The sequence below is a fragment of the Talpa europaea genome (assembly GCF_964194135.1).
Source record: "Talpa europaea genome assembly, chromosome: 11".
NCBI classification, from domain to species: Eukaryota; Metazoa; Chordata; class Mammalia; order Eulipotyphla; family Talpidae; genus Talpa; species Talpa europaea.
The window spans coordinates 98,692,770-98,763,106 of NC_140078.1; the positions used below are offsets into that span (position 1 = coordinate 98,692,770).

General features: G+C 48.4%; 4 protein-coding genes and 1 pseudogene across 10 annotated transcripts in view; 2 read left to right on the forward strand and 3 right to left on the reverse strand.

Moving 5' to 3' along the window:
* Window positions 1-11,677: 11,677 nt before the first annotated feature.
* On the forward strand, window positions 11,678-32,129 carry RAF1 (Raf-1 proto-oncogene, serine/threonine kinase; the record flags this gene model as incomplete). Of its 6 annotated transcripts, XM_084247222.1 has the most annotated exons (17): window positions 11,681-11,887; window positions 15,857-15,969; window positions 17,810-17,912; window positions 18,215-18,372; window positions 19,837-19,935; window positions 21,711-21,864; window positions 22,433-22,492; window positions 24,844-24,871; window positions 24,979-25,106; window positions 25,360-25,477; window positions 27,930-28,014; window positions 28,593-28,769; window positions 29,994-30,040; window positions 31,028-31,146; window positions 31,448-31,579; window positions 31,709-31,843; window positions 31,986-32,129. In XM_084247222.1, 17 exons carry the CDS (start codon window positions 11,681-11,683, stop codon window positions 32,127-32,129), a joined length of 2,007 nt encoding a protein of 668 aa, XP_084103348.1. The 6 variants fall into 6 exon arrangements, with proteins under 6 accessions (XP_084103353.1, XP_084103348.1, XP_084103349.1 ...); XM_084247227.1 differs by lacking the exon at window positions 22,433-22,492 and having other exon boundaries at window positions 11,678-11,887; XM_084247224.1 differs by lacking the exon at window positions 15,857-15,969 and having other exon boundaries at window positions 11,811-11,887.
* Window positions 32,130-34,056: 1,927 nt separating this feature from the next.
* Window positions 34,057-53,245, reverse strand: MKRN2 (makorin ring finger protein 2; the record flags this gene model as incomplete). The annotated part of the gene is made up of 8 exons (XM_084246571.1): window positions 53,045-53,245; window positions 43,024-43,152; window positions 41,875-42,056; window positions 39,955-40,259; window positions 38,402-38,616; window positions 37,489-37,599; window positions 34,363-34,507; window positions 34,057-34,194 (listed from the first exon to the last, which is right to left on the reverse strand). Exons 1-8 carry the CDS (start codon window positions 53,068-53,070, stop codon window positions 34,057-34,059), a joined length of 1,251 nt encoding a protein of 416 aa, XP_084102697.1. The 5' UTR covers window positions 53,071-53,245.
* Window positions 49,330-49,659, reverse strand: LOC311180522 (large ribosomal subunit protein eL33-like; annotated as a pseudogene). Its single transcript has one exon. The product of its transcript is annotated as a large ribosomal subunit protein eL33-like (transcript).
* A 3,856-nt stretch (window positions 53,246-57,101) lies between the features above and the next one.
* MKRN2OS (MKRN2 opposite strand) lies at window positions 57,102-60,248 on the forward strand (the record flags this gene model as incomplete). Its single annotated transcript, XM_084247832.1, has 4 exons — window positions 57,102-57,319; window positions 58,275-58,324; window positions 59,072-59,234; window positions 60,008-60,248. 4 exons carry the CDS (start codon window positions 57,102-57,104, stop codon window positions 60,246-60,248), a joined length of 672 nt encoding a protein of 223 aa, XP_084103958.1.
* A 4,102-nt stretch (window positions 60,249-64,350) lies between these two features.
* Window positions 64,351-70,337, reverse strand: part of TSEN2 (tRNA splicing endonuclease subunit 2) — a gene marked incomplete at both ends in the record, with an annotated part of 22,984 nt that continues 16,997 nt past the window's right edge. Inside the window, 4 exons of the mRNA XM_084247833.1 lie at window positions 64,351-64,410; window positions 65,230-65,319; window positions 66,934-67,045; window positions 67,527-67,563. Coding sequence (XP_084103959.1) covers window positions 64,351-64,410; window positions 65,230-65,319; window positions 66,934-67,045; window positions 67,527-67,563 — 299 coding nt within the window. The remainder of the gene's footprint in view (window positions 64,411-65,229; window positions 65,320-66,933; window positions 67,046-67,526; window positions 67,564-70,337) is intronic.

Below are 70,337 nucleotides of genomic sequence, written 5' to 3' on the forward strand. Positions count from 1 at the left end.
CAGCACCTTTTGTTTAGCAATTTGGTCCGCAGATACTTGGGATGCTTCCACTTTTACTTTTGCTATGGTGAAAATGATGCTGTGAACATGAATGTGCAAATATATTTCCTAGTCCTTGCTTTCAGTTGTTTTGAGTCTGTATTCAGAAGTGGACTTGCAGCATAATTTGATAATTCTATTTTTAATGTTTTAAGGATCTGCCATACTAGTTTCCACAGTGGTTGTACCCTTTTACATTTCTACTAGCAGTGTACAAGAGTTCCAGTTTTTCTGCATCCTTGCCAACAGAACTTCCTTCCCTTTTTTATAATAGCCAACAGAGTGGGTGTGAAAAATGGTATCTCTTGTAGCTTTGATTTTCATTTCCTTAATGATTAGGGATGTTGAACACTGTTTAAAATTCTTATTGGCTGTTCATATCCTTCACCTATTTTAATATTTGGTTGTCTTCATTATTGACTTGTAAGAGTTCTTTATTCCATATCACATAGGATATTTATATCAGATACATGATTTATGAATATTTTCTCCCAGTTTTTACTCCCTGAATGGCATCATTTGAAACACAGACGTTTTTGATTTTGTGAAGTCCAATTTATCTGATTTCTCTTTTTTTGCTGGTACTTTTGGTGTTAAGATATCTTAAGAAACCTCTGCCAAATCCAAGATCATAAAGATTTAGTCCTGTTCTTTTAAGTGTTTTATAGTTTTAGCTTTTATATTTAGGTTTTGATCCATTTGGATTAAAGTTTGTATATACTGTGAAATAGGGCTCCAGCTTCATTCTTTTGCATGTGGTAGCCAGTTGGAGCTCCATTTGTGCTGGGACCTTTGACTTGTTTGACATCCTTCTCATTCCTGTTCCATTGATCTACATGCTTGTCCTTATGCCAGTGCCATACTGTCTTGATTACTGTAATTTCATAATAAGTTTTGAAAAGTTTGAGTCCTCCTTTTTCAAGATTGTTTTGTCTACCGGGTTCCTGAGTTTCCATAAGAATTTTAGGATCAATTTGTCAGTTTCTACAAAAACACCAGCTGAAATTCTGATAGGGATTGTGTTGAATCTGTAGATCAGTTTGGAGAATATTGCCATCTTTACAGCATACTTGCTTTAACTGCTTTGGCCTTTCATGGACCAACATTCTTCTCTATAGCTCTTGTGTTTACATGTCCTCAGTTCAAAAGACCATCTGTTTAGTGTCTCAATTTCAAATCAAATTCCCAACTTGGATCCTTGTTCCATTCAGTTATAGTGGGGCTTGAAGGAGCATGATTATGAATATAAACGTATAAGCCTGGGGGGTTTATTCTTTGGGAGAAGGGAGTTCTAGAAGAGGAGTGTGGGTTTGACAGACAACATAGTGATGTCCACTGCACTTTCCGCTGGCATTGATTCGAGGTAGTAAGACAGTGAAACATTTGGAGATATGGTGAAATAGAGCCTTGAGGTACATTCACAGTTAGGGCAGGGGGAAGAATGGAAGTCAGCAAAACAGAGGAGATGCATTCGGCAGTGGAAGGAACCCCTAGAAGTGCAGTGAAGTAATGATAGTCTCTTTAGGAGAGAGAAGAGCATTAGGCTGAGAAAAACCCTAGGTTTGATTGCTAAGATTTTGTTGGTGATTAGACTTGCTTAAAAGGCAGACGGGATAAATAAGGGTATTTAATTAAAGAATGTGTTGCCTCTGCTAAACTAGTGTCTCACCAACTCCAGTCATTTAAATTACACCTTCCTGATTTTTACCAGAACAGAGAACCACCTGTCTTGCTTATTTAATATTTTCTCTTAAATGGCTCACTTTAAAAAATGTATGTTCATTTTTAAAGGAAGTTTTAAAACACGACTGTATGTAGAAAACCAACATAGACATTTCTGCTATAAATGTTCGCGATGAATTCCTATTTTACCAAATCATACACCAAAAATTACAGGCAAAGTGAGGATCAAACTCTAACACCTGAGCAATTCTATTGTAATATAAATTCTACTGTAATTACTAGCATAGTTTGAGAGATACTTTACACACACACACACACACACACACAGCCCCTCAGTTGTAAATATAGAACTTAAAGATGAAAGTAGTTTGAGGCTGTTGAGTTAGATGTAAGGGCTGATTAGTCGCATCATCTAAATTGCAGGGACAAAGCAGGTGCAAAGTTCTTTGCTGGAAGTGTGGAGAGTGATATATTGAGAGTGGATGGCGGTGCCTCCCTATCTCGTGTTGATTTCTTTTGCACAAAAACATAGGGTACCATATTAATAAGCACTTCCAAAATACACAGAATAGACCCAGAAGAAGCTGCCACGAGAATAGGAATCTCATTCCTAGATTCTTTTGCTGCTGTTTTAATAAAACAAAAACAATAGTATTAATTTTTAGTTAGATATGATCTGTAGCTTTGAGTTCAAATTTTTTGTTGTTGTTAAAAAGGGGAATTAGATATAATAAGGAGGCAGTAAATGTACCTAAGACTTTTTCTTTATCATAATCTTTATCTGATGTACTCACTGTTTTTGTAATGTCCACACATTACCTAAAATCATTTTGTAAATTGTGAATAATACATGGTCTGTGCTGTGGGAACACTGCTGCTAGGCTATTTATTGTATTCACATGGTTGAACCACATAGAAAATTATCTCAGGACCAGCCACAGATCTCAGTGCCTCCTCTGCAAAGGAGAGTGTACTTAAATAGAGAGCATCATGTGAGATTTTAAATGTAGCTGTGTTTCCCCGCTGGTCACTTACTTATGGAATCTTGTGCCTGGTGCACAGTTGACATCCAGGGATTTCTTATCCGCTGGCCTCCTGGGGATTCTGTTCATTTCTTTCATGTGTTAGATATCCTGTTTTACATATCCCAAGTATTTCTCTTTCTTGATCTACTTACTCATGTATCAAATCCCTTGAGAAAGGAACCACAAAGGATAACATTTTTTGTAATTATGAATGTCAGAAAATAGCTCTCTTGTACCCTCATTGTTAGTTTTGCTGATTATTCTAAACTGGAGATCATTTTCCTTCAGAATTTCAAAGGCATTACTCCATTATATCTTCTAGCTTCCAGAGTGGAGAAATTTGAAGCCATTCTGATTCTTGATTCTTTATATATGTATTTTTTTTCTTTAGGAGTTTGTGGACTCTCAGGCCCCCCATAATGCCAAATTTAGTGTGCTCGGTATTTGCTGGGCTCTAATCTCATAACCCAAATTAATTTGGTAGCTCAAATTACTCCCTTTTTTCCCCCCTCTGTGTTTTGGTCTCTCTCATCCATGTCACAGGTTTTCCTAAAATGTTAATCTTTAGCAATCTGTTTATTTCCAAAACGATAGGGTTAAGCAGCGATGGGAATCTTTGAGTGTATCGATTAGATTTGCCTTTTAGCTTCACATGAAAGGGAAGCGTACGTCAGTTTCTTTCTTTTTTTTTTTTTTAATAGAGGCATGTTTTATTTATTTTATTTATTTGTTTGTTTTGTTTATGCATGCACTGGGTACAGTCAGAAGCATGGGAGGGTGAGAGAATTCACCAGAGCCAGAGCGGGGAGCAGAGCAGGCAGAAGGATTGAAGTACAATGCTGAGCGGAGCAGTGGGCGGCAGGAGAGGTCTGTGCGCCATGTGGGACCCTCCTCTGGTGGCCGGGGAGCAGCCGGGGATCAAACCGGCACTGCAGAGGCCGCGGGCAGCTTCGCAACCCAGCGCTCAACCGCTGCGCCACCGGGGAGGCCCCGTCAGTTTCTTTTTGAGCTTGGAAGAGGCCGTTGGGTCTCTCCATTTAAGCAATCTCTTAGCATAGTTTTCAGAATGGTTTCCTTTCTTTCAGCTGTGCCTGGGATCCCGTACAGGAGACCCTCTATTTTACCTTTTCCAGGAGTAAAAAACTGTATTCTTATTAAAAAGGATTTCAGAGGGCCTCCCCGGTGGCGCAGCGGTTGAGCGCTGGGTTGCGAAGCTGCCCGCGGCCTCTGCGGTGCCGGTTCGATCCCCGGCTGCTCCCCGGCCACTGGAGGAGGGTCCCACATGGCGCGCAGACCTCTCCTGCCGCCCGCTGCTCCCCTCAGCAGTGTACTTTGGTCCTTCTGCCTGCTCTGCTCCCCGCTCTGGCTCTGGTGAATTCTCTCACCCTCCCGCACCTCTGACTGTACCCAGTGCTTGTATAAACAAACAAACAAATAAATAAATCTTTAAAAAAAAAAAAAAAAAGGATTTCAGAGAGTTCTGCTTTTTTTTTTTTTTTTGAAGAATATAAAAAGCACAAAATAAACTCACTCAACACTCAACCTGCTAATGGAAAGCTGATTTAATGTGAAATTCTTCTAAAGGTTACACCCACTGGTATTGTCTTTATCAATCTGTATCTTTACCCTATCAACTTTAAAGAAGTCTTTGTCATTTCCAAGAAGATGAAATAACAGCACAACCCTCCTTTTTTGGATTAAACCAACATATCCCACCCCCCCCAAAAAAAAAAAAACTAGAAAAAATAGATAGCAACAAATCACTTTAGAATATAAGCTTATCTTAAAAACAAAAATTTACCCAAGCCCAGTTTTAAAATTATTTTTTAAAAAAAAGATAGATTTATTTATTTATTTATTTATTTATTTATTTATTTATTTGTACAAGCACAGGGTACAGTCAGAAGTGCGGGAAGATGAGAGAATTCACCAGAGCCAGAGCGGGGAGCAGAGCAGGCAGAACGACGAAATACACACTGCTGAGGGGAGCAGCGGGCGTGGCAGGAGAGGTCTGCCGGTGCCATGTGAGACATTCGCTGGCGGCCGGGGATTGAACCGGCGTTGCGGAGGCTGTGGGCAGCCCTGCAGCCCAGTGCTCAACCGCTACCCCACCAGGGGAGGCCCCAGTTTTAAAATTATTAAAAACATGACTGTGGCAACACTCATACATATTTCTTACTTTGGTCCATTAAGTGCCACACCTGGGATGGTTAAGCAAACTACCTAGAGACTTGAAGGTGTTTATTTCAGGTTCTTTGTTAGGACAAATAAGGCACACCATTGTATATTTTAAAAAAAAAAAAATTTATGCATACAAGAGCTGGGGTGCAGGCCAGAGGTGCGGGGGCATGAGAGGATTCACCAGAGACAGAGTGGGGAGCAGCACAGGTGGATCTATCTAAATACGTTGCTGAGGGGAGCAGCAGGCGAGACAGGAGAGGTCTGCTGCGCCATGTGGGTCAGCTCCCTAGCAGGGGATCTAACTCGTGCTGCAGTGGCTGCGGACAGCTTCCTAGTATTGAGACTTAACCCCCATTCTTTATAAGTTATGTTCTGATTTCAGATGTTGTAAGATTTGACAAAATGTAACTTAATAGATAAGAATTATATCCAATACAATGGGAGTATGATTAGACAAATTATTGCATATTTAAAATTAAATTGGAAGGAGAATACTACAGGGTAGAATTTAAATTGAGAATGCAGTTGTACATAAGTTTGGACAAGGATTAGGGCCTCAACAAAGGCACCATTGCTAAATAGCAAAAGGTCCACTAGTTTGCTAATTCAGAAAATCCCCTTCCTCTGGGCTGATACTGTGTATATGCCAGACATATTGGTTTAGCAAGTGAAACCTGGGCTGAATTTCTACCCCCTCTTACTTCCTATCCTGGGTGTCCTTGTGTAAGGCAGAAGCTATAACATTGTCATTTATGTGTCAGGCATAGTTGCTAAGTGTCTTACAAACATTATTGAACACTTGTCACAACTCAGTGAGGTAATAATGTATTTTGTTGTTGTTGTTGTTTTACAGTTAACTCTTCAGCCCAGAATTTTCTGAACTACATAATTGATGCCTATGTATGTTTTTTGCTGTGTAGCAGCTGGAGCAATTTAAGACCTAAAATGGATTGTGTGTCTCCCCTGCTCAAAACCTTTCAGTGGCTTCCTGTTTCACCCAGTGAAAGGCAGAGTCCTTACAGTGACCAAGAAGGCACGCTGTTATATGCATTCCCCCACCCCCAAAGTGTACTCTCACTTTATTTCACCTAATTCCATGGCCTCTGTGCTATTCCTTCTACACAGGACTCTCCTGCTTTAGGCCTTTCTCTTTCTTCTGCTATGATGTTCTCCCAACTATCAGCAAGTCAGACTCTGACTTCCAAGTCTTGACTCAGCTATTACTTCCTCATCGAGGCAACTGTGACCTCACTGTGTAACTTAGCTCCCTTCCCCCATCACTTGTAACCCGCTATTATGTAATTGATTTTGTGTGTCCCTCAACTAGAGGATAAGCTTCTTGAGATGAAGGATTTTTGTCTCATTCATTGAGGTTACCCAAGCATCTAGAATAGCGCATGGTACATAGTAGGTGCTCAGTAATGTTTACTGCATGATTCATTGAGAGAGAAAATTGATGTGGGGAATGTTCAGCAATTTGACCAAAGGACACATAGCTAATAAAGGTGCAGGTAGATTTTTGAACTTATAGCCATATATTGTGCTTCTAATACTAGAAGACATTATTTTAAAAATGTGTTAGTATGAGAAAGATTATGGGTAACTTTTCCCCTTTATTCTCCTCCCCCAATTTAATTCTTTTTTTAATTTTATTTTTATATTCCCCATACAATTGCAACCCCCTAATTTTGACTCCAATCCCTCCTTTCCCTGCCCCCCCCAATTTAATTCTTATTGTATCTTATTTATTTTAAAAGATTTATTTATTTATTTATACAAGAACGGGCGTGCAGGCCAGAGGCGCGGGAGGGTGAGAGGATTCACCAGAGACAGAGTGGGGAGCAGAACAGGCAGACTGACGAAACACACTGCCGCGGGGAGCAGCGGGCGCGGCAGGACAGGTCTGTCACACCATGTGGGACCCTCGCTGGTGGCCGGGGATCGAACTGGCGCTGTGGGCAGCTTCGAAGCCCAGTGCTCAACCGCTGCGCCACCAGGGGAGGCCCTGTATCTTATTTTAAATAAAAGTATAATTAAAAACAAGTTGCCAGAGTGGAAGTGTTACTGGGCAGGGAGAAGGCTGCCCCAGGCCCCGCAAACCTGTCTGCTCTAAGTAGGTTCTGCAAAGGATAGAGCCAGCTATCAGGAAGCTAGGGTAGGGCTTAAATCTGTCTCCTTATCTCAGCAAAAGCTTGACCCACAAATGTGTTCATCTTATCTGCCTGAAGAAGAGAGAATGATGCTGTGATAAAGCCCTGGTAAAACTTGTAAGCACCATTGACCTTAAATATTCTGTCGGTAATCTCGGCTCTGTCTTACTGCGTAAACTTTGACAATTTTATTTAACCCTTATGGTCTTCAGTTTCCTCATTCCCCAAATCAGAAAATAGTCTTCCTGATAGAGGTGTTGGGAGGATTAAATGAGTTATTGAATACAAAGAGCCAAAACTATGTACTTACTGAAGTGTAAGGGACGCGTGCACACGGTGGTGTGTATTCAGTAGTATTGTGCCTACTGAAACAGGAACAGTTCATTAACTAGTAGCTAGTATCATTATTACCATTGTTGCTGCCTAAGTGGTAAGGAATTTTAAGAAATTTATTTTTTGGTGGATAAATCTTGCTGCCTAGTAAGATTTGGCGGTTGTTAGTGAGTAAGCCAGCATTGTTATTTGAGAGAGCATGGCGCTGCCAAGTAATATTGTAGCCAGTAAAAGGCAAACTTTTTGGTGAACCTATGGGACCTCAACCCTCAGAGATAGACAGCAATGACACGGAGAAATGTAGATGAATGTGTGATTGGCAGATTCAGAGTGGGTGACCACAGACAGCTACTGGTCAGCAGTTACTGAGTTGTCAGCTTTTTCTCTCATAAAATATCCACCCCAGGTAGCTTTCCTAGACAGACTTTGGGACTAGGTACATTGTGGCAATATTTTGTAAAGGACTTGTAGCCAAAGTGGAGGAAGCAGAGTAGGGTAGAGTGGTGTGTGTGTGTGTGTGTGTGTGTGTGTGTGTGTGTGTTATATTTCTGAGGTGTTCTGTGATGCTGGGATAAGGGTGAAGAAGGGTGTCTAGAATGCTAAAGGAGGGCCTCCCTGGTGGCTTAAGGGGTTAAGCACCGCACTGTGAAGCTGTCCGCAGCCTCTGCAGCATGAGCTTGATCCCCGGCCGGCCAGGGAGCTACCCACATGGCACAGCAGACCTCTCCTGTCTCACCCACTGCCCCCCTCAGCAGTGTATTTCAGTCAGTCTGCCTGTTCTGTTCCTCACTCTGTTCTGGTGAATCCTCTCACCCCCCTGCACCTCTGGCCTGTACCCCAGCTCTTGTACGCATAAATTAAATAAATAAATCTTAAAAGAAAAAAAGAATGCAGAAGGAAATAGTTTGGAATGGGTTCAGCCTGAATCTAGAATATGATAGAATTCATATTAAGTAAATTGTGGATTTCTAAATAATTTATAGAATTTGACTTTCACAATAAATGACTTTTTGCTGCATTTTTTTTTTTTTCTGGTAAAAGGTATTTGCTTGCAAATTATGAGGAACGTTTATCAGATAATAAGGTCACAGTTATCTAAAGAAAGATGATTTTTTATCATTTGACATTAATGAATTTTTAAGATTAGATTCCATGTAAAGCTTTTGTTACCAGAGTTATCTTTAAATGTCATCTTTAGCAATCCTGTTTTAAACAATATACTTCTTTAAAAAAATCAAATATTTAAAATTCAGGTGTAATTTTAAATGTTGGTTTGCAACACAGTTTTAGGTGTATAGATTTATACCTCTTCAAATGGATGTTACACACGCCTCACCAAAGCACCAAGAGCCTCCACTGCAGGCCTTGCCCCAGCCTTCTCCTGTTTGTATTCCACATACGAGTGAAATCATCTGGTATTGACTTTATCCTTCTGACTTCCTTCACTGAGCATAATTCCCTCCAGTTATATCCATGCTGTTGCAAATGGCAGAATTTCCTTTTTATTTTTTTAATAGCTGAGTAGGATTCCATGGTGTGTATGGACCACATTGTCTTAATCCTCTCATCTGTCTTTGGGCACTTAGGTTGTTTCCATACCTTGACTGTTGTGAACAGTGATGCGTAGGAATGAGTCTGTCCCTTTGAACTCAGCAGTACACTTTAATGTAAGCATTAGAAAGGTTGCATAAATACCAAGAAATACTTCATGAACACATTTTAAATTTATCTTTTTTGATATTTGGTTTACCCTTGATATACAACATATATAGTCCTTTAAAGTATTTAAAAAGGTATTGCCGATGATAGATGGAATTGGCCGTTCTTACATTATGAAGAATTATCTGTAGTTTTAGCAGTAAATTTTAATAGTTCTTCTACTTATTTATATGTGCATGTGTATATATATAAAATATATATAAATATTCCCTACTTAATATATAAATATATATAATTTACATATAAATTATATATATAAAATATTCCCTACTTAAAGCTTAAACTTTTTTTTAAAGTTTGCTAAGGCGAAACAAAGTAGAGTTTTCTCCTAATTTTAGATCGTATTTTTCCTGGACAGAAAGTTCTGAATAAATATTCTTTAAATTAATCCTTTAGCCAGTGCGTTGTTACTGCAAGAAATTGTTCCTATTTTAGTGCATGGCTTTGGGTCTGAGGTAGTTCACTGCTGATATTACAGAATACTGCACCAAATATTCCTGGTTTTTAAATTTTGCTGGGTTCTCTCCCCACCTCCTCCCACCCCCCATAGATTAGTACGTGAATAAAAATCTTTAAACAGCTAACAGACACTTCACAGAGCGCTTGGGGGGTACATTTCCTCAGATAGTAGTGATGGATGTTTTCAGTTTTAAACCTGATATTAAAAATAGTGTTTTAAATTTGCATTTCTCTATACACTGATGTGCTTATGATCTTTGTCTTTCTATTTTGTGTGTTTAATTCCATGTTTGTTTTTTTTTTTTTTTTTTTTGTGGCACTGTTCATTTTTTCCTAATCATTTTCAGGAGTCTTTGTATATTACAAATAGTAATCCCTTATAGGGAACTATATCTTGTTTTAAATGAAAATTTTTTAACTGTTTTTTAAAATTTATGTAATATCACATATAATTTTCAGCACGTATCACTGAAAATCAGCATGAAGAATGTCCATTGTCGAATGCCCTGTGTCCCCTCCTTTCCCCAGTTCACCCGCTCCCTCTGTCCCTACCTTCTGGTAACCATTCATTAGCCTTACAGTCCAGAAGTTCATTTTTATTTTACATAGTTCATCTGTTTGTTTTCTCTATATAACACAAATGAGTAAAATCATACCGTGTTTGTCTTTTTCTGACTTATTTCATTGAGGTATAATTCCTTCTGGGTCAGTCCCTGTTGTTGCAAGTGGCAGTATTTTATCTTTTATGTGGCTGAATAGTATTCCACCATGCAGGTATACAACCTCTTTATCCGTTCATCAGTTGATGGGCACGTCAGTTTCAGTTCTTGGTTATTGTAAATAGTGCTACAGTAAACATGGAAGTGCGTATTTGTCTTTGAAGTACTTTTTGAGTAAATACCCAGAAGTGGGAAAACTGAATTGTAAGGAATTTCTAAGGATTTATTTTTATTTATGCATACAAGAACTGGATTTTTTGAGGACTCTGCATACTGCTTTCCATAATGGCTGCATCAATTTATAATCCCACCAACAGTGTGTAAGTGTTACCTTCTGTCCACATTCTCTCCAACACTTGTTGTTTCTTGTCTTTTGGATGGTAGCCACTCTCACAGGTGTGAGGTCATGTCTCAGTGTTGTTTTGATTTTCGTTTCTCTAATAATATGATGATGAACATCTTTTCATGTGCCTATTGGCCATCTGTGTATCTTATTTGGAGATGTCTTCATCTGCTTATTTTTTTAAAAGACTGTTTTTTATTGTTTTATGATTTCTCAAATCTATATTTTTGGATATTAGTTTCTTGTTGGATATGCATATATCTTCTCCCATTCAGTAGGATGTCTTTTCATTTTGATGGGACAGAGGCGCAGGGTCTTTTGGCTAGGTTAGCTGGGAATGCATTTCTAGTGAGATTTTTATGTGGAGACTTCAACGATGTGGAGAGCCAGGTTGCTTATTTATGGAGATTTCAGAATATGTTCTTGGGCAAGAAGCAGGATATTTGTGTGACTTAATTTGTTTAAAAATTAAAAAGTGGGTGGGTGGAAGAAGGGATTTAAAATCTTTGGGGTCGTTATGCAAATTAAATGAAATAATTTATATAAAAAGTATCTGTAACATAAATCCTAGCAATTCTAATTTCTTTCCCTTCCGTAAAGACATGAAATTATGGCTAACACTTTTTTCTTCTTGGCATTCGTCAAGTACTAATGTGTTACTCATACTCAAGGGTAGTTGCTCATACTTCTTATACAATACTTGATGAAGAGAAATGTCATTGAAAAAATACTAGACTAGATGTCAGGAGACCTGAGCTGTGTTCCAGATTGCCTGTCAACTGGTGGTATAACCTTTGATCAATCTTTGCTCTCTGGCCCCCATTTTGCTCATTTTTCGGTTGTCTATGAAATATTTTATGGAAATATATGGTCATTTTCTGATTAACTTAATAGAAGGTATAATGAGAAAACCCACACACAATTTTCACAATTACTCTTAATTATGTTGTTGAGTTCATCACCTTTTGTTCTAGAATTGTAATTTTTTTTTCTTTTAAACCAGGTTTAAGTATTGTGTAAGCTGCATCAATGGAGCACATACAGGGGGCCTGGAAGACGCTCAGCAATGGTTTTGGATTCAAAGATGCGGTGTTTGATGGCCCCAGCTGCATTTCACCTACAATCGTGCAGCAGTTTGGCTATCAGCGTCGGGCATCGGATGATGGCAAACTTACAGACTCTTCTAAGACAAACAACACTATCCGTGTTTTCTTACCGAACAAACAAAGAACAGTGGTATGTGAACATTCCTCTCAGAAAATCTAGCTGTCCATCTGCATGTAGAGAACATGGATATGACCCATCTTACAGACAGGCAAAATCTTCACTGTCGTTTAAGAAATGTCTTTATTACTTGACTTTCCAGTAATTCCTTCCAGGCCTGCTGCGTCCCTGTCCCCCCACCTCTTTGCTTTCCTTTTATTATTATTATTCTTGCCTGGAATGTTGTCTTTTCTGTCACTTCAAACAAAAGTACATTCTTATGGGGGTATAGTTCAAAAGCATTTTTTTTAAAAGCTCCCTTAGCCCTTTTATAATTTAAAAAAGAAAGAAAGAAAAACAATTTTCTTGAAATCAAAATGTTCAATTAATTTCTTGTGGATACTCAATCAAATATAGAGAAGAAAATAAAATTACATATAAGAATATTCTGGTGTATTTCACAGGCCCCTTGCGAAGCTGGAGGGAATTCACAGACCACAGCGTTGGCTTCCTTTCAGGGCCCTGGAACCAGCCAGTTATTTCCTCATAGTTTATTTTTGTAGTACCAGTGACAGATTCATGTTGACGTCATGGCAGAACACTGCCCCTCGTTTTCTAACACAAAAGCCCCAACTTTTCTAAGAAATTTCTGCTCAAAAAGGTTTTCTACTGCCCTGAATAAAAACTCACCTGTTTGAAATAGAAAAGTGAAGTTGTGCTAATTTTGCTTGGTGGAACATTTGAGAAAATCTTAGTTCAAAACTTCTTTGTCTCCTTTTTCTCACCCTCAACATTCTTTGTGTAAAATCGATGTGTTTATTCTGTCCACCAGAGTGAGGCACAGTTCTGAGGTTGGTTAAGGCCGGTCTGGAGTTTTTTCTCAGTTGGTTTTTAACGAATCTCCTCAGTTTTCTTTATGCTTCTCTTGTGGAGCTAAGAAGCCCCCCAGTTGCAGTGCTGTACGTTTTGAAGTAAAGGCAAAAATTCAAAAGGCAAATATAATTAGTAACACTTTCCTGTAGTTCAACATGTTTCATTTGCAGAATGCTCCTTACCTACCTTTTCTCATTAATTTTCTTTCTGATAGTAAATGAAGCGCGCAGGTGGGAAGTGTGAGTGTGGTGGGAAGCTGAAGACTCAGCAGGTGCTGTCTCTGGGTGTTACTGAGGCTCTCCGCTCCATCCCCATCTACTACCAGTTTGCCCGGAGGACTGGGAGAAGTAGTTTGGCTTAGTGACTGTGTGCAGGAACCTTGAAGACAGCCAGGCTCAAATTTAAAGCCCTATTTTGCCTTTTATAAGCTGTATCATCTAGACACGTTGCATAATATTTTGATCTTTAAGAAGGGAGTCTCATGCCGAATACAGTGACCAAGTGACTAATTCCTAAGTTGTATGTATGTAGCTGTGATTATTTTTCTGTATTTGTCTAGTCCTTGACACCTTTCATTTCAGCATGGCGGGTGGTGGTTGGGAACCAGGGAGCTGGAAGCTTGACTTCTACAGTGTAAAGATTCTGGCAGAGTTGGTCCTGTTTTTTGGTGAGAACTAGCTGTTTTCACCAGGTACCCAGCTGCAGAGGAGCACTGCAGGAGGGCGGAGAGTCCCCTGTGGCCAGCACTGTCAGCTGTTTCTGCCCCGGGTCACTTCACTGCTGTGACTGGAGTAACTTTCATTGTCCTCAGTGGGCTCCAGAGACTCATCACATTTCACGGTATATCCATTGGGAAGCTGTAAAGAGGAGAATGACAGAGGGAATAGGATGTGGGTATGATTTAAAAAATTGTAGAAGGAATAATTAGTAGTTTTTATTTTTGCAGATCAAAGACAGGGTGTATCTTTTTTTTTTTTTTTTTTTTTTTAATTGCGGTAGCACTGGCTTCCTACACTGTTTACGGCTCGCATCTCCTCAGGTGTGTGCCGCCGTGCCAGAGCCTTCCAGTTGCCCTTACCCCAGGCCGCTGAGCTCCCTCCCTGCTTTGTTGCCACCCCCACCTTCCTTCTGATTCTTCCTTCTGATTCATGGTTCAGTTTTGTCAGTTCCCTGTTTTCTTTCTCTGTATTCCACTTAGGAGTGAAATCATCTGGTATTTCTTTCTCCTTCTGAACTTAGCATCGTCCCCTGAAGCTTAATCCTCGTCACAAATGGCAGGAGTTCATTTTTTTACAATAGCTGAGTAGTAGTCCAGTGTGACCGTGTACCACATCTTCTTAGTCCGCTCCTCTGTCTGGGTCTTGGGTTAATCAGTAGTTAAAAATTTTTTTGTTAACTTGTTTTGTAAGCATACTCTGTGACTGAGTGCTGCTGCCCAGGGTGATGCCTCGATGAGTGAGTGGCCCATAGCTGAGGACTGTTCGTTACTACCAGAATCAGCTGACAAGCAGGTTAAATGCAGATTCTTGGGCTTCATCCCAGAGTGATGAAACAGACTCTACGTGTGGGAGGGGAATGAGGCTGGGAATTTATATATTTTCATAAACTCGTTGGATGATTCAAATCCAGCCACACTTGGGAGCCACACTAGAGGAAGTAAGTGACTCTCTGACTCTTAGGGTTGGTGACTTCCAGTGAAGATCAGTGATTTCATACAGGGAGAACTTTACAGTTTTCAGAGGGGGGTATGTGTGGGTGTGTTCCTCTTTGTTGTCCTCGGTGTCTTGTCTTCACAGTTCAGACCGTACAGCTCATTTTGTGTTGTTTCTGAGGAACTGGAAGTTAGTGGGAAACCTTTAAAATAAACTTGCTAATGGAACATTTTGAGTTATACTTAGAGATATTTCAAACCTTTAAATTGGATACAAATATATGCTCATGCCCTCTGGGGAGGGGCGGGGTGGCTGTTGTCAGCTGTTAAACTCTCACCTGGGAGGCTCACCAGCGCCACACGTCTATGCTCTGCTCTCCTTGCTGTCCATGTGGACGCTAGTGGCTTCCTTTTGATTAGCTTTATTGGCTTTAAAATTCAATAGCTAGGGTTTAAAAATCAAATCTCTTCAGATCTTAGTGGAGGTTTTTACATAGCTGCCATTATTTGCACCCTAGGCACTCACAGTGCCTGCTGGCCTCTGAGTGCTTGCCTGCCTTTTGTGCCTTTCCGGCACATGGGAATGTGGAGGGTGTAAACTGCTGAGACAACCTGCAGTGTTGGTGTGCCTGTGGGGAGGAACGGGCAGTGGTGCTTGTCTTCATTGCAAGCAGAAGCACTGGTCTTTCCGTTTCTATTTTCCTTCAGTGGTGTAAAGCGCTTATGACAAGGAATATTTGTTAGGAAAGTCAGCTGGTTGAAATACAGATTTTTTTTTTTAAAGATTTATTTATACAAGAACTGGGGTACAGGCCAGATATGTGGGGGTGAGAGGATTCATCAGAGACAGAGTAGGGAGCAGAACAGGCAGATGTACTGAAATACACTGCTGAGGGGAGCAGTAGGCAAGTCAGGAGAGGTCTGCTGCGCCATGTGGGTAGCTCCCTTGCCTGGCCAGGATCGAACCCTCATTGCAGAGGCTGCAGACAGCTTCATAGCGCCGTGCTCAACTCACTGCGCCACCGGGGAGGCCCAAAATACAGATTTTGATCTGAAGAACTCATGTTTGTTTTTAGATCAGATTGTCTTATTTTTTTTTTTCCGGTGGATGTTCATGCTCCCATGTACATTTCAGTGAGTCAGACAAGTGAGAGCTGTTTTATCTCCTACCTGCTTTCCTCATGGTCCTGTCTATCTCTTCACACTCATAAGACACCTAGAAACATGTAATATATAGTTTTCCCTACCCTTTAAACAATCTTGCTCTTTGTATCATTCTGAAAAATATTTCCCCCCAACATCATAGACCCACCCCCGCCCCCGCCCAGGGTGCCTTAACGCACTCTGCAACATTAGGTTGTCTCTGCTCTGTGTTTACCTCTGTCATAAGTCTTCTACAAGGTCCCTTTGTTTCTCTGCTCACCTTTCTAAGGGGTGTGCAGCCTGAGTTGGTCTCAAAGATGATCCTTTGTTTGTAGGTCAATGTGCGAAATGGAATGAGCTTGCATGACTGCCTTATGAAAGCACTCAAAGTGAGGGGCCTGCAACCTGAGTGCTGCGCGGTGTTCAGACTCCTCCACGAACAAAAAGGGTAAGAGATCAGACGTCACTCAGCTGCTGCTTTGTGCAAGTCTTCTAGCTCAAATAACGCCTTCCATTTTAAAAATGTGTGCTAACTTCCTACAGAACACTGTATATTTATATACCTTTGTTTATAAAGAATACTGAAAACTTGAAATTAACGATTGAAGAGTATCTTGAAAAATGAAATACATGTTAGGCGTTGATTGTGTTTCCATAGAGGAAATAGCAGTGTCTGATGTTGCGTGTCTTGAGAACAAAGACTTTTGTTTGCTCTGATGCAGTGTGCAGAGCGGTGCTGGGAAACTGCCTGCATGAAAAAGACTAGCCGCCCGTGAGCGGCTGTTTTGTCACCCACTCATTTTTATTTACCTAACACCAAATCTCTGCAGTTTGATAGACACAGGGCTAAAAAGATGGAGGGTGATTTCCGCTTCAAGGAAGAGCTATGGTTCACCTTATTTCTGATAGTAGTGGCAAGATCGAGGGATCCTCTCAAAGACTAGGAGCAGTACTCCCCAGGGTCCGGTGTCTTTACCCGTTTTCCACTATTACCCTCACCCCGTCCCTCCCCCCAGTCTGGGAAAAGAACCTTAATTTTACCCCTTCTCGAAAGTGTTAATGGCTTTTATTGATCTTCAGCTTGCATTTTTTTTGTTTCAAGGTGTCATCTTAGTTTTCGAGAAAGAGTATTCTAGGGAATGAGTCTGCTCCAAAGGGTGAGCGTTGATTCCTCTATTTATTTTATCCCTCTCAGCTTGGGAGGCAGATTGTTGAAGTGCAGGTCTTTGACACAGATGCAAGTTTTATCTGGGCTTCGCCTCAGGGCAGTCCCCAGGCCTGCCTGCAGTGCTCCTGAAAGACAAGAGGCATCCTGACACAGGGAGGGGTTTCTCCATTCTCATCCAAGGTGGCACTGATTTGAAGCTGCCCTAGGTTCTGTCTTGGACAGACGGCATCCAAAGACTGATCAGAAAACAGACTGCTCTCCTCGCCATCAGGACAGAACAGGACTCTGTAGTGATGGGGGTTTTCCCAGGGAATTATATTAAGGGATGGATTATTTATTGTTGGATAACCAGAAAAATGGCTGGAATCAGCTTCTCACAGATGATGGGGGAATGTTGAGTATTGCTATATATGTTTTTCTCTCCCTGTCTGAGAATATTCTACTTTCAGAAGACAGGCCAGATTAATTAGACAAGACACGAGAAGGGAATTGGGCATTACTTTTTCACTTATATGTCCTGTTTTTTTTTAATCTTGATTAGGCACAGAAAATAAATTTTAAGACTATTAAGACTCAGTAACTTTTAAGACATTTGTCTTACATCAAACTATATTTATACAGACTCTGCATATTTTACAGACTCGAGTGTTAATATTAAAGTGCATTTCCTTTGTGCTTCCTTGGTACACATCTTCTAGATGGACGTAGGCAAGTGAAGATTAAATGTTGCTGCTGTATCCATGTTTATCACCCTTTTTATAGGATTTTAATGTCAAAGTCCAGTTTATTACATGTTTACTGTGAGATTGTTATACCTCATTGTTAAAAGAAAATCTTATTCCAAGAGCACAAACTTTGGAGTCCAACAGACTTGGAGTCCGGCGTAGCCCTCACACTTGTGGGGACAGGGACCAAGACGCCTGCTCAGAGCCACAGTTCTCAGATAATAAGATTGAGGATAATAATACCTACTTTGCAGATTTGTTGTATGAATTAGATGAAGTTAGTGTGTGGGATTAAAGTTTTATGTGTATGTAGGAGGAGATGAGTGATAGCTAATGCATGCTTACTTCGTTTAGATATTTCCCTTTCATACTGTCTTTTTAAAATTTCCCTTTAGTAAAAAAGCACGATTAGATTGGAATACTGATGCAGCCTCACTGATTGGAGAAGAGCTTCAAGTAGATTTCCTGGATCATGTCCCGCTCACAACACACAACTTTGTAAGTGGCGGACCTCTTCTCTCTTTGTCGCATGTGGACTTTAACTGACATAATAGGAATTTCTCAGAAGTAACACACATACATTTTGTTGACTAGTTTGAAGCTCTAGTTATGCCACTTTTTATGGTAAGGCCACTTAGTTTTCATTAGTCACAGATACACTGTAATTTCCAACGAATTTTACAAATATTGGAAGTGTGATTCCTCATTCTGTGAAATCTTCTGAGGGTCAAGAATTGTTTTGTCTTTTGTTAGCTTTCATTTATTAAGCCAAATTTACACCTTGTGTTCTTGTTCTCCAGGCGCGGAAGACTTTCCTGAAGCTTGCCTTCTGTGACATCTGTCAGAAGTTCCTGCTAAATGGATTTCGATGTCAGACTTGTGGCTACAAATTTCACGAGCATTGTAGCACCAAAGTACCTACTATGTGTGTGGACTGGAGTAACATCAGACAACTCTTGTAAGGCTGTTACTCTTTTTTCAAAGAATATAAGAGGGCAGAAAAGTGTGAACTCTTGAAGTTGCTTGTTGTTTGTTTGGCCGACAAGTCAGGGATCTAGACTTACAGACTGAATTGTGGTTTGGAAACCATCTACTTTAGAAACATGACAGTTCTAAGTGTTACCTCTTTAAAACAAGCAGGTGGGACTGTAATCTGTCATGTTGAGACTGATGTGCTGTGGTTCAGGAAGGGAAAGAAAACGACATGAAGCAAAAAGATCTTTGACTTTTACCAGTTTCAGCTTTTAGGTTCTTAGTCTTAGAGAGACTACTGTGTATTATTAAATACGCTGAACAGATTTCGCGACAGTGAGGACAGGTAGAACGTATGGTTAGTACTATTTTCTTCACCTAGCACTGGAGAAAACATTAGACTTAAAATGGCTTGAATGGCTCATCTTGCAAGAGAGTCGTATCTGTTAGGAGACAAACTAGGGACCAAAATATATTTCATGTAGACAGAATATTGTTCGGTAAGGCTTAAATTAAAAGTATACGTTCTAAGTGTCTTTTAAAATCTACTAACAGGGCCTCCCCTGGTGGCGCAGCAGTTGAGCGCTGGGCGCGAGGCTGCCCGCAGCCTCTGCAGCGCCAGTTCGTTCCCCGGCCGCCAGCGAGGGTCTCACAAAAAAATAAAAATAAAAAATTAAAACTACTAACAGTATATGAAATCAGAATTGAAGTTTTAGTCTTCTTTTGTGGGTCCTTGAAAAACTCGGGGAGAGCTGTCATTAAACCATGGCGGGGACCTGTCTTGCTTTCAGGGTAGTCTTGTGTCTTTTGCACAAAGAGCTTGTGTAGCGGAAGCGGCACAAGCTTTGGAGTTCAGGAGACATTGTCAGAACCTCAGTGTTGTCATTGACTGGCTGTAACCACTTCTGAGCCTCTGTTCACTTACCTGAATAAAGGGGGGCGGGGGCACGGTTGCCTTCCTTGCAGCCTGCTCGCGAGGAAGGCAGACCATGTGAAATGACTGAGTACAAGTACTCGCCCCATGAGACGAAGATGCCCGGTGAACCTCAGTGTCGCTTTGACCTACGACTTTTGGTGCCGAGTAGGACTTAGTCTTCATATTTCAGTCTTCTGTGTGTTTCCAAAATACAGTTTCCGGAAAAGATGTATGGGATTTAGGTCACAAAGTGCCTACTGTAGCTTTCAAAACCCTTACTTTGGTATAGCCGGACAGTGGTCCCGGGTCTCCGAGAATCGCACACTAGAGCGGTGTGTGCTTTGGCGGCTCAGTAGTGCTCGCCTCTGCGGTCGTTCAGACCCAGTCCTGCGGCTTGGTGTGGCCTCTGGCCCTGGGCAGCCTTTGTGCGACGAGGGAAAGTTCACTTTGAGTAGCTGTGAGTTTGTGAAGCAAGGCAGGTTGACTCTAAAAGTACTTCAAGTCTGTAAACTGGTTTTCTCTGATTTCATTTAGATTGTTCCCTAATTCCACCGTTGGTGAGAGTGGGGTCCCAGCTCTACCCTCTTTGACAATGCGTCGGATGCGAGAGTCTGTTTCCCGGATGCCTGTTAGGTAATCTTCTCACCCACAGCTTTTCTTTTGGGCGATTGTATTGTGGCAGGTGGGGCTGAGAGCATCTGAACAGAAAACACGAGCGTTCCTTCGCAGTTCCTCCTGTCTCTGCGAGCGCTGAGCTGCTTCTGAGGAACTTAATTAGTCAGAACAAAATGTGAACTTTCTCTTTGTGGTTTGCAGTTTTTACCTTCGGGAAGGTGAATCTTGACTACAGTTTCTTCTGTTATCATAATTCCCTTAATATCTTCACATATTAAAGAGCTTGAGATTTTTGCCTTCTGAGTGTGTGGTAAGTTGAGCCTCAGGGAAGGGGTCTAAAACTATGTACAGTAATTCAATAAAAATAAAACCCTCAACTTTGAAATGCCTGTGGCCTTCCATTGCTAAAGCCATGTTGTCTAGTAGACTATTAGTAAAATAAATAAATAAATAAGATTTTAATATAATTATCCTTTCCAGTGTGCCTGTGACTTTACACATTACTTGTCTTTGCTCTGTTTTTTAACTTTAAAATCAGAGATTTGTTGAGTTCATGTCTCATCTCACTTTATTACACATGAATTTGGAACCTAAAATAAAATTTGTATCTTTGTTCGAAGTATATAACTATGTATATGTAATTGTATATTATTTACTGGCCTTTGTAAAATTGCTAAAATCAGTCTATCTCAGGACAAAGACTTTGTATTGAAATGATACCTTGGTTATTTTGCTTGCTAACTAGAAAAGCAAATATGACCCAAATTTGTATTTTTTTCTGAGTATTTCATGGAGGAAGCCTGGCCTCTGAAGGCATATATGTTGTTACCTGCGAGGGCAATTTTTCATGGCACTAGAGCCCTTTCTCTTAGAAAAACTCGTCTTTTATCTCTTGAATTCATACTTGAATCTGAACAAAACTCAAATTAATCTTTTTTTTTTTCCCAAATTAATCTTTAAATCATATAAGGACACCTTAGGCTTCATGCATGGCATGTTCTTAAGTTTGGTTGGTGAATGACATAGGCTGAAAGAGGCCAGTGGTTAGTTTTAGGTAGATATTGCAAATAAACTGAAGTCGTATTCATTGGCTTTAAGCTGTTATGGGGGCGAAGAGGCACGGCGCATGGAGCACTGGCCTTTCACGGACGTGCTCAGCAGGTCTAACTATGTTTAAAAAGTTTCTATTCTCTGAACTGAGCAAGTTCCAACTAGTTTAATAGGTAGTGGTGTGGTTGGCAAATGCTAATATGTTCTCTTCTAGAGATGGTCTGAATTTTTGGAGTCTTGAAGAAAACTTATATGCCCTTATGTGAATTCCAAGCACAATGTAATTATTTCCTTTTCAAAAATACATATACACAAGCACCAAGCAAAAGAGAATTCTTCCAGAAGTTAAACAGTACAGATAGGGTTTACCACTGAGTATCCTTTTTTTTTTTTTAAAGATTTATTTATTTATGCATAGAAGGACTGGGGTACAGGCCAGAGGTGCGGGGTTGGGGGGCGGTGAGAGGATCTACCAGAGACAGAGTGGGGAACAGAACAGGCAGACTGACTGAAATCCACTGCTGAGGGGAGCAGCAGGAGAAACAGGAGAGGTCTCCTGCGCCATGAGGGTAGCTCCCTGGCCGGGGATCGAACTGCAGTGGATGTTAATGCTTGGCAGCTCTGTCTTCCACACCTACGCCACCAGGGAGGCCCCACCGCTGAGTAGCTTAATGAAGCAGGCAGTGGGACCAGTAGGACTGCAGGAGTGTCCCTCACGGAATCTTTTCCTTCTCCTTGCCTAGTTCCCAGCACAGATACTCCACACCCCACGCCTTCACGTTCAGCGCCTCCAGCCCGTCTTCTGAAGGGTCTCTCTCCCAGAGGCAGAGGTCCACGTCCACGCCTAATGTCCACATGGTCAGCACCACTATGCCTGTGGACAGCAGGATGATCGAGGTAATAGGCCCGAGGGAGGTGGAATCAGCCGGTCTTTGCGGGAGGGCTGACTGCCGTGTCAGAGAATTTTGGGTTTCCTGATGAGAAATGTGCCGCTCGTTCTCAGGTCCCTGAACTTTGTGAATGTTCTTTTTTTTACCCACTGCATCTGGCTAAATACAGTCCACTTGGCATCACCATTCAAGTGGAGAGCTAACTTTTCCTCAAGAAGTGTGGACACTGGAACTCTATTCCGTGTCAAATTCGATAAAATTTCAGTGAGCTAGTGAATAAGAATACATAAAGGATACTTTCATCGTGGCGTGGGGAAGAAGATAAGGATGGGGAACTACAGATTCTCTGAAAGACTTTAAGCGATTTTATAGAAAGGAAAGGATTGTAATGAAGCAGGTATTTAGGGGAGCTGTGCAGTGCCCAGAGCTAGTGTTTCCAAACTGCCTTTTCTTGGCTTTTTGGTATGTTCTGTTTGTTTGTTTTGCTTTCTAGTTCATCTTTAATAACAACTGAATACACTTAAAATACTTCCTTTGTTCTTTATTCTTCTTTATTTCTCATTGCTTTGGACTAGAATAACAGCCTGAATGCTTCTCCCAGGGCGTGGTCCAGACGATTTTGTTTGAGGGGAAGAGTAGGTATTTTTTTCATGCCTTTGCTTTCTTGTAAATTAGCAGGATTGCTGAGACTGTCAGAGAGTAGACTCAAAAATGAAAGAACTGCTAAGTTAAATTTTACATTTCTTAGACTTGTTTTCATGTTTGGCAGCAGAGTGCACAGGAGTAAAAAAAAAAAAAAAAAATAACAACCCAAACTGTGTATTGCGGGTAGGTGAAGTTTCTCAAGTGAAATTTTTGAGGCCAAGAACATTAAAATTTAAAATCTCATTTCCAATCAAAGATGAGTGCTAGATTTACTTAGCTGGTGCATACAGCATCACTTCTAGTTATAGACCTCATTTAAAAACCAAATGTGTCATTTTTGTTGCTGCCCTGAAAATCTTGTTACAAGCTTATCAAAGACAGCTGTGCTTTCTGTATGTCATGAATTGTTGGAAAACCTCAGGGACACCGCCACTTCAGGCGCAGCCTACCTCACTCGGGCCTCAAATCACTTTGCACAAATGTCCTACCAGTCAGAGGTAGGAGGGGCTCAGCAAGTTGACTTTGAATGTGGGGCCTAAGCTGGTCATTCATGGGCACTTTTAGTATCAGGATTATAGAGAGGAGATGGTTTGTGTGTATATGGAATGTAAGCTGCGTTTTATTTTATCATGATTAGCCCTGATGATAAAACAGTAACATATACCAGTTAATTCTGTTAGGATGTAGTCCCCTGTAAACACTCTGATACTTAGGGGAACATTAAAAGTGGAAATTCTTGAAATTTTGTTGTAAAATAAGTAGCACATCAGATCTCTAACTTAGAGGCCGAATGAATTTTGATTCCTGGTTGGTTTGTTTTTTTAATCACATGGGATTCAGCATTTTAAAATATACATTCTTGGCCTTAGTTAAATCATTTGTTGTAGTTCTCTTTTTAATATTTAGACTCCAAGAGGAGTGAAAAATTTCTTTTGGATAAATTAATCCAACGTAGACAGTTAGCCCAGAATAGAATATGAAGTATATAATGGAAAGGGAAGAAAATTGTTGTGACATTAAGAAAAAAATTCTACTGCATGGGAATATAATTCTGGCCAATAATAATACATTGTGCCGTGCTTCGACCAAAACAAGAATAGATTAATTGAATAATCGAGCTACAAGTCTTGAGTATTCTGTTGAAATTCAGATTATTTTTGACCCATGTTTTGCCCATCTGGCAGCCACTTCGTGGCACTGACAAGCATATTCGTGGGCTTCCCAGCTTCCCTGCCATAGGAGCTTCCTCACTGCTAGTGAGGCACGTGTGTTGGGAATCCACGTTCTTAAACCCCTCTCGAAGACTAGACAGATCGGGAACCCTGGAACCAGGCTTTGTTGGTAGACTCAGAAGATGCTTGTGCAGCTGCTGGAGGGAGGAGCAGCTTGGCTTATGATTCTTGTTACTGTTATCGTGCAAAGATGTAGAGTGGGAACATTCCAGTAATAATTATATGAAAAAGTATCTTTACTATGGTCATACCAAAAAAAAAAAAAAAAGCCAAGCATAGGACTCCCAGGAAAATGTCCACACCTTTTTGAGGGTGTGGGGGCCAAGTGATTTTAATATTTATAAGCTCGAAGTGAGGGGTTATGAGAATTTAGGTCTGGTGGAGGCCTCTGTGATTTAAATTTCTCCAGTTCCCACTAAATTCTGAAGGTAGTTTTTGACTCCCCAGATGGGTAGAAAGTAACTCATTTCTGAGCTTGTCCGTAGGCGTGAGGACCATTTTGTGGTTCCCGAGCCCTGGGCAGTGATCTGGGTGATGGTTTCAGGTTCTCTTTCTGCCCCCTGCTGGCGGCGCGGGCCTGGCCTGTGTCTTCACCTGCCTGCTTCGCTTGAGCGACTGGCGGGTTTAGGTCCTTCCGGCTTTCCCTGGTTTCAGGCTCTGAAAATGGACGTGGTCATCAGACCCCCTCTGGGCCAGTGTGCGCTAAGCCTCCAGACGAGTGAGCGCAGGGTGGCCACGACGCCCGGGGCAGGGGTGGTGTCTGGAGGCTCAGCGAGCAGGGCTCCCTGCTCCCCGTCACCGAGCGACTTTGCTCACGTTTCCGAGGGAGTGGCTCTGCTGTGTGCACTGCTTTTTGCTCAGAAAAAGAATGTGGCTTCCACTGTGTGCGCGGCATCACCATCATTCCCGAGGTTTGGTCGCACAGTGGGCGATCCTGGCGACCGACATGGGGTGGATTTAATCAAAGAAAAGTTAGAGTGTATAATTAGACCGTTTGTATTTTAGAGGTTTTATAATCCACTCTGTTCCTGCAAACCTGCTCCCTTTTCCCTTCCCCAGAGAACAGCTTCTCTAGGGTAGAGATTGACCAGCTTCCTTTTCTGTTGCAGGACGCAATTCGAAGTCACAGTGAATCAGGTACTTGTCCAGAGTCATTTAGCAAATAGTAATGGGCTTTTTCTCTTTATGCTGTGTATCTTCTGTTGCTTATCCACGTGTGGATTCTGTTTGTCTCGTCTATTAAGCCTCACCTTCAGCCTTGTCCAGCAGCCCCAACAATCTGAGCCCAACGGGCTGGTCTCAACCCAAAGCCCCCGTGCCGGCACAGAGGGAACGCGCGCCGGGGTCCGGGACCCAGGAGAAGAACAAAATTGTGAGTGTGGCCCACAACACCTGCTGAATCCTAAAGAAAAACACTTGGAAATTAGAAGGCTTTTACTGGGGGGGCGGGTGAGATGCTAGTGAGCACTGACTGTCAGCGCGGGGCTGGGCGCGCGCGGAGACGGGAAGACACAAACTGCAGTTACAGGTAATGGGGGGAGGCGGGCTGGGTTGGTCTCCTGGACACCTGTCAGGCAGACGTGTACGGGTCCGTGGCGTGTAGTCACGAGAGCCACTTGTTTCAGAGGCCTCGTGGACAGAGAGATTCGAGCTATTACTGGGAGATCGAAGCCAGCGAGGTGATGCTCTCCACGCGGATCGGGTCGGGCTCCTTCGGGACTGTGTACAAGGGCAAGTGGCACGGTGAGTTGTCCCCTCCCCGACTGCAGGGCCCAGGGGAGAGTCCAGATTCTCTCTGCAGACGGCCAGGTTTCCTTGGCCTCTGCTTTTCCCTCCTTCCCCCCCAGACCACGGCTTCCTTTCTCGGGGGCCAGCAGGAAAGTCCAGTGCTCCTCGCTCCTCTGGCTTCTGAGACTGTTAACTCAGGAAAAGTCAGAATCTTAAGAGCATCATTTTGTCTACATCCTTAACGCGGTGTCTGTGGAAGGAACCCCGGCCCGGTCCCGTCGCAGCAGTCCTTCGAGTGTTACCTGTAATTGAGGCGCGTGGGTTATTAGAGGCGGCCTCTGGGTTTTGTCAGAAGTTGCACGTTTCGTTACCCAACTTCACTATGAACCGCGCATGGCTGGGCCCTGGCTGGCTGTGGCTGTCTTGGTTTGACTTCAGTCTTCCCGTGGCCACTGGCCGGAGGATTCGGTGCTGTGGGGTGTGCGTGTGGGTCTGGGGAACAGGATTTGGGAAGATGGGAGGGTCTGAAGTGGCTGTGATGGCGGTACGAGCAGGAACTTTCACCCGGAAGAGTCCTGGTCACTGTAACAAAGCGTAGAAGCAGAGGTGGAGGACGTTCAGCTGACGGAGGTCAGAGCCGGTCTGTGAGTGGGGTGTGGCTGCCCGTGGTCCTCGGTCGCACGCTAGGGGGGTGACAGCGGCGAGTTGTGACCGGTGCAGGCTCAGAGGAGAGCTTGGGGCAGGGAAGCGCTCGCAGAGCCAGGCTCGGGAACGGGGGAGGTCCGCAGCAGCTGCCCTTCCTGTTGGCCCATCCAGGGTCTCCCCAAACCTTCCTGAACCCCCTCCCTTTTAAAGCTCTCCCCAGTGCCGGGGGCACCAGCACTGCCATCTTTGTGGCCCTGCCCTCACTCGACTCGACTCGCATCAGGTCAGTTCACCTTTGTAGGGTTTCCTGCCTCTGTCTGCTTCCTGTTCCCACGGTCGCCACTGCTGCTCCTGGCCTGGCCTTCCGATCCTTCAGGAGCCCAGCTCACCCGCAGGCGTTTCTCTCAACGCTCACCTTCTCCCTGGGACACCTGCTCCGGAACAGCCTCCCTCCCCTTTCCTGAGATCTGTTCCTTGACTTCTCCTTCCTTTGTGAGAGATTTACCTGCCCGGCCCCGCCCCCCAGCACTCCCGAGTGGCTCCCTACCACAGAAGGAGCCGTTAGCCAGGCCTAAGTAGACTTTCTACTCAGTCATCAGAACTTGGGTTCGGGTCCCCTGTGGTTTCCCAGTCTGGTCTTCCTGACTGGCGCGCAGCTCTGAGGTAGGGGCCTCTCCCCTAGTCAGCAGTGTCTGCGCAGGCAGCCGCGGGCCCTTGGTGAGCGCATGTGCCGGTGACAGGGATGAGCGCCAGCTTGGGGGCTGCTGTGGAGACTTCAGCTTTACATGATAAAATCAGAGATCCCAGGGCTCCATTTGGGGGTCTGTTACGGCAGCGCTATCAGCTGCTGCTCCCCAAAACTGAAGTGAGGAATGCTCCAACAGAGGCTGCGCGGGGGTCCTCCTGGAGGGAAGGGTCCAAGCGGAAGAACCGCGCCCCCGCCCCCGCCCTGGTGCCCTTCACCTCACTCCTGCCCCACTCCGCTGCCGGCAGTTTCCGTGAGTCCGTTTGCCAGGAGAGCTTGAGGTCCTGATGGGACTTAAGATAGTTTATTAGCAGCCACTCCTGCATGGCCTGTAAGTAATTCTGAAAGTGGCTTCTAAGGTGGTGGCACGTGCACAGTAGACGCGACCCCATTTCTGAAGTTTTGTGCCGAGGCGGGTTTGCCTGTGATTGAGTCCGCAGCAGTGCAGGGCAGCAGCGCAGCGCCTGGAGCCACACTGGGGGCCCAGCCTGGACCAGCGCCTCTGGTGTTTGACTCCGCTGGGGGCTGGTGACTGAAACTCTCTGCTTATTGTTTGTCAAAGCAAGATAATGGTATTTACGTCCTGAGGCAGCGCTGAGGCTCGGGAGTCGCGCCTGCAGACGCGCCCACAGCACCATGGCGCCTTGCGTGGTCTGGTCAGCATCAGGATCGCTTTTGATTGGTTCTGAAAGCAAAGCAGCTTCGTCTCCATGTACAGGGGACCTTGTCAGGTCACCGGGCGGTGGCTGCTGAGTTGAGCACCCGGCACCTGCCAAACACCCTGCGTCCTTGCATGAAACTTCTGGCCCCAGAAGCGCCAGGGCGTGCGGATGGCCCCTCGCAGGCCCCGCCCAGGGGTGCCAGGCTTGACAGAAACACAAACTCAGCCTGTTCGAGCTTGAGGAATAGCATTTTAAGGCTGAGAGCATAACTTAACTTTCTTCAGACACTTAGTTTAGTGGTTTGCTTATTTTTAAACTTCTAGATATGATCGGTGGAATAATGAAAATTTTCCTCAAAAGTAGCGTATCTGAAAAACGAGATCACTCAACTGAGTGTGTATATTCTCCTTTGCAGGAGACGTTGCAGTGAAGATCCTCAAGGTCGTTGACCCGACCCCAGAGCAGTTCCAGGCCTTCAGGAACGAGGTGGCTGTCCTGCGGTGAGTGGGCGCCACGCAGAGGCGCCAGCCCAGAGAACAGTGGCCGAGGGCCTGGGGCAGGGCTGCTGGCTGGGAAGGGCCGCTGAGAGTCCCCTGGGGAGAACCGCCTCTTAGGAGCGCCAGGTTCCCTTCCCGCGTCTGTGCTCGTCAGGCCTCTGGGAAGGCTCCTTTTCGAATCCCCTCGTCCCGTGCCTCAAGGCCCAGGTCACACTAAACTCGACAGCCTCGGTGCTGTTTGCACATTTCAGAGAATTGTTTCATAGCCAGGCTGCTTTATTCTGGACTTCAGGACCTTTGGCTTTCCAATCTGCTAGGAATAAAGAGCTGGATAATGAATTCCAGAATGAGGGGTCCCTTGCGCCCCTGCGGGAAGAACCGTGCGTGTGCACGGATCAGAGTCCTCTGCACAGCACTGGTGTGAACAGAGGCGGCGGACGGGGCTCCTGCCAGCTCAGAGCGCCAGCCGGGCTGTCAGCCGTCTTGTGTTCCATCTGCCGCCCACCCTGACTGAGCCCGGGGCAGTGGGCCTCTGTTGTGCAGCTGTGGGGGTTTCGAGCCTCTCCTCTCTCCCTCCTCAGCAAAACACGACACGTGAACATCCTGCTCTTCATGGGGTACATGACGAAGGACAATCTGGCCATTGTGACCCAGTGGTGCGAGGGCAGCAGCCTCTACAAACACCTACACGTCCAGGAGACCAAGTTTCAGATGTTCCAGCTGATCGACATTGCCCGGCAGACGGCTCAGGGCATGGAGTGAGTAGACGGCCTGGCGGGCCGCGGTGCGGGAAAGTGTAGGCCCAAGCAGCCCCCGGGCCCTGGACTGAAACTGGGATTCACTAGGAAGGGTCCTGTCTGTTCAGGGATTTCTGGGCTAAATTTTGTGCAGCTGAAAAGGAGCCACAGGGGTGTCCGGAGGGGACCCCTAATCAGGAATGAGTGTCAGGTTCCTTGCCCAAGCTGAGGCTGCCCCTCGAGGCTCAGGTTCCTGCTACTGCCCTGAAGTTAGAGCCAGAGAGACGGGCTGGTGGAGGGAAAACACTAAAAAAATGCAAATTACCCAAGGAACCATTTAAACTGCAACAGAAGCAGGATGTTGAGGCTTTAAGAAATAAACATTTTGAAACGGTTGCCACCGTAAAAGGATTCAGCCAGAGGTGCAGAAACAGTGGGGTTGGCATCTTCTGCTCAACCATGGCAGCACCCTCCGGGGGCACCGGATGGGAGACACGCTCTGTGCGCAAGTGTGCTCGCTGCACGCGAGGTCAGACGCCACGTCCAGAGAATGGACGTTCCTTTTGGCGAGGGCGCGGGGCGGTCCTCAAAGCCTGTGTTAGACTCCACCCTCGTGTGTCTGTGCTGACGCTGCATGTGAAAGGTGTTGGGGTGCGCCTGCCTGTGCGCACCCCATGCTCCCCTGGCCCAGGGCTTCAGACTTTTCCTCTAAAGCGCCCCAGTATGGAGGACCAGGAATTCGCACACCCCAGGCAGCAGGAGCTGGGCCCGAGTGTGCACCCAGCTGTTCTGCCTCGGGGTTCACGTGGAGTTTGAGTCTTTACAGCTCAAGGGGTAACTCGTCAGACTTCCTGTAGACGTGCAGATGTGCCGTGAAGCTCATGCTTTTTGTAAGGGCACCATCCAGTGGTTCTGGCTTAGTCAAGTGGCAGTCACCCCCTGACGTGTAGGGCATTTTGCGAGAGAAGTGGGCGGCTCGGCGTCTGGCGTTTGCACCGGGCATGTCTGCTGAGGCGCTCGGGCGGAGCCGGTCTGTGGAGCCGCTCGCCAGCCGGGCCTGGCTTGGCAGCACTGCGTCGGGCATCACAAGTGCTGGGGCCTTATTAATTACCCTTCTGGTAAGTCTTGAGTGAACCAGAGCGGGCCCAGCCCCCCAAGAGACCATATCCCCGGGAGCCAGGCCTTCGGGTGACTTTCTAGCTATGGTTTGAAACTACTTCTAATAGATGTATTTTCCCTTCACAGCTACTTGCATGCAAAGAACATCATCCACAGAGACATGAAATCCAACAGTATCCTTTGCTGGTGGTTTCATTTGATTCGTTTCTTAACTTAGGAAAACCAAGTGTCCTTTCCGGCTCTGAAAATGTGACTTTGGAAATATTTCCAGGAGTTGGGCTGTGGTGAAAGGGGCCTGCTCATCACTGAGCTCTACTGAGCTATTGTCTCTAGTTCTCATTGGCGCGCAGCGGTTATCTGGCCCGCTGGGAGCCAAATGTGGCAAGATTCTCAAATTTACTAAGAATTTTTTTTTTAATGCAGTGTTTTTCAACATCCCTGTTGCAATCCGCCTCCCCCCAAGACTGATGTATTTTTGTGGACGGGGCCTGGATACAGGAACTTTTGCACAGTGCACCCTATTTCACCTGCCTCCTCCCCGGGCCTTTCTCTTTGAAGGGAGCGTGACGACAGGCCCCTGCTGCTTGGCCGGCCGAGGCCAGACGGTGGAGTTGGGGGTGGGATGTGGCCTGTTGAGGTGCAGGTCTCAGGCGTGGTACGCTACCTGGTAGCAGAGGGCTTTGGGCAACACATTCTGCCCTGCAAGCAGACACCAAGGGGCTCAGCAGATCAGGGGCCTCGCCGGCTGGTCGGAAGCGAGACCAGGGAGTCTGAAGGCACTGGGCGCTGCCCGTGCGAGGCCTCTTAGGACAGCGCTGGGTGCCAGGTGAGCAAGCGGCGGGCCGGGCTCAGCTCTGGGGAAGGTAGCCCGTGCTCTTAAGAGTCTTGGGGCTTAAGGCATCTCCATGATACGTGGGGTGGCTACAAGGCCGGGGACCCGGCGTCTCGAAGCAACAGAGGGGTAAACAGGTTTGGTTCGGGGGAAGCCAGTCTGGTGTGCTACACCCCGCCTGCCTCCCAGAGGGGACCCAGCAGCACTTTCTAAAACCCCGGCAAGTCGAGCACAGAGAAGGCTGAGGAGCGCTCCCGTGCCAGCTAAGAATGAGGAGTTTTTCGAGACGGACCGTCCTTTGAAGTCAGAGTCCTTAACAAGCATCGAGATATATTTCTTCATGAAGGCCTGACGGTGAAAATTGGAGATTTTGGCCTGGCGACAGTGAAGTCTCGCTGGAGTGGTTCTCAGCAGGTCGAACAACCCACCGGCTCTATCCTGTGGATGGTGAGGAGGCTGGGTTCCCACGGGCCTGCGCCCAAACTCAAAGCATTCCTGTGCGTCTCCCCGAAGTCCGGGTCAGCACAGACACACCCCTAGGATCACTCTGGGGCGGATCTGGGTTTCCTGGGGAAAGCTGGCATCAGAGCCACGCTGCGCAGACTTACGTGGGCGATGCACTGGCCCCTGGAGACTGGCCCCTTGAGCTCTTGGAGCCTGAGGCAGCGCCCTTTAGGGCCGAGCCAGGAAGGGGCAGAGGAAAGGGCCTGCCCACAGGGGAGCGACCACCTGCACTTTGTCCCCGTAGGCCCCAGAGGTGATCCGAATGCAGGATAACAACCCGTTCAGCTTCCAGTCCGACGTCTACTCCTACGGCATCGTGTTATACGAGCTCATGACGGGGGAGCTTCCCTACTCCCACATCAACAACCGAGATCAGGTACGTGCCCGGGGCAGAAGCTGCTCCCTCACCGCGGCCCCCCTGGCAGCCCGCCTGGCAAGCAGCGAGAGGGTGGGACGCTGTCACTTTCACTGTCTCCACCCGCCCCTCCCCGCCTGTTTCCCTTAGATCATCTTCATGGTGGGCCGAGGCTACGCCTCCCCGGATCTCAGCAAGCTCTACAAGAACTGCCCCAAGGCCATGAAGAGGCTGGTCGCTGACTGCGTGAAGAAAGTGAAGGAAGAGAGGCCTCTTTTTCCTCAGGTAAGACCAGCTCAGGAGTGCTGCGGCCCGGTGAGCAGGACTTCCTGAGTGCGAGGGAGGGGCTGGTGTCCTCCCCAGGGTGAAGGCTGCCGACACCGAACACCGAGCCCGGCGAAGACATACTTCTGTGACCTCGTTTCAGATCCTGTCTTCCATCGAGCTGCTCCAGCACTCTCTGCCGAAGATCAACCGGAGCGCTTCTGAGCCATCCCTGCACCGGGCGGCCCACACAGAGGACATCAACGCCTGCACGCTGACCACGTCCCCCAGACTGCCTGTCTTCTAGCTGACCGTGCACTGGCACTCGGGCCACCGGGGAGGAAAGGATGTCTGCGGGCACCGCTTTCCTGCTCCCCCGCTGCGGGGACAGAGAGCTCGTTTTCAGAGAAGCTGCTGCTAAGGACCTTCTGACTACTCACAGGGCCTTAACTTCACGTTGCCTTCTTCGACCCTGTCCGGCCCTGGGGAAGGAAGCCATTCACGACGCTGGTTTGCCCTGCTCCCTTCCTGCCTCCCCCACGCTCGTGAGCCAGGCCTTCTCCAGATGCACCGGTGATGGCCGACGGCAGCCCAGGGCTGACGGCAGCCCATGACGTGGGGCCCCAGCTGCTGGCCGTGTGAGTATTTTTAGGGCAAGAGAAAGCACTCGGGGGAGAAGAATGCAGCAGGCAAACCAGCCCTGACGTGGGGACATGGGTTTTGAAAATGGGCCCCTGTGAGGCCTGCTCGTCCCAGGAGGGACTTTGTTCGGGGCGAGCGGTGTGGGCCGGACAGGTGTTTTGCACAGGACACACCAACAGCCCGGGACTGTCAAGACTGACCGCCTGAAGGAGCTGCTTTGGCACCTGGACTTGGGCTTCGGGGGCACTTCCCTTCCTCAGAGGTCTCTCCCGGCCACTGGGATGGCTTCCTAGGAGCTGCTTGGCCTGCCCCGCCTACTCCCCCCGCAGGGAGCAGTCTTCCGTCATGCTGAATTTAGTCTTCCAGGAGCTGCCCCTATGGGGCAGGGCCGCAGGGCCAGCCTTGTCTCTGTAGTCACATCACCTGTATGCAAGGAAGCCAGAAATAGAGGTTTTCTTGATGATTTGGGTTTTAATTTTGTTTTTATTGCGCCTGACAAAATACAGTTATCCAGTGGTTTCTCAAGTACGTTATTTTAATAAAATAAATTAAATGTAGGTTTAGTGGCTGTTTCTCCAAAGCCGACCTCGCAGCCCGGACCCTTCCGCTGGCTTCTCCCCCCTGGAGCAAACGCCACGGCGGGGAGTGGATGTGATTCAGCCTCAGTCACCCTCCACGCAGGGGCTAAAACTCTCAAGTACCGGGAAGCGCGCCAACCTTGGGGCAGGAGAGACCTTTCTCCACCCACACTTGAAAGTAATGCGCTTTATAAAATATTTGGTAACTACAGCTGCTTACAAAAATAGACGGCTCGGGCTGGGAGCGCACGTGTTGCTCCACGAGGCTCTGCTCATTCGACTAAAGTCACACCGACGACAGACTTGGGCTCAGTTCTCTTTAGGGCCACCGCTGGGTCCGCACCAGAAACTCCTGGGTGCTTCTGGGTGCCCCTGGGATTTCTGCGACGTTTCAAACCAAAGCCAGGCTTTGCAGGAGAGAACAGACGGCTGAGCGCGAAGCGCTCGTTAGGGGAGAGCAGGCAGGCGTGATGGGCGCCCTCCGACCCTGGCCAGAGACCAAGGGCCGTGCCCCTGCGCGGCCACGCACGCCCCCTGCTCCCGAGAGGCCCTGCCTGAACATGCGGCCTGGGACACCACGCGCCCCGCCCCACGCGCAGAGCTGCTCACCCAGCTTCTGAGCACACGCTACTTAGCGCTCGCTACACAGGGCCCTGCCAGAGCCGAAGAGTCCCAGGGTAAGAAAAAGGATGCGCTGCGTGCGGGGCAGCTGACAGGCGATGGTGTCTAGGGAGCCAAAGACCAAGGAGGAAGGGAGCCAGGTTTGTTTTTAAAGCAAACGGCTTCTGGCTGACGCCCGGGGAGCTTGAGGTGCAACTTAGATACCGACTACGAAGGGAGAGATGCCGCACGCTTGTTAGGTTATGTTGTATCCCGCGCTTCCCACGGAGAGGCGACTAGACAAGGTTATAATAAGTACAACTCCCCCCAAGTCCCGGTGCCACCTGGGCTGTGGCAAGGGACACGCCCTTGCTCGGGACGGCTCGGCCGGCGCAGCCCGGGAGGCGGGGTCACTCAGGGTTCTGACGACTCCACTCCAGACAGGTGCATGAAGAGGTCCCCGAGCTCCGTCATGTCCACGTCTTCAGTGCTGCGCACCTGCTGGCTCTCCCGGTTCTCGATGAAGTCCCAGAGCCGCACGGAGTTGAAGAACTGCAAGACAGCCCGGGCGCCGGTGACTCGCGGGGCGAGGGCTGGGAGCCCCGCGTCCCTCCTGCCTGCCCGTCCCATTCCCTGCTTACGCTGCCCGCGGAGGGCCAGGGAGGCTCCCCGGAGATGCCACAACTCCGCACCCCTGGCTAGAGCGGGCCCGGTCCTTACCCTCACGGTGCCTTCGGAACCCAGCTGCTTCCGAGGCTTCTCGGGCTCTGCGAGCCGCCCGTCGGGGTAGGCGTGGCGGTACAGGCACTTGCTTCCGAATGGGCAGGTCCCCTTGCCTTGTTCAAAGTATTTGCAAGCTTTCTTTCTGGAAAAAATGGGGATGATGGGAGAATTTGGGGTCCAGATGAACTGCCTTCCACGGCCCCGGCTAGGTGAGCCCCAGCGCAGGCGGGGAAACGAAGGCTCTCAGAGGCGGGGCTTCTGGCTTCCAAGCAGACGTTCTGCCGCGCAGCAGTGAGCCTGCGCGGGGACGCCAGCACGTCTGCATCCACCGGGGCCTGAGGGGGAGACAGGCTTGAGGGTGCTTCTGGAGGCCGGTGACCCGCCTTGCGTCAATAGCCCGAAAGGAGCTTCAGGCCTCGTTCCAATTGCACGCGGCCCCCACGCTCTACAGACACCCCGGGACAGTTACATTTCAGCTCTTGGCAACGCTCACAGACCTAGCTGCGAATTCTAGCCACACGCTCCCGCTGAGAGGCCCTGCTGCCGAGGAAATGCCTTTCTTGTGGCTCCCATGTAACTTGGCTTATAAATGACCCCGAGCTGAAGAGGACGGGGTGCCGGGAAGGCAGAGGGCCGCCTGGGGGAGCCTGGGCAGCGCCAGCTGCAGGAGGGCGGCCCCGGGACAGGGCTGTCGGCTGCCGATCAAGCCGGCGGAGAGGACAGAGGAGGGGCTCCTGGGAGTCCAGAGCGTCCTTCCTTCTCCAGGACAGCAGAGACAGGGGCACGGGTCTACAGACAGAGCTCAGGCAGCGCAGAGGCTGTGCACGAACCCCCCGCGCCCGTGGCACTGAGCAGACCTTCCCTCGACGCCTGGTGCAGCGGACGCCTCCCCTGGCTTCTCCGGCCCCCAGCCGCGAGGAATTGTTCTTTCTCTCCCCCAAGCCTGACACCAAGGACAGAAGCCCCCAAGTTCCCTCCCATTCCCTCTTCTCGGCTCTCACATCAAACTGGTACTTGAGCGCACGAGCACTTCCCAGTCCACTGGCTTCCGTGCCCACAGCCGAAGCGCCGGGGCGCCGCCCCAGAGGGTGCCCGGCCATGCTGCTCTGGGAGACCACGGTCCGCCTGGGACTCAAAGGCTGTCTGCGCTGCAGGTGCCGCCGCGTGGCCAGGACCACTCCCTCCACGGCCCGAGCACAACCTGCCCCCCCCCCCCCCCCGGGCTGCTCATCAGCTGTCCCGAGGACGTCTGCGTCCTAGCTTCGTCCTCCCGCCGTCTCCCACAATCACCTGCCTCTCTACACCCTCCGCTGGCGCGTGGCCTGAGGGCCCCCGGGCCACCCTGGGCGCGTGTGTAGTCAGCCTTGCGGACAGAAAGGAAAGCCGGGGAGGGCCTGAGCCAAGCCAGAGGCTCCTGCCATGGGTGGTTGCGCGGCGGCATCGCGCGGGGGGGGGGGGGGGGGGGGGGCACGGACACATGGTCCAACAGGAAAGCGTCAGATCTTCAGCAGTCTGATACGCCATTTAAGGGAACCATTTTCAAAAGGTGACCCTGTAGCTCCACCTCCAGTTCACCGAGAGAAAAGGGGGTGAGTGGGTGTGTGTGTGGGGGGCTGAGGCCCTCGGGACAGCACGGAAAGTCTAGAAAGTCTACCACAGAGTCCCACGAAGACACCTCAGAAACATATTTCATGAAACAATGGCCACAATGTCTAATTCTGGTCAATGGCAAAGAGAGAGATTCAGAGACCAGCAAGAAGTTCCTGGGACAAAAGCCCTCCTTGGCAAAAGCACCAACTGCTGCTGACCGGGGAAGCAACCCCAGGCAAACACCACATTACAATTTTACGAACCAGGCTTCTCACAGAGGAACAACACTTGCAAAACTCTGAAGAAACAAAAACCATCAATTATTTTAAAAGGAAGCAAAGAGAACCAGCCAGAACAGTGTGTTTAATGCAAAGAGCCTTCAAAAAACCCCAAGGATTTATCACCAGCAGATCAGCGAGAAGTTCTCTCTATGAAAAGCAATTACATGTCAGATGAAAGCACAGTGGAAAGAACACGCAAACACTGCAGCCACACGCCAGCGAAGACACATGATCAACCCACACAAAAATGTAACTGCCTTTCTCTACATTACCGAGGAATGGCTGGGAACATATAAAGCAACCCCTGTTACCAATGCGCGCATCTAGGAGCAGATACTCTAAGGAGGTAAAAGACGGGCGATCTGCTGAAAGAAATCCAAGAGTACAAAGAGACACTGTTCTCATGGACCCAAGAATCAAAGCTGTTACAAGTCACCCTCACCAAGACCGCGGTTTCCGTCTCATCCCCAAGTCCCTCCCGTGACCACAAAGTCCCACGGGGCCCCTGCCTCCTACCTGCCCTCACGCCCACGGCTCCTCCCCCTGCTAACCCTGAACACGGCAGCCACATGCTGGCCTCAGTCTTGGCAGTACCCATTCCTTCCTTCCAGAATGTTCTCCATTCACATGGGCACGGCTGGCTGAGTCACCTCCCCATCTCCTTTAGGACTTTGCTCGAAGTCACTTCGGAGGCTTCGCTAGTGGCCACCACGAAACCTGAGTCCCCCCCAGCCCCCGGCCCCGTAACTTCTATACCGCGCGCCCAGGCTGCTTTTATCCTTTACCCCTGATGACAACCTAATCAATATTTTCTTTATCTTGTTTGTTTTTTATTCTGATTAATTTCGTCCATGAGCACATCAGCCGCAAGAGGGGCTGTGATCTGTCTGGTCTGGTCAGCGTGAATCCCCAGCCACTAGGAAGGGGCCGTCAGCTGTCCCATCCGTATTTGTTGACTAAATGAATGATCACAGACAACAAGTCGACCATAACACCAGAGACAAGATTTCTAGGGGCCATTTCTCAGAGGAAATTAAACAAGTGCACTTCACCATGGGAGGACGATGGCCTTGCTCATCTCTGTACCCCCAAAGCCCAGCTAGGATTCCCAAGAACAGGAAGAGACTGAGTGACTCAGGCCCCCAGGGCCACATTGCGGGGGGTGGGGGGCTGGCGCGGGGGCCCTGCAGGCGGCGGCAGAGACAGTAGCGGTGGCAGGCACCGGGACTATGTCTGAAATCAAAGCACTTACCCCATGCCTTGTTTGAAAGCTTCAATCAACTCATTCTTTTTATTCTGGTCTTCCACCCAATACACACTTGGAATTACAAACTCTGATATGACACGGCATTCCGGACAAGACCTGGAATGAGTTAGGAAGGGAGACCTTAAGTCACAAATCCGAGCACGCGCTACTTCTAAACCCTTGTGCAAATTCATGACCACTCCAGGTGCTGACGAACCCCAAATCCCACAGCTAGAAGGATTCAATCAGCTGTCACCAGCCAGCGAGGAGCCTCACTTAACTGTTAATGTTCTTTGACCACAAGGATGGGTGCTGCACGTGACCCCCCCACCTGTTTCCTTCTCGGTAAGTGAGGGGAGCTCGCGGTGGCTGAGGACGTGGGTCTGGGGACATCTACCAGTACCCAGCCCGCGGTCACGTCTCAGCGCCACTCACTTCTCCCCGCCCCGCCGCGGAACTGAAGACTCCGCACTGTCCCTGCGTCCTCTGTATCTCAACAGGGGAAGAGAACCCTGTCGGCTGTTACATGAAAGGTGGTATGTGGGTCATTCCGTTCGGTCCTCACATAACCCATTTCACAGATGAAAACTTATAAAGGCCCAACAAACAGCTTCAGGGCAGGCTGCCGGTCACTGTTAGTGCTGGGGCCCCGCACACCACCCTCGACACTTCCTCACACGGTCCCTGCTCAGTGTGTCCCCAAGACCCTGCAGGCCGGGCAGGAACGGTCACCTGCATTTTAAAGGAAAAGGCACTAAAGATACGTGATGTTCTCACACAGCCAGGGGTCAAGACTCATCAGCTTTCTTTGCACTAAAACGCCTCTGGAAGACCAGGGAGGCTTCTGCCGGGACGAAAGAAGGCCCCAAGTCAACCGTGCGGCGCAGCCCTCCGCAGCTCAGACCCGCGCTGCACTTACTTAATGATCGGGTTCTCGAACTGCTTGGCACAGCGCCACTGGCGGATGCAGGACAAGCAGTACGTGTGGTTGCAGTTGGAGAGAATCCCGAATCTCCTCTCGGAAGCAGACGCCTTCTCGAGGATCACTTCCATGCAGATGCTGCACACTTTGTCCTGACTTGCCTGGAAGGCGAAGGCCTTTTCCATCTCGTGTTCGAATGTTGACATGCACATCTGAGTACAGAGGGGTAAGGGAACTCTCTCAGGCTCTGGGCAGCTGGGAGAGCCCAGAACAGTGGCCAGTCACTGCCACAGCCTGACGAGGAGGCAGCACGAATGGTGGCTCCTTGAGGCTGGACCAGCAGTCCCTGGATTCTGACACAAAGTTCTCCAGCCACAAACAGAACCCCAACCATCACCGGTCCGGGCCTTTTTTCTGAGCATGACACAGTCACCTCCAATCAGAGCTGAGATAGTGGAGGTCCCAAAAGGTGGGGGTCACAGATTCCACGGGCCTGACACCCTGGTCTCCTGGCTCCCCTCACAACATCAGAAATGCTGAGCAGCCCTTCACCTGAACATCAGTCCAGAGTCGGAGGGAAGTAGTAGTTATTTGATGGATTCATTCACTAAGTGAGCAGGTACTGAGCAGCACCCGCACGCAGCTCTGCCTACCAGGCCCCTGGCCCTGGGAGCCAACAGTGGAAACGTGGGTCTAAGACAAACCAACACACCAAAGACAAAGACCACACAAAGCCTGGGCACAGGGTGCTTTCACCTGAACACCCCTAGGGGGATGGCGGGTCGCAGGCTCAGAGCTGTGGGGCTCCTCTCCGCCCCACCCTTCCCATCTGCGCAGTCTCCAACCAAGCAGAGCCTAGCATGAGGCCACGCCTCCACCAACAGTGGGGACCGAACAACCTGGAAGGTTCCTTCAAACACTAGCTCCTCAGATTCTCTGATTTGGGTTCCTCAGATTCTCCAAAACCCAGCCTGACTGGACTCCAGCGACCACTGCACATAAATCTAAGGCTGGAGAATGCGCGAGACAAATGCGCCCCCCCCATGCTCCTGAGCCACATCTGTTCTCTGAACCTTGTGTTGTTTTATGTTTCCAGTACCTCTTTAGTCTACATAATCAAAAACTCCCCAAATGACAACAGAAGTGACCTGACAAGGTGTAAACGTGCCGGCGACAACGCAGGCGTTACTGAAACACCAGCCATCTTCTCGTGCGCCACATTTCCAATTTCTTTTTTTTTTTTTTAAGATTTCTTTATTTGTTCATACAAGCACTGGGTACAGTCAGAGTGTGGGAGGGTGAGAGAACTCACCAGAGCCAGAGTGGGGAGCAGAGCAGGCAGAAGGACCGAAGCACACTGCTGAGGGGAGCAGCGGGCGGCAGGAGAGGTCTGTCGCGCCATGTGGGACCCTCTCCGGGGGCCGGGGAACGAACCGGCACTGAAGAGGCTGCAGGCAGCTTCGCAGCCCAGCGCTCAACCACTGAGCCACCAGGGGAGGCCCCATTTCCAATTTCTTAAAACAAGTTTATGCAAAGTCGTGCAACTTTACCTTCTCATGAGCCTTCCTCTGCTCTGGGTCGAAGGGGTGCAGGACTTGTAAGCTACAGATCTCACACATGTCGCCGTGCAGGTAGACACAGGCCTCCCCAAACCGGCACTCCCCAGCAGCCGCGTACGGACAGAGCTGCTGCTCGCTGCCGTAGGAGCTGCTGGCTTCCACGCTGTCCAGGCCGCTCCTGATGGCGTCCAGGTAGGAATGCGGCTTCACCTCCGGGATGCTCTGGGGGTTGCTGCAGCCTCCAGGGCTGCTCACTGCACTCGCACAAGTCTTCTCTTCAGCCAGGCCGGAGAGATCTTGCCATGGAACACACAGCATCGAGACAAGTGAAAACCCGCCCGAGCTCTCTGGTGAGCACTGAAGCAATAGCTAACAAACCAGTCAACTCTGACCTTGGGAATGTCTCTCTCGAGAACATATAGAAAAATAGGTAGGCCAAGAGGGAAAAAATAAAAAGAAACAGTGTAAAATGTTCATAGTGATAGTCTTATAATACCAAAACCCGCAAGTGGCAATATAAGGAAACAGCAAAACCAACCATGTTGTATTTACACAAAGCACTAAAGCTGCTGTTTAAACTGAACCAGGGAGATGTCAACAGCTGACACAGAAGTGGATGTATCTATTGTTGCCACACACACACGTGCGCACACACACTTAATATGTTTAATACATATGTTTTTATATGCACAAAAGTCAAAGGAGCTCCTCCCTTCCCCCAAGCCAGGAGCTACTGCTCTCCCCACTCCACGCACGTCTGCCTCTGAGAGGACTGGTAGATCCCAGGCTTGCTTAGGATGGACTCTCTCTCCTGTTACCCAGTTCCGAGAACTAAAATACCGTCACTTGCTAAGGACCAGATCATGAAAACAACTTCCATGATGTGCAGCCTTCCCTCTCCCCAACCAGGACAGGTGCACACCACTCCCCAAACCCCAACAAGCTATTCAAAGGTGCAAATTAAAACACCAAACACTGGTTCAGCATATGAATGAAGACTAAGAACTGATCTAAAAGTCAGACATGCTCTTCATCAAAATATACAGCTTTAAATTGAGTAACTTGGGGGCTTCCCTGGTAGTCGGGGTTAAAGTCTCAGCGCTATCAAGCTATTGCTAGCCACTGCAGCGCAAGCTCAATCCCCACGCAGGGAGCAACCCACATGGCGCAGCAGACCCCTCCTGCCTCGCCCGCTGCTCTCCTCGGCAGTGTATTTCAGTCAGTCTGCCTGTTCTGCTCCCTACTCTGCCTCTGGTGAATCCTCTCATCCCCATACCTCTGGCCTGTACCCCAGTTCTTGTATGCATAATAAAAAACATATCTTTTTTTAAAGATTTATTTATACAAGAACCGGGGTACAGGCCAGATGCGTGGGAGGATGAGAGGATTCACCAGAGACAAAGCAGGGAACAGAACAGGCGGAACTATTGAAATCCACTGCTAAGGGGAGCAGCAGGCGCGACAGGAGAGGTCTGCCACACCATGTGGGTAGCTCCCTGGCCGGCCAGGATCCAAGTGGCACTGTAGAGGCTGTGGACAGCTTCACAGTGCTGTGCTCAACCGCCTGTGCCACCAGGGGAGGCCCATAAAAATTAAATCTTTATAAAAAAATAAGTAACTTGGGGTTTCTCAAAACTGGTCAACTGCTCTAGGCAGACAGCAGTCACAGGCTGACCGAAAGGCCACTTTCTGATTGCCAGGCCAAACAAGGGGCTCTGCCCAGCTTTGGGCATGAGGTCAAGGGGAGGGCCCGATGCCGAGGTCCCATAAAGCCTGTCTCAGGACAGCTCTGCTTCTCTCCAGTTGGACAGGGTGGAGCGGCCAGAGCCGTCCTGCCAAGAGGCTGGAAAGGAGCACCCAGGAAAGCAAGTCAGCTTGTCAAAAAGGCAACAAAGGATTCTGTTCACTCACTTCGATCTCTAAGTACCAGGGTTCTCTTTTCACGTTTCCCAGGCTCATGTAAATTTGTTTTCACAATAGTTGCAGTGAGGTCGGAAGGAGGGTGAGGGCTGTGGAAGCCAGGGGCGGGCACAGCGTGGGACACGGTGCCCACAGCACCCCCCGCCGCCGCAGAGGGCCTCGTGTGATCGTACCTAAACAGAACACAGCAGACATCTTACAGACACAGCCCACCAGGCCTCCCACACACCCCCGGCATGCGAAGCCCCCTCTCCCGCTCCACTCATGCAGGCGGAGAAGGAGAAAACCTTTCCCCATGTTTTAAGCAGTAACAGGCTGATGCGTTAGTAACAGCTGCGTGGCAGTTCAGTGAGCGTACATGCCGTCCATCACCTACATCAGGTGACCTTGTAGGACAGACACATTGCCCTGGAACACACACAGACAGCCTGGAAGCTCGAGAGTTGTGAAATCCCCTGACATCCAAGGCAGTACTCTTTAGGACAGCAGTCCCCAAATGGTGCTGATGGCCGCCGTAACAGCTGGAGCCCAGCCTCTCCGGGCTGTGTCTGTGGGGTGCCCAGGAGCAGTGGGAAGGGCATGCAGGCCATCATCCCCCAGGCAGCACAGAGGGTGCCCTGGAGGAAGCTGTGCAGCCGAGGGAAGCACAGATCAGTTCTTTACTACAGAAGCATAGGAACAGGTTGTTGGAATGTTTTTTTTTTGCCTAGAAATTAAAAGAGCTGCCGAGGGATATCAGTGGAAAAAGGGAAGACTCTATATGTACATACATGCTGACTGCAGGGGTCCTCATAGCAAAAAACTGGAAGCCACATATATCTCCAACAGAGGGCCATTTAATAAAACATATTGACATTATAAAACAAACAAAAATGGTTAGCACGGGTAAGGCAGCAGCATGTCAAGTGGGAAAAGAGCAAGACAGAAAATTTCATGTCTACTGTGAGAGAAATCTGATAACTACAGACCCAAAAGAATAAGGCCTGAAAAGTGAGTCTGAAAAATTAAAATTATTTTTAGAGTACTGAAATTGAGGCTTTAAAATGATCCCCTCATCAAGACCCATGCTCGGAATAAAGGATCTGAACCCGTGATGGTTCCACTCAGGTTAACAGCTGGGGAGAGTTGTGGGGTTCTTGCCTGCAACGAGTTCCGTAGGCGCAATAGCCCTTCTGATAGTACTTGCAGATGGTGGATGGCTTGCTGTTTGCCAGGTCATGTGAGAACAGGCACTGGTTTCCTTCCCGACACACACCATGCATGAAATACCTGGAGACAAGCAGACACAGAACCCTGAGAAATGCACTTCCTAAAATCACCGTATTCCTGATCGCAGCAGACAGACATCCATCACGTGCTGTGAAGTATCACGGCTCTACTGGCCACTGCAGATACAGATGCACCTCAACCAATTCAACAGCAGTTTTTCTGGTAGAAAAATGACACCATAATTTTCTATTTTAAGGTACATCCTCTTGATTTATGTTACATATGTAAAATGCGAGCCTCCTCCTAAGAAAATATCCTCAGAAACCACCCCTCTGTCCTTTGGAATTAAGGGGTAAAGTTGTGACAGATCTGGGCTCAAGATTCAGCTCTGCCTGCAAGGCACAGAGCCGTCTCTGGGCCTTACTAACTTTAACAGTTTACTCTACAGTGAAAGCTACACTACCCACTACTTCACTGGGTTGTGGCAAGGATCAAAAAGAGAGTGTAACACCAAAAGACACCTGTCTGTGTGTGTTTGTGTGGGTCTGTACCAACAGATCTATATACATATATAGATACATATGTAAAAGAATGTCCACTAAGATGTTGAATTTTGCCCTTGAAGGAATAACTGGGAGGTATTTTACTTCTGCCCAGTCAGAGCAGAGATGGGTTGAACACTTCAGAGCAAACCAGAGTGACCCTGGAGGGGCATTCCTTGACAGTAAGGGGCATTCCTTTAGACAGTAACTTCTAAAGTAAGAGTTTTTAGATCCACCCTAATAAAGTTTACAAACAAACATCTAAAAGGACCAAGCTGAAAGCAAATAATTTACCAGTCAAAAGGAGCTGTAACATTTCTTTGAAGGAAGACAAACAATGCTCAAAAACCACTGTTCACAATGTGTGGCATAAAATCCAGGCTTACCAGACATGCCCCAAAGCAAGAAAACGTGACCAACAATGAGGAGAAATCTCTGTCAGTAACAGGAATGACAGATGGACTCAGCAGAAAAGGATTGTTTTAAAACAGTTTTATTAACATACTCATTATGTTGAAACATTTAAAGAAAACATGAATACAATATGGAGAGAAATGGAAGATTTTAAAAAGAATCAAACTGTTCTACAATATCTGAAATGAAAATCACATGGATGAGCTTAATAGGCTTCGTGCTACAAAAGATAATCTCAAAAAACATTAAGACAGCAATAAAAGGAATCTAAAGTACAAAGAGGAAAAGAAATATTTTTGTTCCTAGCTGTATTTTGTCCTCAAAGATGAAAATCTAGAAGACAGAACAAAAAGTAAGAAACAAGTGGTTTTAGACACGGGCAAGAGGCCACACAGGCCTGGCCCTTGAGAGGGGGAAACAAGGGAGGTGAGCCTCTGGTTCAGCCCAGTTTCCTGCCTGGAGGTAAACATGCTGGACTCCAGTCCAGGGAGGGAAGCGCCAGCAGAGCACAGCAGGTTGGCCCAATCCAAGAGGCAGAGACTGGCAAATCAATGAGGTTCAGAGGTGGCTCTTTAAAAAGCCCGCAACAGAATCACCCATACTTGTCAACAGACTTGAAAAAGGTGTCAAGGTAATTAGTGCAGGAAAGAACAATATTTAAAATAACCGGTGCTGGACCTCGTATCTCTGTGGGGCAAGGGTGGAGGGAAGGAGCACGATGCGACCCCATGGATCAGGTTCACAACGAAACTTGTGATAGGGTTTTTTTTTTTTAAAGATTTATTTATTTATGCATACAAGAGCTGGGGTACAGGCCAGAGGTGTGTGGGGTGAGAGGATTCACCAGAACAGAGCGGGGAACAGAACAGGCAGACTGACCGAAGTACACTGCTGAGGGGAGCAGCGGGCGAGTCAGGAGAGGTCTGCTGTGCCATGTGGGTTGCTCCCTGGCGGGCTGGGGATTGAACTCATGCTACAGAGGCTGCGGATTGCTTCATAATGCGGTGCTTAACCCCTTGCACCACCAGGGAGGCCCATGATGTGTTTTGGCCAAAAACATTTAACATGAATCCAACGAAACTCCAGATCTAATTCCCAGTTTACAGGAAACACGGGGCAGGAAGAAACTAAAAGACATCACGAGGAAGCAAACAAAAATATGAAAGAGGTAGTATGTGGCCTGGTCTCTTTCAACAGTCTCTTGGGGAAAAGGAGTGGACGTGGGTGCTGTGTCTGGAAAACAATATGGTGGTTTCTCAAAAGCTTAAGCAGAAATTTACCATATGACTCGACAATCCCACTCCTAGATGTTTACCCAAGAGAAATTAACATATATGTTCACACAAACACTTGCACACTAAGACTCACAGCAGCACAATTCATAACCGCCCAAAGGTGGAAGCAACGCAAGGGCCCTGCTTCCAAGGACAAATGACAGACTCAATGTAGGTGACACATACAACAGAAGATTCAGATTTAAAAAGGAGGGAAACACAGACATATGATCTGTCATGGATGCAACCTGAGAACATTGTGCCAAGTGAAATCAGTCATAAAAAGACAGAGGCTGTGATTCCACGTACAGGAGATCGTGAGAGCAGTCAAGCTCACAGACACAGAAGGCAGAATGGTGGTGGCCGATGTGGGAGTCAGTGTTAAGTGGGCCCGGAGTTTTAGTCTGGGAAGACACAAAAAAGCTCTGGAGCTGGTGGTGGGGATGGTGGCACAACAGTGTGAATGTACTTCATGTAACAGAACTGTACATCTAAAAAGGTGTTTTTGAAAAATAAAATGGCATAGAAATACCATTTTAAATGTATTTTTAAAATAGCACATACAGTATACAATCTCATTTTGGCAAAAAATAAATATGAAAACTATACACACACTTAAACAATTGCAATTAAAAAATTTGGAAATACAATAGTATGTCAGGAGGAGTAATTTTTGAGAGTAATGTGGATGGTATGCTTATTTTCTTATTTTTGTTGATCTATACTAACATTTCTACCATGAACACATATTGTATTTGTAATAAAAAGTTGTTATTTTAACTTTTATATACTATCCAGAGCTGATGAAGATTTGGTTAAAAAAAAAAAACAAACTGATCAGTGTATCAAAAAAACAGAATCGAAAGTCCAGAAGAAATCCACACATATATCCATATTTAATTACTGATTAAAAGGCCATAATGGGGGGCCTCCCCGGTGCTGCAGCGGTTGAGTGCCGGGTTGCGAAGCTGCCCACAGCCTCTGCAGTGCTGGTTCGATCCCCGGCTGCTCCCCGGCCACCAGAGGAGGGTCCCGCATGGTGTGCAGACCTCTCCTGCCGCCCGCTGCTCCCCTCAGCAGTGTACTTCCGAACTTCTGCCTGTCCTGCTCCCCGCTCTGGCTCTGGTGAATTCTCTCACCCTCCCATGCTTCTGACTGTACCCAGTGCTTGTATAAACAAAACAAACAAACAAACAAACAAACAAGTAAGTAAATAAACATGCCTCTATTAAAAAAAAAAATCTTAAAAAAATAAATAAATAAAAAGGATGAGTCACATGCGCCCTGAATGAATAATGTGAGGCAAGGAGGGCCCCGCCCCCCCCCAACAAGTGCATTATGAGAAATACATGAGATAAGAAAAAAATCAAAAGAGCTGATGAGCGGCGCTAACAATACCGCATCCCACTTAATCCTAGCAATTCTGAGTATTTTTACTTTGGTGAAAATGCAAACGGGAAAGCTCAGGCTCAGAGAGGGGCAATGCCTTAAAGACGATCTAACCGCCAGGGAGGGAACCCCCAACTCTGGTCTTCCCAGAGCCCTGACCTTTTTCCCCACCGGAACCGACCTCTCTCGCCCCACTTTTGTCCGTACGCTGGCCAGCACCTGTCTCTCACCACGCCGGACTGGGACAGCCTAGCTTCCTTCCTGGACCACCGTGGTCCTGGCTGGCTTGAGACGCTTGCACCCATCAGACCACGGTGTGCGTTCCCTCCCCCAACCTCAGACTCCCTGACCGGGGCCCTGGCCCATGAGAGCTAGTGTTCCTGAGCACGGAGTTGGAACAACTGGTTTCTATTGGAGACCACCAGGGAATACTTCAGGCGGGCACAGCTGGCGCATCACTGAATGTGGCTCACCACAGAAGCCTAACCTAACCAGTTATATGCTCTGACTGGAGCTGGAGACAGGCTGACAACAGAAAGAAGGGAATGGTCCAAAGGAAGGTCAGACAGGCCCAGACTGCCCGCTCCAGAGAAAGGGAACTAGAAAATGCCAGTGGTAATTCATGCACCTCGGCCCCTGTGAAGGCCTGGGGGCTGCCTCAGCTGGAGGCCACAGACTGAACTTCTCTCCCCTCCTAGCTCATAAAGCCTACTTCTTTCTTCATCTGTTCATTGCTCCAAACCCAGAAGAAGCGCCGGCCAGCCACCTACTCGTTTCTTTTCTCCCAGGAAAATGATAAACAGGTGTTCTAGTTTATATGCCAGTTTCTCCCGAGTCTTCCTACCGTGACGCCACCTTTGAGTACACCAACGAAATCAACTTTCTGAGCCTACAAAGGTGAGAACTGGATCATGTGACTGAAGTTACTGTCCTGAGGTACGATCATAAAGGATCTTTTCTAGGTAGCCAGTGGGCTTTTCTCAGGCAACAGCCCTTGGGGGTGCTGCACTGGAGACCATACAGCAGCAGAACAAAACCTAACAAGCTAAGCGTATTATTCGTCAGAAACTTGAACTTAAAAAGTCCCTATCAAAGGTATCGTGTTATTCACAATACTGATTAAAAGTGTGCAGAAAGGAGTTAACACCGTGGACCTGACCTGCTGACCTAACCAAGGTGGCTTATGAGGCTGCAGCTTGCCTAGAATCTAGGACTTGGCTGGTAAGCAGCTCCCTACCCTAATACAACATGTCCCTGGCCGGCCAGGGAGCAACCCACATGGCTCAGCAGACCTCTGCTGATTCGCCCGCTGCTCCCCTCAGCAGAATCAGAATCTGCTGTTCTGTTCCCCACTCTGTCTCTGGTGAATCCTCTCACCCCCAGCACCTCTGGCCTGTACCCAACTTTTGTATGCATAAAAAATAAACCCTAAAAAAAATAAAAAGAGGTGGACAGTTCTCTGAGAAATGCTACTCAAGACTCTACCATTATTTCAATTGTCCTCAAATATGGTAATCCGATCTTGCAAGGTACAAAAGTTTAAAAAAAAAAAAATCAGTGTCAAGAGCCACATCTGAATAAAAAAAGAGATGAGGATTAGTAAACTCATAAATATGAAAAGAACAGGTTCAAAGTGGCCACACAAACAGTTCTGTGAGAGCAAGATCCGACACTTCATCAGTAGTTTCTTTTGGAGACACTAGAGCAGACGTCCTGCGAGAACCGGGCGGGAGCACCAGAGGTGCTGCCAGATACTACCACCAGCCAGTGTAGGCAGTGGTCCCACAGGACAGCATTTTGTAATTCCACAACCACCTTCCATAGGCCTATGGGAGAAAACCCGCTTCCAAACTGCACTTACTAATTATCTTTTCCATTAAAGAAAAACAAAACACTCAAGCACCAACAGAGCTCCTAACTCATTTTGCCACCTACAGCTTCACTTTTGTAAGTGACCCAGCTGAGATTTAAACCGGCCCTGGACAACCATCACTGCCTCAAGAGGGCAACTGTGAAACAAGGGTTATGTAAGAGCTGTAAAGTCAGTCCGGTCCTATTTTTATGTCACCATTTCCAATCCACAGTGACAAAATCAACTTGAGCACATCCAGCCCATCCTTTCGGGCATCTCTGTCATCCCTCACAGCCATTCCTCCACATCCAGGTGGCACGAAGGGGAATCCTGGCCTCTTCCATCCTCACCTGGTGATGGGTTTCCAACTGTCCACCCTTCCATCGCTTCCAACTTCCTAGAGAGCTGAGACATGAGGGGTGGGGCGCGGGGGTGGGCCGTATGAGGCGAGAAGTGCACAGCTGGAGGCTCAGAGGAGTCTTTCTGGGAGACACTCAAAAAGAATCTGTTACTTGCATGACACCAGAAGACTGTTTCACGGTACGGTTACTATATGCTGGATATCAAGTTCAGTGTTAGCCACAGAACTATTAGCTGTTCCACCTATAGCTGAGGGTCGAGTCACACAGAATCAATCTGGGTTCTTGCAAGTCTTTCGATGGTGCCTGCCTCCAGCAAAACACCTTCGTAAATCATATTTTCTTTTTTAAAAAACTTTTTTTTTTTTTACAAGAACAAATGCACTTTAATTGGCTTTTCAATAAATTTAAATCCTTGAGGGGTACAGCATCACAGGGATTGTGTCCTAGGGCCTTAGCTTGAAGGCTGCTTTGGAATTTTGCGGGAACCATGCCACTGTTTCCATGGGTACGTGTTACTTTCCCCCAGATTACTCTAATTTTATTCGGTTTGCCACCAGGAGTCACTGCATTGTTTGTTGCTTTGTACACATAAGCTCATCTCTTGCTGAGATAGAATTCTGTTTCATCTCGTACATAAACACCTTCAATTTTAAGAAGAGCTGTATGTGCCCTCTGGTTCTGTACACCCTGGTGTAGCCAGCAAAAATGGCCTTGGACCATAGCCTTCCAGCCATATTTTAGAAGTCCTGTTCCCAGCAGGGACCAAGATGGTGGAAAGAGCAAAAAGTCTTTTTAAATTGAAGTTAAAGCATATAAACTCCAGGTGTGCAGCATTAAAAAAACATGTGCATATACCATATTAAGTTCACTACTAAAAGTCCACTTCTACATATTTCAGAGCTAAATTACATGGTTGTTCCACTTGTGACAACAGATTCATCATGGGGGGAAGGGAGTGAATGCTAGACAGCACAGTAGGCTTGAAATAAATGTATCAGAGGTGGGATGAAATAAATACTAGTGATCGAGTGAAGATTGAAGTCAGAGCTTCTACATGACCTTAAGCAGTATAGATCTCCACGCCTCACTTTCCTCACTTGAATTGATTATAATAGTGGTCCTTCAGACAGCTGGGGTACACCCTTGTAGGTTTAGCTAAGACAATGTATGTGAGTGAACGCTTGACACCTGGTAAGTGCTCCAGCTGGTATGCTGTTATTAGCTTATCTCTTAACAGAGCCTGCAAGGCATTACCACCTTTTCACAGGTGAAGAAACTGAGGAACAGGTGGTAGCAGGGTCAGAACAGAACTGCCCAAGTCAGTTCATGCTCTTCCTGCCACTTACTGGCCAACAAGATTCCCCTACATTTCATGACTTTCCAAGAATCAAAAGAATCCCAAATTTTGGATCTTTTACTAGTGATTCTGAGACAAAGAGACCTCTATCCCAGAAGGAGGGAAAAGAAACAGACAACTGAGTGGTTATGAAGCCTCCACCAAGACTTTGAGAACAGTCTGAAGATAAAGTGAGATTTCAGAAGCGTTAGCAAGTGCTCCCGACAGGGGAGTTCTGAGGCGAGTAACCAGGCCACGGACTCGGGACACTAGACAGAGCTTAACCGTAGCCATCGTTCTTGCCAGTCTAGGCCACACACTTGGACCGTCTCTTTGGGAATCCCAGCATTTCATCTCCCTCTCTGGGAGAGACATAACGTACATCACAATGAAAGCAAAACTAATACTTTACCCTGCTGCTCTTCAGAATGAGCATGTCCATCGCATTCCACAGTCAGGAAAACAAACCAAGAAACACTTTGCATCCTGAGATAAAACCAAAACCAGCTATGCATTCTCTTAAGGTCTGCCCCATCATACTTTAAACATTCCCCTTAAGTTACCAATGTCAGAGATAAAAATCTAGTGAACAAGGTGACAAAGCGAGAAAAACTTTCCACCACAAACACACGACAGTAACCTGGTATTCTTGGTAATATCGCACCCTTTGCCACTTAAATGTGTTGTTTTATTTACAAGGCAGTTCTTGTGAGGTCTAATTCCTTCACCCCTTTTGCAAGTAAATTTCTTTTACTTTGTTTTTATGAGTTTTCCTTTCCTATGATCAGAAAGTCTGAAAATTCATGCAGTAAACAAACTTTAATTTAGCATTTCCCAAACTTATTCGGGGGACACAAAGTCTACATAATTCTAATTTCACACCTTTGCCAGCTGGAAGATCCTGGGCAAGTCACTTCAATGCCAAAGCTTGGTTTCATGGAATAATGTGGGTTGTAACCACTGTATGACACCCCAGACAGTTGGCGGAGAACCTCAGAGTACCCAGCATATTATAAGCCCCCCCCCCCCCAAACACCAGTACTTAAACAGAACCGATCCATTGCCATTCCAATGCACACCAAGGTTATGCACATCATCCTATTTGGGAAACAATTAAAAACCTCTCGCAGGTCAGGACATCTTCCGTGCAAAAGGGAGTAATACCAGGTGATCCTGATTTAAGGTGTTGCCTGTGCAGTTTGATGTGAAGTTAAAGGCGAACCTCAAGCGTTTCCTGAGCACAAGGTTTCCTCCTTCGTAAGATCAGATACTACACACAATTGGGATTCAATTATAAAGCACTGTGCTCTGGTCATTGTTTTGTTGATGGATCTGAGGGGCAGTAGCCAGATTTGGCAACACAACCCCCATGACTGCTCCAACAGGGGAAACATCACACAAATAACACACACAGGCCCCCCTTCACGAAAGACCTAGTGCAACCCAGCAAAATTCTTTTCTATAGACACTAAGTCAACGTTTCTGACAACTACAAATCACGTGGGCCCTGGATAAATTGGCTGAACAGTCCATCTATATTAACAGAACGATTTACACAGTTAATTCTCAATTACGGGAAGTAACACGGGTGATACTTAAATACTGTTTAGCACCGAGCCAAACGTGACAACATTTAAATTTTTTTAGCAATGTTTCCCACTGAAACATTTTTAGTTTTTACTGAAAACAATTGTTAAAATGTGTACGATCCACATGTGGATTTGTTATAGGGCAGCCCCGATACTGAACAACCCCACCCTCAGTCCCAGCCACCTTCCCTTGGGTGGTGATGGGATGTGGAGTTCCCAGTGTCTTTGGCTTTGGCCTGGGGTGGGGGTGGGGCCCACAAAGCCTGTATGGAATTAGCTTTAGGACAGCCTTTTCCCCCTAACAGATTCAATGCGACTAGGAGCCCGATACTTGGAAACCACAAACACAGCCAAGGCTGGGGGAGGGAGGGGAGGGGGTCACACAACCGAGCTCTGTCTATCTCAGAGCAGCAGCCACAGCGGAGTCACCTGGTTCTGAATTTTCTAAACCTTCCAGCCGCGACAGGGCTTTCCCCACCAGCGCGGCTCTCTCGCCCCGTCTCCGGCGCGAAGCCGGCGGGTCCGCCAGTCGCGCCCCGACAAGGAACACAAAGGCCTCAGAGGTGCGCAGCGCCCGCCAACTCTCGGGAGCTGCTACCTGCGGCTGGCGGCTCCGGCCCGCTAGCTCTGCCAGCTCAGGTTACATCCGAATTCCTCAACTCCCGAGACGAAGGCCGCTTTCTTGGGGGGCGGGGGGGGCGCCTCGCCTGCGGCCCTTTCCATCGCTAGCCCGACGCCCGCGGGCGGCCCACAGCCCCCCGCCCCCCCCCCCGGCCAGGCCGCGGCCTCCCGCCCGGCACAGGGATCGCGCCGGCCCCCGGCACCCCCCAGCCCCGCGCCCCCCCCCGCCGGCCCCGCGCCCCCCCCGCCGGCCCCGGGGCCCTCCCCCGCCGGCCCCGCGCCCCCCCCGCCGGCCCCGGGGCCCTCCCCCGCCGGCCCCGCGCCCCCCCCCGCCGGCCCCGCGCCCCCCCCGCCGGCCCCGCGCCACCCCCCGCCGGCCCCGGGCCCCACCCAGCCCCGCGCCCCCGCGCAGCGCCAGCTCCGCCCCGACGAGCCGCGCGCCGCCGGGCAACTCTCCCCAACCCGCTCCCGCCTCAGTTTCCCCGACGCAGGGCTGAGGCGCACGGGCGGCCCAGGCCCAGGGAGGGGAGGGCCCCGGGGAGCGTTTCAGACCCCGCGGCGCCGCGCACTGACCTGCAGGTGACCTGCTTGGTGCTCATGGTGGCCGGGCTGAAGGGCCGTCGTCGCGCCGCCGCCCCGGACTCTCGCCGTCGCCGCCGCCGCCACGGCCTCGGCCCGGCCCATCCCGCGCAGCCGCGTCACGCAGGCGCACTCCGCCCCCCCGTGCTGCAGCTTTGTAGTGCCGGCCGGAAACCTCGCCGCCGTCACAATTGGTTCCGCCCAGGGCAGAGGCTGGGCGGACCGCGTTAGCCGGCACTCTTTGTCCGGCGTTTGTAAGCCTCCGTGTGGGTACTGGCTGCGCTTCGATTCCCGCCCGCTCTACCCCAGCGTTCAAAAAATAGTAAAATTAAAAATTGAGGTATAACAGGCTGTAGAAAGTGCGCAAAACGTATATGCGCCTCTATGGAATTTTACATACGGACATATGAAGCCACCACCCAGAACATTATCAACGTTCCTTATGCTCCCTCCATGTCAACACTGGGAATAAACCCAAAGGCTTGTCGTCGCCACCGTCGTCTTAACTTAGTCTGCACGGTCGTGATTTCATGTAAATGAAATAATTGACTAACATACCTGTGAGTGCTATCCCCGTCGCATATAAATGTATGTTGCTCTTTTACTTTGCTGTACAAATACTGAGTCTTCCAATGAATAATCAAGGTATATCATTCCCATCTTGAAAATTTTCTCAGAAACTTTGGAAGTGTAGTTTTCAGTGTACAGGTCTTTAACAACTTTTATTAGACTTATTACTAGCTAGCTAGTGAGGGTTTTTAAAATGCTATTGAAAATGCCTTATGAATTTACTAATTGTTGCTTGCTCCATGCTAAACTCATGGATTAATTCCAATGGCTCGTTTGTAGATTGTGTTGAATATTCTACACACACGACTGTACCATCAACAAGTAACAATACCTTTACTTGACTTTTCATCTTTACATCCTTTCTTTTTACTGCCTTATTGTAAAGCCTGGTCCCTTCACTACATGCTTAAAAATAGAAATAGTGGACATCCTGTTTTGTTCCTGAATTATGGGAAAGTATTTAATATTTTTCCACGAATTAAACATGTCAGCCATGGGGTTTTTATATATGATGGGAGTTTCTTTCTCTTTCTAGTTTCCTTAAGAGTTTTTATCATGGACATGTCTTGATTTTGATCTAATCTTTTTATGCCATCTACTGAGAAGACCATATTATTTTTATTCTACCAGTGTGTTGAATTATATTGATTTTTAATGTCAGATTAACTTTGAATTCCCGATATAACCCCTTGGCCTTGAAATATTATTCTTTCTACAAATTATCAGTTTCTATTTGTTAATACTGTGTTTATGATTTTTGCATCCTTACAGTTTCCTATGAATCATAAATTAAGAGTTATTATGAGAAAAATGAGGGTAGGGGGTCACTTTTAGAGGACAACGGGGTTCTGTAGGACTGGGTCCTGAAGGGGCTTCTGAGATGGCTGGAGAAGGTATTGACTGCAGGGACAGTTCCCAGGGGCTGACATTGAAACCATTCCTCAAAAGGCCACAATCACCAAAGCTTTCTTATTCTTTGTGGTAAAAGAAAAAAATGCCCCTAAATTCATTATGCTGTATGATGGCTTTGTTTAGTCTTCTGTTTCTGTGTTTTCTTTCACAGTAAGATTTTAAAAAATAGAACAAGGTAAAAAAGATTGAAGATGCCCATGTTTAAAATAAGACTGTTAATATACTGAAAATGCCCACTAAGGCAGGATGTCTCAGGCTTTTTCATAAGATTAACAACACCTTTTGGGGGGCCTCCCTGGTGGCATAGGGGTTAAGTCTCAGTGCTGTCACCACCTCAGCCTACCGCTGCGGCCTGAGTTTGATCCCAGGCCAGGGAGCTGACCCACATGGCCAGCAGACCTCTCCTGTTTTTCCCACTGCTCCCCTCAGCAGTGTATTTCAGTAGATCTGCCTGTTCTGCTCCCTACTTTGTCTCTGGTGAATCCTCTCACCTCCCTGCACCTCTGGCCTACACCCCAGTTCTTGTATACATAAATAAATAAATCTTAAAAAAATTTTAAAAAGCTATACCTCTTGGTATCATGAAATGAATATATTCTTAGGTGACAGTAACTCAGGTCACTCAAGCAATCACACGATAGCCTTGTGGTTTATATCAATAATGAACAATCCCAGATCCTTGTCACTTGAGCTGGGTGCCTACCTGTTACCTGTTTGCCTCCACAGGAATGAGAGAGGTTTGGTTAAAGTGACTTCTGAGGTCTTCACTTCTGTGAGTCTGACACTCTGTGAATGTGCATCATCTGCATTTCAGCAGACTGTCATGCATTTACATGCAGGCTAGGAAACATTACTGACTTTGTGGAAGTTTCCAAGATGAAAGACATATATTCATGAAAGTATATAATGTAACAGGGGCTTAAAAGGGAAAGTATATAGGGCCTCCCCGGTGGCGCAGCGTTTGAGCGCTGGGTTGCGAAGCTGCCCGCAGCCTCTGCAGCGCTGGTTCGATCCCCGGCTGCTCCCCGGCCACTGAAGGAGGGTCCCGCATGGCGCGTAGACCTCTCCTGCCGCGCGCTCTGGTGAATTCTGTCACCCTCCTGTGCTTCTGACTGTACCCAGTGCTTGTATAAATTAATTAATTAATTAATTAATTTAAAAAAAAGGGAAAGTATATAATGTAACAGGGGCTTAGAGGGAATACTCACTAACCTTACAATTAGTTTCCTCAGCAAGTAGAACATGGTAGGTGGGAAAATGTTATGGAGAAATAGGGGGGCATTTCCTTTCTTTCACATATTTTTATGTACTTGCTCAAAATTATTTTAAAATTAAAGAATTATATATTGCTTAGAGTAAAATGTACAGCTTGATGAATTTTGACAAATGGAATACTCTCCTATAATCAGTGTCCAGCTAATGTATAAGAATAGCACCAGACCTCAGAACCCCCTCATGCACTCAGACCCAGTCAGTGCCCGCACCTGGGGTAACCACTATCCTTATTTCTGTGTGGTTACTTTTAAAGATTTATTTATTTATTTATATTTATTTATGCATAGAAGAGCTGAGGTGTAGGACAGAGGTACGGGGGGAGGGGTGTGTGTGACAGGATTCACCAGAGACAGATTGGGGAACAGAATAGGTGGATCTACTGAAATACATTGCTGAGGGGAGCAGCAGGTGAGACAGGAGAGGTCTGCTGTGCCCTGTGGGTTAACTCCCTGGCCGGGGATCGAACTTGTGCTGCAGTGGCTGAGAATAGCTTCATAGTGCTGAGACTTAATCCCTTGTATCACCAAGGGGAGGCCCCTCTGCGTGGTGACTTTTAAAGAACAAGATTATATATACAATTTAAAACATCAAGAGAAAGGCTCAAAGTAAGGATTTTATTTATATGTCAAAACCAAAACAATATAGGGCCTCCCCAGCGCCGGTTCAATCCCTGGCTGCAGGGGAGGGTCCCACATGGCGCGACAGATCTCTCCTGCCACGCCTGCTGCTCCCCTCAGCAGTGTAATTTGTTAGTCTGCCTGTTCTGTTCCCCACTCTGGCTCTGGTGAATTCTCTTACCCTCCTGAGCTTCTGACTGTACCCAGTGCTTGTATAAATGAACAAATGAATCTTTAAAAAAAAAAAAAACCCAAAACAATATAACCTGTTATAGAAACCACCAAATAAACAGCAGTTCCTAACTCCAAGAAGCTCACGGGCTAATGATTAATTAATGAAACAGTTCTGACAGAAACATGAGCCAAGAGCCGCCAGCCTGGGGGGGATGCCGGAAGGGGGGAGTAAGGTGTCGGGAAAAGCAGGGCTTGAGAGGGTGAGTAGGAGCTGGCTGCGAACTGTTGCAAATGTGTACCCAAGCATAGCTGAAAACTAGCTGTTTAAGAAACTAGTTTATGGGGCAGCCTGGTTAATGGTTAATCCTGCCTGCCTTGGCTCCTGCAGGACAAGTTAGAATGACCTCACTGTTGATCAGGTTACTTGGGCGGTGTGCATGCGCCAGCTGTGTAACAAGGAAAAGGAAGTCTCTGGAAATCGGGCCAGTCGCCTGGGGGAAGCCATGCAGCTCACAGAGGCCGGAAAGCCTTTAATTAAGTTCAGCCACTGCAAGAAGTCCCTCTACAGCTTCAGCGTGCCCCGGTGCTGCCCCCTCTGCCACCAGGACCTGGGATCTTGGAGGCTGGAGGAAGCACCTGTCAGCATCTCTAGCCCGTTCACCAACGGACACCAAGAAAAATGTTCCTTCCTTCTTAGACCCACTCAAGGGACGTTTCTTAGGTACAGTGTTTTCTGGGTGTTGGATTGAATTGTCCCAAACTTTCCCTCTGTGTCTTACTCACTAAAACCTTTCTCTTCCTGATGCACTATATGGTGTGAGGTTTTGCGGATAGCATTCGGTTCAAGGTAGAGCTCTGTGTTTCATAAAAATGAATGGTGTGTGTACTTTCCTGAAATGATAAACATGTGACTCTCTGAAGAATACATGGCAGTCAAACTTACTTCTACAATTTTGAGAAAATTGATAGCCTGGAGATTTTTCCATCCATAGATTTTGTGCTAAGAGCTTAACTGGGATAGTGACCCAGCAGCAGATCTTATCAAAATGCCACCTTTACTGTGAGTTAGTGTGTCTTTTCCATGGCAAATGGGTACCACACATGGCGCCTGCAGAATTGTCCCTGATAGTTTTTTTTGCATGGAGGCGAAGGACACTGAAGACTAGAGCTGGTTTATGCAACCGTAGACACAACCTGACTTTGACGAGGAGATTCAGAAATTGAGAGAAAGGTGGTACCTGGTTGGTGTCCTTGTGGAGTGTACAAGGGGGACCTGGGGTATCAGGCTTGAGAGCATGGGTGATACTGCAGGAGGCTCAGCCACAGGAGCAAGTTGACCCACAGCCCCCAGGCCTCGCCGTCCACCCTCCTCACTCTCACTGCCTCAGGGGCTGGGCCTGGGCTTAGGGAGAGTGGAGTCCACCAGCTACCTCCCTGCTTCCCTGCTCTAGTGGGGCTGGCCTCCCAGTGCCCTCACCTTTAGTATTGGGGGGGTCAAATAAATCCAAGTGGGGTAATGGGGGAGCATTTTCTACCTCTCATGTGCTCCTGGCTCCACTCACCTGCTAGATGGTGCACTGGCCAAGAGGAGGCCCAGGGCTCCCTCCTCCCTCAGTGAGGTGCCAACTCCTCCTGCCAGACACATGGGAGGAGGAACACCCTCCGGTTTCTTTCAGGGACTACGACGGCAGGGCCGACCTCCACGTCGGGATAGCCAGCACAGCAGGTGAGTGCTGGCCGGGCCTGAACGCCAGTGGGCAGTGGCCACTGACGACACTGAGTATCTGGAGGCTCCTCTGTGACCTCTCAGCTGAGGGCCTCGCAAAGCCTGTGAGCTCTGTGGGCTTTTAAGAGAAGAAACAGCTGCTGCAGAGGGGGAGCTGCCCACGACCTTAGGACCAGAACCCAAGCCCTCCATTCCCGCCGGACATGCAGTCCACCACCGTGGGGTCTTCATACTGCAGGGCCCCGGAGAAGCAGGACACAGCCTTGCGGGGTGGGGGTTAGGGAGCTGAAGCTGCAGGCCCACAGGTGAAATTCACAACAGTGGGCAAAAACGGGCTGGATTTGAGCTCAGAAGGATTTACCCCGAGTCTTCGTGAGCAGAGGTTTATTGCTGACTTAAGGAAATGAGGCAGGCCCCTTTGTAAATACAGATTTCAGTGCAAACATTTTGGATCAATTATCTGGGTACCTATTACACTTCTGGGGGTGACTGCACCAAGCTTTGCTGAGTGCTGGGAGGCAGAGCCACTGTCAACCCTCCCTGATGCCAGACAAGACCCATGTAAACCTCTTAGGTGGGTGGCTGCTTCCTGAACTTGACCTTGGAGGAAGGAGATTCTAGAACCTGGGGTGGCCCACAGCTCTCCAGCAGGGTTTCTGTTGTGGGAAGGGAATGGGGTGGCTGCTGTGAGCCCCTCTTCACAGGGGTGCATCTCGGGGCTCCCGCCTGACTCTGGTTCTGCTGCAGGGGTTGTATACAATTACACGGCGTGCGGCGTGCAGCGGGACAAGGCAGGCTGGGAGCAGAGCGTCAGCGTCCCATTACTGCCGCCTGGCATGTTCGGGCTGATGGACCAGTGGGACAAGTACCTGGAAGACTTCTCCAACACTGGGGCCTGGCTGCCGCACAGGTACAGGGCTCCCTGGCCCTCACCGGTTGGGCAGGTATGATCCTGGCTCACAGAGGCTCACTCTTCACGGTGATCCTGTACTGAGACGGTGGAGCCTGCAAGAGAAGTTGAAGCAGGGGTGGAACTACCCTGGGTTCTCTGCAGCGGTAACTGTTGCCCATTTACACAACAGAAGCACAGCGTTTTAAGAAGAAAGGACCAGAACTTAGTACTCCAGTTATTTGGCCAGGTGGCGTCACACACCTAACATTCGATAATATGTACAGCATGACCCATATTTTATTCCCTTAAAAAATAGATAAAAACATGATGCTCCAAATGCAAAAATACTTAAAGCTCCTCCATTTCTGTAGTTTAAGCAATTTGTAAATTAATTCCTCAATTCTTTGCTCTCTTGTCCCTTTAGGAGGCTTCAAACTTGTGAATTTAATCAGTTTCAATGCTTCTCTTGAAACCTGTTTAGACGCTGTGGGGTAGCATCCAACTTAGACATGGAATTCCATTTGTAGTATCTACATTTTCAATGGAATTAATTCCCCTTAATTGGGGTTTAATTTATGTGAATTTAAGTCACCCCTCTGAACATTTGGGGGAGTCCATGCCTACCTGTACTCAGGCAGCGAGTAGAGAGAGCCCTCAGGCTCCATCGACGGCTCTTCTGGAAGCTCTGCAGCCAGGTGGCCCCGGCCCAGCCACAGAGGGTAGACAGCTTCCAGCAGTTTCCCAGCCTGTTCCTCAGCTGAGCCTGCTCTTCTTGCTCCTGGTTTTGTCAGGTATGAAGAAGACCAGAACAACTGCTACAGTTACACTCTCACCTTCATTAACTGCGTCCTGGCCACGGAGGGCTGGGAGCAGCTGGACAAGAATGAATTCACGGAGAAATTTGTGGTCCCGAGGACAAGGCAGGCGTCTAGGTACATCACGCTGTACCGGGCGGTGGAGGAGCAGGGCTTCTGTGTGACCCCCGGCCTGGACCCAGAGGCAGCCGCCCCGCAGGGCAGTGCTCCGTGCTGAGGGTAGCGAGGGTGGACGGCTATGGGTCTCCCTTCTCCCAAGGTGTCGGGGGATGAGAAGCAAACAGGGTATGCCTTCCTATAAGTGCTTGCTACAGTGTAAGGATTCTAAGTCAATAAAAGTTGCCGAGTTTTCAAAATCGCCTGTGTTCCAGCTCAATTCTTTTCACAATGGTTCAGCTCTTAAACTGGGACTCATGTCCCAGCACCCAGAGTGGGCAGAACACACAGAGCAACAAAAACTCTTTCTATACACGAATGAGAGTGAACAGGTTCACATTCCTCTGTGAATCCAGAGTGTGGGGACTCGCAGGGAGGAGAGGTGGACATGACTCAGGAGTTTGTACCTTCACCTCATGAGTCAAAAACAGTTTAACACAACAAGGAACCCAGGACAGGCATCCTGAATGAGCTCCCTGGGATCTGTGCACAGACAGGATTGGACCCCCGCGTCAGCAGGACATAGGCTGTTTCCTTCTGCCTCACCTGACGCCTGGCAGGGGAGCATGGGGGTGCTGGGTTTACCTGGGCAAAGTGCCCCCTCCTGCTCTCAGTGCAGAATTCAGAAGGACACAGGAGGGAGCTGTCTGCTGACACCCCAGGAGGGGGACCCGGGGGTGGGGGGAGCTGGGATGAGCAACTATAAACTACGCTCTGCCAAGCACCAGCATCCACCTGCCCAGATCATCGCCAAGCTAAGTCGTCAGTGAGCAAAGTTCCTTTTTGGAAACTGCTCCCAGACTTGCTTTTGTTTTTATCTAAACATGAGCCTTGACGCCACCTGATCCTATTTTGCAACCTCAGTGCCAAACTATGTCTGACCGGCAGATGCCACAGCTGTGTCCAGTGCCCAGGGCCAAGGTGCCAGTGGCCACTAGTGACAATGGTCATCAGAAGTGTCCAGGTACAGGCATTTGTGAGAATAACAAGGCTTCCCACCCAGGACGTGATGCCATTTGAAGCAGAGCTGTGGTGGCCCTTTCCTGGTCAAGGGCGTGTGGCGAGCCCTGGGGGGGGGGGTGTTGAGGCTGGGAACACCCCAACTCACCTCCCTTCTCTGAAGTCTCCATCCTGGGACCCATCTCTCTGGTCTAGTTCTCCACGCGATAACTAAAAGCAGAGATGCCGCTCTAGGGAGCTCTCCGCCAGGACCCCACACTGGGTACTCACTTCTTATTTTTCACTGGAGCTCACCCTGGGAAGCAGGGGCTACCGCCAGCACGTTTTTGCAGATGAAAAGGGAAATGGAGTGGAGAAACCAGGGTTCCAAACCGAGTCTGACTGCAAAGCTGAGCACTTAGCGCCTGGGCCGCTGGGGCCCTGGGTGAGAGCCGGGCCTTCAGTTTACCAACACTGGAGAAGGTAAAGCAGAAAATGAGGATTTTGCTTTCATCGACAGTCAAAGATGGAAAGTGAACAATCCACCACAAAACAGTTCAGATAAAGTAGGACTGTAGTTAAAGTGCCATCTCCTCTCTGAGGCTGTACTCCTTGACCTTCGAACACTGCTTTCATGCCCTATTTTAGGGATTGCTCTCCAACATGGCGGGGACTCTGGCAGTAGTGGGCCTCGTTGTTTTTTTCACCTCAGCAGGGGGCCACCCCTTCCCTGGTGAAACCACAGCGCCACCCACAGCCCTACCTCCCAGACAACGCCAGCAGGTGGCAGTGTCGCCCAGGCCGTGGCTTGATCACACCAGAGACCTGCCGCCCCAGAACAAGGGGGCTGGGGGTGGGAACCTGTGACCCAGAGCAGCTCATTGGTGGGCCTGGGCAACCTTCCGCCTCCTCACAGCTCACTGACCTCTGGGCTCCTTCACAACATGGGCACCGTGAGCCTTGGAGACTGGTGCGAAGGACTAAAGCGACCTGCTACAGTGCGGGGATACCCTCCTGCCAGGAAAACCCACGCACATTATCTAAAGGGAGCCCCTCTCCTTCCATCACCTGCCCCCCCCCACCCCCCAGGCCTGTGGGCTTTGCACAGCAGGGCCTGCTAGGGAGCCTACTCTCCATGCACAGCCTCACCTCAGGCCACCTTTCCACCTTTCCAGCACCTCCTTCTCATACACTGGCTTCCTCCCTGAAAGGGAAAAGCAGACCGACCTGTCTCGGACCCTCGTTGTGTTTAGTCTGTAGAGCAACTCAGGAGGTACCAAGTCTCCCCATTTTACAGCAGAGGAAACTGAGGCTCAGAGCAACGAAACAGGATCATCACTGCTTTCCTAGCGTAGACTTGGGATCTGGACCCAGCTTTTGCTGATTCCATTCTTTCTACTCTGTCAGAACATGCCATTTAAAAGTTGGGAAGAAGGATATGCACCTTGAAACAGGCAGACTGTAGATTTCTGAAAATGTAGATTCTAAAAAAATACTTGATGCTAGAAACCTTCCACTGAAAGACATTAGAGTGAATTACTTTAAAAACAGCTTAATTTCACAAATACACTTTCTTATATCATGTATTTAAGTGAGGGATCCTTTTTTTCCATAAAATGATTTTTTAAAAAAGCTTTAAATCTTTTTGGCTTAAGTATAAAAAGGAAAAAATTTAAGACAAGCTGATGAGTTTAAACCTCTCAGTCAATTTTAGAAATGAGTCTTAGTTATACTTTTGAGGACATTAACATTCATTGCAGGTATATTTTTGCAGGTCTGTAATCAGTTTTAAAAATTCAATTCTGTTAGTAAAATCATCAACAGAAAGTAGGCGGTAGAGACACATGTGATTTCTTCTTTTTTTTTTTTTTTAGAGGCATGTTTTTATTTATTTGTTTACTTGTTTATTTTTTTTTTATTTGTTTGTTTTGTTTATACATGTACTGGGTACAGTCAGAAGCGCGGGAGGGTGAGAGAATTCACCAGAGCCAGAGCGGGGAGCAGAGCAGGCAGAAGGACCGAAGTACACTGCTGAGGGGAGCAGCGGGCGGCAGGAGAGGTCTGCGCGCCATGTGGGACCCTCCTCCGGTGGCCGGGGAGCAGCCGGGGATCGAACCGGCGTCGCAGAGGCCGCGGGCAGCTTCACAACCCAGCACTCAACCGCTGCGCCACCGGGGAGGCCCCACATGTGATTTCTTCTTAACCCAAGACTCCCCCCACAAGGGACAACTAAGTTGAGGCTCAGGTTCAAGTAAAAAGCAAATATTTTCAAAAAGAGGAAATGAAAATGCTTTAACGTTTAACAATAAAGTTTAATAATTAAGACAAAATAGATACTTTACTCAATAAATAACAATGAACATTCAGATTTGTGCAGGTAGGGAAATCTAACCAGCTCCAGCCTCCTCCCGCCTGGTAAGCCGCCCAAAGCCTCATTCTCAGTGGTTCAGACCTGCCCAGGGTTATATGTATGAACCAGCTACTCTGACAGAAGTGAACCCCTTTTCAAGAATGTAGGACATTAAGGGCACAAAAGTCTCCTTTTCCCCTTACAGTGGGGGATGAGGCCAGAAACCATGAGGCTTCAAGGTGGAAGCTGAGACAACGTGAGAGAACCAGTCGCCCACGAACAGCCCGGGGGGTGCAGAGACCAGAGTTTCTTGGGAAGGGGCGCACCCCCTCTCTCAGGAATCATCAGAGCTGCAGATGACCGGGGGCCAGGGTATGTGGCACCTATAAGAGCCAACCACCTGATCTAGAGGCTGCCTGGGCAAGTAACGTTGCTTTTTACTTAAAAAACAACAATAACAACCGAGGTGAGATTCATAAACCTGTTTATTTTAAAATGGGTATTTCAGTAGCATTTGGCACATTCATAATGTCGTGTGACCACCACCTCTGACTACTCCAGAACATGGTATCACCCCAAAAGGCAGCTCCGTGCCCCGCAGCAGCTGCTCCTCTCTGCCCTTGGTAACCACCCATCTGTGTTCCCAGTGGATTTACCAAGGGCAGAGTGGCATTTGGTTCTTTTTCTTTCTTCCTCGTGTCATTTTATCTTCTAAAACATTAACAGCTGGCAGGTTCTGTGAGCACCAAGCTCTTTAACACTTTTAAATTAATGGGTGGTCACAATAAGAGGATGTCTTGCATCTCCTAGAACTTGCTTTACCACAGGAGGCTCAGGAAGTCTTGCTGGGGAATCGGAAATCTGCAGTGGATGGTTAAAGATCGTCCTGCTCACTCCTCTCTCGGGAAGAAACCCAACGGCTCAGAATCACCTCCTGTAACCAATCAAAGCAGAAAGGCCACTGAACCCCCAAAACAGAAAAAGCTGCTGGCGCCATCTTAGCAGCACTGCCCACGGCTCCGTATTGTGACCGCAGCTGCTCACGCTCCTCGTACTAGAAACCTCTGGAGGGAACGAGGGTGCAGGACCAGCCTCACACACAGCTGGGGCCCATGGGGGACACTCCGGACCTGGAGAGCCCACTGGCCTCCACTATTCCACTAGCACTTCCCAGAAACTGCCTCCTGCTGGCAGGAGGCTCATATTTACATTAGCGCTGGGAGGGAGAAGGGGATCTGGACTGGCATTTTATGAAAAGTAACCTAGTGGGGAAAAGCAGGACAAACTTGGAGGGATGGCGGAGACCCCCCCCACAGCAGGTCTGGAGGGGGCAGGGCAGGGGAAGGAGGAGGAAGGGCACAGTGGAAGAGGAGCCAGACCACGGATGGGGGTGGGGGGGAGGGAGGAGCCAGAAGGACCAGACTTAGGGCAATGCAAAACCAGACAGGGCGTCCCAGAGGGGCAGGCAACAGTGACCATGAGTCTCTGGTAATGAGACATGGGAGAGGCCTGGCCTGGCCAGAGACCCCAGGGCTGTTTCGGTGGTGGTGCAGAGGGGAGGGTTGACAGGAACAGGTGACACTACAGGTAAGGAAGCAGCAGGGGTTTGGGGAGTGAGCGTGGGGGCAGATGTCAGCTCCAGCGGGCCAAGTGGGGAAAGAGCACGTCCTGTTACGGAGGCAGGCAGTCTTCTTCTTTCCTTGGGACCTCATGTTCCTCGGGCTGGCAGGAATTTACCCCTGCGTCTACCCACCTGGACTTGGATGTGCTTCATACATTCTGGGGACTCCATGTCTTTGTCAGTCATGGTGGAGGGTTTGATCAAATAGCACAGCATAAGTTCCTATTGAGAAATGAAAAACAATCCCACAAAACATCAGTCTACATTTAGCTGCATAACAGGAAACACAGCCCGCACCCACTGCTCCCAAAGTGCCCCAGTGAAAACTCACCAGGCACGCCAGCCTCACCCGGGACCATAACCGGCTCCCGCTCTAGACGAAGGGCCGGCTGTTGAGCCACTGCTGATGTGGCAAAGGAGCGCACAGAAGGTAGGCAACGGGGACCAGCACGGCAACCACACGGAGAGAAGCTGCCAGTCCCATACCATGAGTATCAGATACGGAGCAGCACCGGCTCCCCATTTCTACAGGACAGAGCTATGTTCCAGGCTAAAGTCAAAGCCATGGAACCTGCACTCCAGGCTGGTGTCCTCTGGCCCCACCTCCCTCCTGGCCTCCAGCAGCAGTGGAACAGGGGGGTGGGCCTGTAATAGGGTGCTCCCCAGGAAAGGGGGAGGTTCCAGGTTCCCTGCCCCACCCAAGGAGGGTGGAGCTGAGCAGGGAGGGAAGAAGCTGCAGAGGAGACTGAGGAAAGAAGGAAGCAGGATGGAGCCAGGAGACCTGGAGGAGGCGCATGGAGCCTAGAGACACGTGAAGAAACTGCGCTTGTCTTTTGGTCGTGGACTGGGTGATACAGATGTGGGTGAGACCCGTGGGGAGGTGACCATGGCAGCTTTTATCTTGATGTTGATTTTGCTCTTTTCCTTCCGGGCTTGTCTGGTTGTTTCTGACCCTTTTCTGTGGGTCCCCACTGGAAGATGCTTTAGACTTGGGGCAGGCTTTGGGGCCTTGCTCTGGGCCAATCCCATTTGGATGGAATTTTACCCACGAGGGGACGGGTCACTTTGGGTGCTTCATTTAGAAACTAGATTCTTTGCCTTGCCTGTATTGTTTCCTAATTGTATTAAAGTTCCTTCCCATTAAAGTCTCATATGTTTTGTGTTGATGCGGCAGATGGCAGAACCCTATATAAAATAGGCAGGTTTGCGGGGTTTGGGCTGCCCCTCTCCCTGCCCTGTAACAGGCCCAGTCTCTCTTCAGTTAGCAAACTACTGAGTAACAGAGGACACCTAAGCTCCTGTCCTCCAGAGTCCTGGTGTAAGATGAAATTTCCCTCCCATCATGGTTAGTGCCAGGATGTTCTAGGCGAACCCCAGAGCTGCATGTAGTGGCAGGGTCCCAGGCTGGTCCCTCAGCACCCTTGACGCTGCGATACCCCACAGGATGAGGACGTCACAGGAAGTGCTGAGCGGTTGCTGTGAGCACCCTCCCCCCTTGTCAGGAGACGCGCTGACTTCAAAAAGAAACTTGTCCAAGTCTGACTGTGTGGTGGACGTGTGAGCGAGCTCTGAGCGTGCTGCCTTTGTGCCCTGGAGGGAGGCACCCCCCCGCCCCCCCCACCCCCAGCCTCAGTCTCCACAGGAGACTCAGAAGCTGAGTTCCTGGGGTTCAGCCCCAGCTGGTGGGTGGGAGGACAGCTTTGAGCACCCTCTTTCAGAGCTTCGCTGGCAAGAACACTCTGGAGTTCCCACCAGTGACTTTTCTGGTTCTACCACATTAAAAAAACAATCCAACCATGGAGGGGGCACGTGGAGGCCCAGATGCTCCCTCATTACCTTGGAGACGTTGACAGAGACTCTGCTCAGGGCAGCCAGCGACTTCCAGCTGAAAGGGCGGCGCAGAGATCCCTTGAAGTGCTCGTCGACCATCTCGATAATGACGGAGTAACTGCAAACGCAGAAAGGGAGCTTGGACCGAAAAGGCATGACACCGATGTGTTTGAGAATAGCGCCCCGCCCAGAAGGAAGACAGAGAACGAGGTTTCTATCACCTGACCCTAAATACCCCCAGACAGAACACTGAGAAAACCGGAGTGAAGAAACTCACCCCAACAAGCTTTCAGGCTGAGCGCCACACGCACAGGAGAGGGACAGACACGCTCTCCCAGCGTGAAGCCTCGGCGTCTGCTCCACTGGCAACGGCTACAAACACACAGTGATGCTGACCCAGACGTCACCGTGCAGATGAAGGCCAGGTTGACCTGGGACATGCACCCAGAGCCCGGCCTCCAGCCCCTGGGGTCCAGCCAGCTGCCGTGGGAGGCACGCAGGCAGGGCGCCCCTGTCCTCCAGGGGAACACGAGTAACCCTATGGAGCCCAGAAATCCTCCCCTCCCTTGCCATTAACTCATTTAAAAACTGCTCCAAACCTGGCGTGGTAAAATGGAGGGCCCTTTCGATACAGCACTGCAAAGAAAAGAGAAAGAGAGGTATGACTACTTGACATCAAGCTTACTTTGACACACGACGTTTCCTGCTCCAAAGGCACGTAATTATCTCTGGGCGGATCATCAGCAACATGCCTGGGCTCTGCTTCTGAACCCAATCCTCCTCACCCCGCCAGAACAAAATGCACCCATTAAAGCAATTCTGTAGCCAAGACCCCAGCGCTCTGGCCTCTCCCCACCCCAGGAGGGAGTTTTGAAGTCAAGCACAAGCAATTCCTGTGTTGCGTCTCGTCTCCACAAGCGCGAGATGTTGTCAAGAATGTGAAGTTTATATAACATGGATCAACATTTTGTCATTCATTTCACATCAATTTAATTCAAAGTATATGAGCTACTCTGGCCGGGCACTGACTCAGGGGCTGGTGCTGGAGAGGAATAAGACTCAGGCCTGTTTTCAAGAAATTCACAACCAAGTGGGGGGAAATCACCTAAGCACATGTGCCACTGGGCTATCAGCTGCCCGACTAACTCAATTTGAGGAGGGCAGGACGGCTCCTATGAAGGACCCTGCCACAGGGACCCTGGCACTACACGGGAGCCTTCAGGGGACACAGTCTGTGATAGGGACTCCTCCCTGTCATCCAAGCCATTTCCTCTCCTCCTGCACATGGCCTGACCATGTCCCTCAGTCTCCCAATCAGTGTGACCATGGCACTCCAGGGCTGGCCGGTCCATAGGCCACGCCAGTGCTCTGTCCTCTGGGGAGGGTGCTACAAGCTGTGTGCTGAGGGTTCTGGAGCCACAAGGCAGAGGCCCGGACTCCAGCAGCACCTGCCCGCCACTTGGCCACACGCCTCAGATTCCACATCAACATAAAGGCAAGCTTTGATTGTGAGCCCCTGAGAGTTGGGGTTTTTCTATAACCACAGCTACGGGAGTCACCTTAACTAACACACAATTACATTGGTGAGCTCTGAGCTGTCCCCTTGCAAAAACCAAGGCAGAAAAGTTGAAGGAAAAGATTTGCATCTCCTTCATGGCCACATCAGTCCTGCAGCTACTCACGCGCTGGGCATTCAGCACAAGGCAGGGAGGACCCGCAACGATGCAGACCCTCCCCCTGGCCACGCCGGCTTCCCAGCGTTAGCTTCCTTTCAATTATTCTATTTCCTATTTAAACCGCGTTTAACATACTCGGCAAGTCAGCTCAAAAGCACGGGGTAAGGCACAAACGACACACGATTCTCAACTGTGGAGAAGTGCTGTAGAGGAAGGAAACCCCACAGGGGATGAAACTGAGTCCAGGGGCCCTACTTCCTGCCCAATCCCCAAATTCCTGGCTGTGCGGCTCTAAGAAAGCTAGTAACTTCTCGGAGTCTCAGTTGTGGACATGATGAGACATAAGAGAAAACAGATGTTTCCTCAGCCTCCACTGCCATCACCTACGGACACCTGGAACACACAGAGCCTGAGAGCAGCTCCTCCCCCGAGGCAGGGGCTTTCTGACAGCCACACGTGGCAGTGGCACAGCTCAGAAGCTACAGGCATGTACAGGCATCAGAGAGACCTGAGTTCAAGGGTCCGCAAGGCCCAGACTACATGGTAACTCTCTGCCTCAATTTCCTTTTTCTGAACGACAGGGTGATGGTGAAGGGCGAGGTGGCTGGCACAGGAGCTCAAAAAGTTCCCTAAAGTGACAGTAACTATCTTGACAACAGTGCACTCAGAAGGAAAAATGATACTGTTTTACAGAAAGCCTGCCAGGTAGAAAGAGGAGAGCTTAAGGAGTCTGAGAAACATGGGACATTTAAAAATAGTCTCAAAGTGGGCCTCCCCGGTGGCTCAGAGGTTGAACGCTGGGTTGCGAAGCTGCCCGCAGCCTCTGCTGTGCCAGTTTGTTCCCCGGCCGCCGGCAAGGGTCCCACATGGTGCACAGATCTCTCCTGCCACCCGCTGCTCCCCTCAGCAGTGTCCTTTGGTCCTTCTGCCTGTTCTGCTCCCTGCTCTGGCTCTGGTGAATCCTCTCGCCCTCCCGCGCTTCTGACTGTACCCAGTGCTTGTATAAATAAATAAATAAATCTTTAAAAAAAAAATAGTCTCAAAGAATGGGGAGAATAAAGGCGAGCCCTCGTTCATAGACGGATGAGAGACACGACACGGAAAGAAAGTCAGAAAGTGGTGATTAGCGCAATAGTTAATTTGGGCAACCATCCTAATTCCCAGGGAACCAGACATTCAGTCTCACCCTACGGATCACCTAGTAAGCACAAGAGGAGAGGGTGACTCCACCACTTCTGACCCTGGCTGCCACAGCTGAGCCCTCAAATGCGGCATCACCAAGCAGCCAGCGGCCAGGCAGGGCCCAGCACCCGAGTGTGCCCCAGAGTATGGACTCATGTCGAAACGCGGGCAAGTGAGCAGACCTGTTTAGAACATGGCTGTGCCACCAAATTCTTCAGAAAACAGTAACCAGGGAAAGCAAACCATCAGCAAGCGTTTTAGATGAGAAGAGGCTGCTGTGGGTTGAAAGGCGACCCCCACGGTGAGATCTTGTTCTAATCCCTGGGCCCTGTGGCTGTGACCTCGGTGGGGAAAAGGACCTATGCAGAGCCTGGGGTAATTGAACAAGGAACGCCCAGCCCCCTGGAAGCTGGCACAGACAAGGAAGGTTCTCCCCTAGATCCTCAGGGGAGCTCAGATCGTCCACACCTTTATTTCAGGTCTAGTCTCTAGAAATATGAGAATAAATCCTTGTGGTTTTCAGCCGCCTACTTTGGGGTCATTTACTATGGC